Here is a 72,089-nt window from a genome sequence, read left to right on the forward strand (position 1 = left end):
AAGAAATGTGAGTTCTATTTAAGTCTTCCATGAAGTCAAGCACATAATAAGCATATAATTCCTAATTCCTTCATGTTCAAAAGTGCTAACGTAATTTTTTCTAAACTATTTCTCATTAAATAAAACACTCGCTCTTATTTCATAAAGTTTTGAATAAAATACAAACACACTGCGTTTGAAACCCTAGCCTAGGCTTGCTAACGAACGTCCGCAGTGACTATTAAAAATTTAGCACAAAACCTTTTAGCACTGAGACTAACAAGGTGAAAAAGTGGGATGAAAAGCCGCGCTCTCGACGTTACCGGCATTGCAGTGTTTCAATGCAGTTTGCAGAGTCTGTGGTCAGCTTACCGCGGAATACAGATTATACACGCTTCAGAACATTTATTAACTGCTTTTCCATACTTAATTAATTGCATTCCTATATTTATTTAGTTTAAAGTAATTCAATTAATATGTACTTGTATTTTTTGTATCGTTTTTGGACGCCGTAGTTATATTTGAATAGAAAAATCATGAATTAACTCACAATAGGTGCTTGAAAAATTCTAGTTGTTGCACATAAAGAATACGAATCAATGCGTTATTCTTATATTTCCGTTTATTTGTCTCGCGTTTATTGAAAACGGCTGTAAAATTGTATTATAAAACCTGATATGTGCATCCGAGAAGGGCTTGCGTCTGGATATTATATATTAAATAAATCCACTTATCGTGACTACGTCTACTATTTTATTTGTAAGATTTATTATAAAAATTGCGTGTTCCGGTCTCAGTGAGACGCATGAATGGTCGTTTTTCACATGATTAACATTTGTTCGATGCGACACGATGTTATATTTATATATTGTTACAAATTTAAATTATGAACGCATTGGCCCCTCCGTTGTTGGTAGACATTAATTTAGCGCCTAATCACTGATGTTTTATTTTATAACAATTGGATTTAACTTATCATATTCAAGGACTGATAATTCGTAGCCATAAAATATATTTATGGCTACGAATAGAAATATTTTAAGTATGTGGATGTTAAACTTATTATGGAGTATGGACATCCGCATCTTTAAAAATATTTGGTTGAATTTTGGTACCTTTGAAATAACAGGAATTTGAGAGAGCACGGTCTGCATTGCGTCGCAATGATAATACATACCTATATGGTTAATTATTTATGTACATAATGAAAGCATTAGGTACCTAAAGAAAATGATGACGAGATGTACCTATTCCTTATTTACTTATTTCCGTATTTCTATAAATTTGCCTTATTATTGACTTATTTTACTTGAATTTTACTAGAAGCAAATACAGTAGTTTTCTTCGTTCTTTTAACTTCATTGTTTGGGATTACTTGTAGAAATATTTTTTCCGCTTCACAATGTCACCAAATCTTTCATGTTTTACATAAGCAATACCTGCCTACGATACATGCATAACATGAAGTCAATTCCTCCCTTTATGTAGCTTACAGCTTACTTAGTAACTATTTACTTATTTAGTAATCTGTGCCATAGCTTGGCATATTTAGGCCAGTGTATTGGGTACTTTAAAACCATGTTCGATACACAGTTAGCTTAAAAAATAACTGATACGAACTTTGGAATTTTTCCAGCGCTTTTATACGTATACCTAACACGAGATTCGAGAACACAGCCACTTAATATGAGAGAAACGTGTTAAAGCCTACACTTGACTCGACCGAGCTGACAACCTACTATTAGATATTAATTCTGAATAAAAGCATTGAAAATAGTTTTAAATCAAAAGTATGTCAAGTTTATTGCAGACGTTTATTATTGACGAACTAAATATAATGAACTTTATGCATCTTTGCTTTGCTTGCATCTATTTATAAATCGAGAATTAACAAAGACAACAAATCGATACCCATTGCTCACGCTGCTTTCCTTTCTTCGAAATGTAAGAAACTAAACACATAATAATTATTTAAAAGTAAAGAATACTTAGGTACTTACAAATAAACTATAATAGATAATTTATATAATAACAAGGTATCAAAAAATTTATGTCCTGGAATATCATGAATGAATATGAAGGTAACTAAGTACTATTTATAGATTACATTTTTTTCCGATTAAACTCATTTATGATAAGTTTTATTTCAGAAAAGTATAAGTACCCAATCAGTGGCGCGCAAATACGGCCCTGTTCGTCCGTAAGTACGTAGGCATTATTTTATGAAGGGCTGCGCTAGGCTAGACTGCTTTCACCGCCCAGGTGCGTGAATCGAGCGTCAACCTCATGTACTAGTGCATTCTTGTCTCTTGAACCGGACCCATTTTATAATCGAGCACTCTTTCGTTATTTTACCTGAGATTTTACAGGGACGTACAAATTTTTCTAGCTACGTCTATTTTAACATAAAATTAATAGTATGTACCCATTAGGTATCTATTTCAATGAATGAAAAAATTTCATTTTTTATCCATTTAGGTAGTTCAAAAATCTTAACCATTAAAATATCTAAGGAAACTAAATTATGTTCTTTAGAAAGAAGATCCTCATATTAAATTGTAAACGCAATACGCATATATCTACTTTTTTGTTTTCTCTGTAAAAAGTAATAAAAATAATTATTGTAGCAATTCGTATTAAAAATAATAATGATAATAGGTATGTTATCAGTTATCAGGTTTTATGTTGCATAACTACTGTCTACAGTCTACTACAGATTTCTTATTTTTTTAAGGTACCTATCTACATATAAAGCAGGTATCATCTCAGTTTTGGGATTATTAAAAAACTGTATATTATTGCTAGATATACTTAATTTATGGTTTTTTTTTTTTTTTTTTTATAATGAATAGGCAGACGTTTGACCACGATCCCACCTGATGGGAAGCGGCGATGTGGTCTACTTGGATGCACGTCTGCCTAGAAGAAGCCTGTTCACCCTCGATTTGAAAAGGCCCAGATTGTATTGTGCGGGAAATATGGAGCTAAGGAGAGAGTTCCATTCCTTAGCCGTTTTCATTAAGAAAGATGACTCGAAGCGACGTGTTCTAATAGGAGGGATATCTACAACATAAGGATGGAATCCCTCGCCACGTCTCGAATTGCGGTTGAGGAATGGAGATGAAGGGATAAGGTTGTGCAACCCGTACGCACACTCACCGAAATGTAACCTATAAAACACCGAAAGACATGCCACCTCACGACGATGCTCAAGGCTCAAGAGACGAGACTCGACTAATGAGGGGTTGTTTATTATACGTTTGGCACGTCTTTCGATCGAATCCAAAGCTCCAAGGTGGCATCTAGCTGCGCCTGCCCACAAGTGACTACAATATTCAACACAGGATCGGACTTGAGCTTGGTAGAGATTAAGAAGCTGCCTTGGTGTGAAATATTGTCTAACCTTGTTAAGGATTCCGAGCTTTTTAGCAGCTAGATGGGCCTTGGATTCGATAAACTGCCCGAAGTTGAGTGAGGACGTTAATGTAACACCAAGCAACTCCAGGCAGTCGGCTATTGGTAGAGATACACCGCGGAAAGTCGGAGTATTTGTGAAGGTGCTCCGTTTGGAAGAAAATAAGCACGCCTGGGTTTTTGAAGCATTAAAACCGACTAGATTGGCATCGCCCCAATCGGAGACAGCCCGAAGAGTTCGGTTCAAACGCTCCAACATGTCCTCCCGTAGTAATTCAGTTTCGGCCTTTGATGTGCGGGCACTGGATTTGTAACTCTCGACAATAGTGCTGTCATCTGCATAACTGAATATATTCGAAGCAATCATGTCATTTATATGAAGAAGAAACAGTGTTGCCGAGAGAACGGACCCCTGCGGAACGCCGGCATTGATGGACATTGTTTCTGACGAGGAACCATCTACAACAACACGAATCGACCGGTCCCGCAGAAAGTCAGCAATCCATGTAGTAAGGTTGCTTGGAATGCCGTAAGAAGGGAGCTTGCCTAGAAGGCTATCGTGCCAGACTCTATCGAACGCTTTAGAAATGTCCAAGGAGACCGCAAGTGCCTCCCCGTACTTCTCAACAGCTTCTCCTAAAAGATGCGTCACGTGCACTAAAAGATCGCCAGTAGATCTATTATGGCGGAAACCATACTGATGATCATTCAACAGATCATTGGTTTCGAGGTGCATGAGGAGCCGATTATTCAATATACGCTCCATAGTCTTACAGAGTATGGAGGTTATTGAAATCGGTCGGTAGTTGGTGGGGTCTGACCGACTGCCTTTCTTTGGGACAGGCTGCACATTAGCAAGCTTCCAGTTTTTAGGAACAACTCCAGTCGTTAACGAGAGGCGAAACAGACGTGTAAGAACAGGAGATAATTCTGGAGCACAAGTTTTTAAAACGACAGCTGGTATCCCGTCAGGTCCACTGGCTTTATTCTCATCGAGATGACGCAATGTTCTTAAAACTTCCTTGTTCGTGATGCGGATGTCAGGCATATGAACGCCACAATGTTGTACTTTGTAGTGAGGGTGGAACAATACTAGGTGGATTTAGACGAGAGTTGTTGGCAAATAATGAGGCAAAAACATCTGCCTTATCCCTTGCCTTATGAGCCAGAGAACCATCGGGTCTCATCAACGGAGGTAGAGTGGGACGACAGAAGTTTGACTCGACAGCTTTGGCCAAGGACCAGAAGGCTTTACTTCCTTCGGGGTAAGAAACAAGCTTACTTCCAATATGCCGCACATGAGCAAAGCGAGCCTTCTTTTGCATTTTTTTGCAGGTTTTCGAAGCTTTGTTAAAGGCTTTCTTTTTTTCCCGAATATCGTGAGCTTTACGGATTCGAGCATCGACCCAGGCTTGGAAAGCTGCTTGCTTTTTAGCCAATGCAGCTTTACATTGGGCGTTGAACCACGGTCTAGCATTGTTGTTGATGCGAATATCAGAAAATGGTATAAAATATTCCATCGCCTGATGAATCATCAATGGAATGGTCAACACATTACATTAGAATTATTAGAATTTAGACCACAACTTATTCTTAGCTTGGATAAAATGGAACAAAACCCGACAGATGGCGGTGCAGGTGCTGTTACTATTCATATTATCCAAGATACCTACCTAGAACCTACCCTACCTGTGTTCAATAATATAAAATAGGTAAAATGGTGATTAAAATATTGATACCTATTTTTATATACAGGGAAATCGTGGATATAGAAACAAATGATAATAAAATCTTTAAAAGTTGCAAAAACAAATTTTTATGGTTACATAATATACCTAATAAATCAAATAAATTATTATTGATGTCATAGTTACGTTTAATAATATTGAAATGTAAAAACATTAATTATAAAATGTAAAAATATTATTCAAAATATTTGGTATATTTCATATTTATGTTGTTTTTGAACGTTCCATAAAGTTTATTGTTATCTGTGCGAAACTGCGAATGTCGAATGATTTTTTCAGTCATTAAGAAATGGGGATGCTGTCAATTCGATTAAAGCCCAATTTTTTGGGTTTATTAAAGTTTTTAAACAGTATGAACTGGTTTATAGTGTTTTTTAGTTTAATAAACTTATCAATGTGTATCTATGAAGATCAAATTGGCAAATTTGATTGGTAAATATATAATGTTATAGGTTATAAAGTTGTAAGACTTCATTAGTTCGTAGTTCTGTGAATAATTAAAGTTAAATACTTTCAGGCGTCAAACATACGTAGGACGAATTAAGTTTGCACATTTCGATACAGTAACTACAGCTAAAAAAATAATAGTAGCCACAGAGGAGAATGTTTTAGCTGCCCTAAATTTGAAGACTGGTAAATTAGTTTTATTACTTGTATCCGTTTAAAATAAGTGTACCGACTAAATTATGTGAATAAATTCAATAACATTATTGTAATAAAACATACGTAATATTATACATATAGCTTTTATCATAGTTAACAACATCAGAAGATGCATATTCAATTTATATCCAAAGAAACTAGTTTTTGTATCATTTCTGTCAATACCGTGAGATAGTTATTTTTTATAGTTGCTCATAATATTTTTATGTTCTATATTAATTTCTAGGTCAGGTAATGTGGCGTCATGTATTAGAAAGTGCAGGCTCAGGGAATATTCAGTTATTGCATGTAAGTGAAGGTGATAAAGTGACTACAGTCACAGGTACCAATCCATATTTAGTTAGAGGATGGGACCCAGCCACAGGTAAATCTTAGAGTTTTTAAGATAGTTTATATTTATTATCTAAGATAGTTTTTATTTATCAGTTAATACTAAAATATGAGGGATAACTAGATTGATAATATTCCATGAATATTAAGGTACCCTTAAAAGGGGATCTTTGAAGATACTACTAATTTTATAAAAACTAGCTTACATAATATTTTTACAATAATGATGATTTCTTCATCATATGGCACTGTTTATCAGCTACTGATATTAGATCCTTTATAATTCTAGATTATTTACAAGTGTGAAGGTCCAAGTTCATAATATTATGAAAATCAAATTCAAATTCAAACCATCCAAAACCTGTTGTAACAATTAGCAAAAATAAAATTTCCAGGTGTATTACAATGGGAGTGGCCAATATCGTTACTAGACACAGAAAGGGCGCACCTATCTGAGTGGTGGGTGCAGAATGGCATGCTGGTGCACTTGTTGCCAGCGTTCGGATCTCATTTGGAAGTTACCATGTATAATCTTATGACGGGAGCTAATAGGGGGGCTACATCCAAGCTACCTGCCGGCTGGACTAATGATGGGTAAGTTGGAAAAGATGCAGGTTTGAATCCCGAATTGTGATCAAATTTTTAATGTTGAGAAAAATGTTTTGGGGTCAAAGTTTAATGGTTGTTTACATATCAAGTAGAGATATATTAGTTATGTACATTGTATGCAGTTTTGTTTGCATATTGTGTGTCTATTATGTTGTTCTTCTAAACTGTTGTATAAATCCATATTAGTAAATAAATTTGAGAAGTTGAAAACAAATTGTTGAATACAAAAAGCTATCTTTGTGTATAAAGTTTCATTGCATACTTAAGTAAGTGTACAATTCAATAATGATGAAGAAGAGATGAGCAACACAAGAAAAGCTTTTCTAATTTTAAATACATTATGTAAATGTGAGAGAATTATAACAGAGTAGTTGTTATGTGGATACCCACATACCTTCCTATTCTAATGTACTCTATGGTGTACAACATAATGTCGATATTGAATTGACATGAAATGCATGGGGTTACAGGCCCTGCTATGGTTTAAATTCCTTGAGTCAGTAGCTCGATGATTATAGTCTCGGTACTACCATCGACCGCGCAAGGTGTGCGCACTGAGTCATTATTTAATATTATTTCACATATTATCTACCTAATTATAATTAATTATGGAGTTATTTAAATTCTCCGACATACATATTTAATCAAATTTATTTTTACAGATGCATTCTAACCCCTCCATACTACACATGTATATCAGGAAACATGGGCGAGTACATGCTCCTGTCTCTTGACGTTACCTCAAATGCCGTCCAAATAATAAGCAAGCCGTTATCAAGTTATTTCCAAGCTAATGAAGTTATAGAGGGTAACTTGAGGCCGCTCGATGGTAATAGCGCAGTGCCAGGCTTCATTATCGATGATAAGAGTGTTGTCGTGATAAAGAACAATGATCTGCAAGCTTTGGGTGTGAGGTTGGCAGACCAGATGGTAACAGCGACGGTAATTGATGGAGCGTATGGACAGACATTGATGCAGTCTTGGAGCGATGAGAATAAGGTATGGGTTGTGTTTTGAAGTGTTGAAATTGCTTCTTTATAATTGCGTAGTTGGGGAAATGAAAGTTTGAGTAACGCACAGTGAACAGACAAAAAAATAGTTCCCATTGCCAGAAAAAACTGTTTTAACTGTTTTAAATACAGGTTTGTCTAGGTTAGAAACGTTTGAAAGTCTTGTTGAAATATTTAAACTTCGGAATTCTTTATAATATTTGATATCCAAAAAATAAATAAAGCTATAAATAGACTAGATCACTAGAGAATTAACCAAAAATGGAATCATTACCATACGAAAGCAATGTACCAATATTAGTCATAAATTTCAGGGTTTCTCACTGAAAGCACACAATGTAGCGACAGGCAAAGAAATACCAGAGATAAGTAGAACAAATCCCAAACTACACATTCCGGACCCAGAAATATTAGACGTAGTTTGTATGAACACGGCGCGGGAGATGCCCGCGTGCAGGATATTGATCAATGCCGGTGATGACGCCGTACATCTGGTGCAACAAGAAGGTAGTCTACACTAATACATATTATAAAGAGGAAAACTTTGTTTGTTTGATTGTAATGAATAGGCTCATAAACTACTGGAGCTATTTTAAAAATTCTTTCACCATTCGAAAGCTACATTATCCACGAGTAATATAGGCTATATATTATCACGCCAAGACCAACAGGAGCGGAGCCACGTGGGTGAAACGGCGCGGCACAGCTAGTACTTAAAATAATTACTATCTTTAATGAGCAATTCTTGTATATTGTGTACTATCTGAATCTCGGATAAGACGCAAACGACTTTAATGAAATTACAGGCGGAATATTGATCTAGATAAGATTCTAGTTTAGTTTTAACATTAAAATAGAATATAAATAAAAGATCCATTATCTATACTAATAATATTATAAAGCTAAAGAGTTTGTTTGTTTGTTTGAACGCGATAATCTCGGGAACTACTGGTCCGATTTGAAAAATTATTTAGGTGTTAGATGGCCCATTTATCGAGGAAGGCTATAGGCTATTTATCATCACGCTAAGACCAACAGGAGCGGAGCAATGCGGGTGAAACCGTGGAGCACGGCTATATTATAATTATTGTAACTTATAAGACCAAGAGTATCTATTACCCAAGTATACATAAAATAATACTTTTTAAATTATAAACTATGTTTTATTTTATTCAGGTCGTGTGTTATGGACGCGAGAAGAAGCTTTAGCAAATATAGTAGCTGCCGAGTTTGTAGATTTGCCCGTGTCTGACACTGATGCAGCCCTAGAGTCTGAATTTGACCAGAAAGAAGGTAAGTCTGCCAACTCTTGGAATTTTAATAATGAAATTTTCGTGGTAAAAGTTTGATATTACAAATGTCTAGGTGAAGGTAGATATAGAAACAAATTGTTTTGTATCTGCAATTTCGTATAAGTAAATAATAGAAAAAGAATGTGTTTCCTTATATATTAAATTCATAAGATATTTATATTCTTAACATATTTATATAAGATATTATGAAGGCCAATGTTATTAAAACGACTCAAAATTAAATGTAAAGTTGACCAAACTAAAACGTTTACTTAAAATATTTTTGGCATATAAATAATATGATCATTAATTTTTCAAAATTCTTATTTTCTAGCTGCCAAGGTGTACAGTGAGTATTGTGCATTAGTGTTTCTTTTGTGTGAAAATATTTATGAGTGGCCTTCTTGATTTTATAAATGCTTTTTTTTTATTTTATACTTTTGTGCTCTACAATTTAGACTTCGTCTCTAAATTATTTTTATCCCTTTTTCGTGTGTGGTATTTTTCCTTCATTTATTATTTTTTCAATTATCTAGCTTGGTCTGCTTCCTCCAAAATATTGTGTTAACACTTCATCTGAGATTTTATAGAAATGTGATCTGTTGATATGTTATTTTCTAATTTTAAGTCATTACTTATTAGCATGTTATGAAAATGGAATGCCTTTTAAGTTATTCCCTTCTGATTTACGAATTATTACGCATTATAACCAAGTTTTACTTTTTCAAGATACAAGAATGTAAGTTAAGTATCACCTGATAGTGAGGAAAGTCCTTATTAAGTGTAGTGACAAATAGTAACGGTGTGTTAACTGTTAAAAAAAATGGATTCATATGACTAGAGTCTGAAAATAAGGTTAGGATTGGGAGAGACAATGGAATTAATCAGATCTACCAGTATATTCACTGCTCATACAAAAGTTTATACTGTTTCAAACGCTTTTCAACTTTTCCTGCAAGTTCAATTTGTTCCAAAGTCATTATTGACAATTTTAATATGGACTGTAAATTGAATACCCTTGTAATTTCATTGCTCAGACTGTCCAAATAGTAATAATCCATACTAATATTATAAATGCGAAAGTAACTCTGTCTGTCTGTTACTCAATCACGCCTAAACTACTGAACCAATTTGCATGAAATTTGGTATGAAGATATTTTGATACCCGAGAAAGGACATAGGCTACCTTTTATTGCGAAATAATATGTACCACGGGCGAAGCCGGGGCGGGCCTCTAGTATTGTATAAATTAATATTCTGGTTGCCAATATAGTAAACAGACCAGTATAATGTTTCCGAAAAATTTTACGCAACCGTTTCTCTTGCAAATTCTTAAAATTTTCTTCTATTCCCGAAAAAAGTGCCTAAAATGCCATCTTAAACTCAGGTTCAGTATGGGCGGCGTTCGTGCGTCGGCTCCACACACAGTACCAGCAGTTGCAGAATTTGATGCAAAACTTGCAAAGCGAAGGCGCGGTCCAGGAGACACCTACGTCTTTGGTCAGAGATTACTTTAACCTGCACAAGATTATTGTGCTGCTCACTGATGTAGGAAAGGTGGGTAATATGGTCTAAAATTAAATGATAGTTTGTAAGTTTGTTTTTTTTTTCAGTCTGAATTGTGTTCCTTAAGAATGACAAAGAGTTATACACATATCCTTGTTTATAAATGGTCTTTAATTTAGGTTTTAAAAATTTATTTTATGTTCCCTAAAAACGACGCATTTTCACAATTGGTTCCGTATTTTTAATAAACATTGTAGTCATCAGATCTTGATAATATGTCGATTTCTAACACTTTCCACTTATTCAAGTGTTACCAAAAATTACAGATATACGGTATGGACAATTTATCTGGTGAGATTCTATGGCAACGCTACGAGCCCAGTCTCAACACGCAGTCTGCAGTTATGTTCACCCGTCGGAGCGCCAGGCATCCGCCGTATGATGCTTACCTCACTATTCTGGGAAAACACGAGGTAATTATCTAGAAGTTGTGAAAATGGGGACATGATTTTTGAAAAATATGTTGCCACTTTTTTTCGGCAAAAAAGGGTGGCAAATTTTTTTTCTTACCATGTGCTGCATCAAATTATTCAACATGCTTGGAAATTTTGCAGTTTGTGATAAACTAACTTGGCCTGTATTTTTCTGCTACTTCTTTCTCATTGATTGTATTTGCTCTGTTAATTATTGATGCTTGAGAAATCTTTTATAATAATTTTCAATGTTACAGGAGACCGGCAACGGCTACATAATCAGTTTGAACCCGATCCGCGGTACCCTAGTGGGGGAGGGGCGGTTGAAACTTGATGTACGCCTGCTGCAGTGCGCCCTGCTGCACTCGGCCGACGCGGAGCGGCTGCACGCGCTGGTGCTGCTGGACGAGGACGAGGCTGTGCAGGTACACACATACACCGCCGAGGTCGCGGAACAATTCGAACCAATACCCGCAGGCCCATTAAAGCGGCGACTTTAGTCGGCAAGAATCCGACATAAACCAGGTCTTCCCCGTAGGCCGTGAGCATCTATGCAAGATTACCCCACTTAAAAGAAAAATAAAAAAGGTACACACATACATCTGACGTGCTCAACTGCAGTGCGCCCTGATCCAGATAAATGAAGCCGACAAATAACTTTAGAATTTTATCCATAACTAGCTCTGCCCTGATCCGAAATAATTCTGAATAAAATTTGTAAGATTAAAACGTTGTTTGCAGGTGCTGCCAGTGTCTGCGACGCCGCTAGTACGAGACTTGTACATGTATGTTGCTGAAAAAGAAACTGGCCATTTAAGAGGATACGCGCTCAAGTATAATGGACGGGTAAGTTTGTTTAATTGTCGATTGCAATAAATTTTATGATATTAACGACAGCGTCGGTACAAGCATATTTATTGAAGTTTTTTTTACGGTAAAATAATTATTGGTCCAAAAACAGATCCTTGGGGTACGCCTTTGTTTTATGGCTAAGCTATGCTATATTACCCGACCAATTGCTTTGTTTTAAATCAAAGAATGATTATTTCATCCATATCTTATAAAAGTACAATATTTTTTATAAAATTATTCTCAAATTTTAAATTTCTTTCATGTGCACTAAATCTAAAGCTTCATTGAAATCTTTGCAATTGCAAATTTGCAAATATTGTTATAATTATAATATTAAGTTTACTTCATTTGAGTTTGTTACATCTATAAACTGCATTGGTTACGTGTATATTGTTTATTTTACACTTTTAAAATGTGACTTTTTTCTCTCGACTTTTTAAGGAAGTGGTAGCGCAACGCACGTGGTCCCTGTCGCCGGGCGGTCCGGGTTCGCAGATAGTAGCTCTAGCGGGCAAGAGCCGCAGCGGGCGAGTGCACTCCGCCGGGCGGCCGCTCGCCGACCGCAGCGTGCTCTACAAGTACTCCAACCCCAACCTGCTGCTCGTGCTGCTGGAGCGGCCCCAGGGTGCGTAGCGCAGGGCAGGTAGAGCCGCTCGCCGACCGCAGCGTGCTCTACAAGTACTCCAACCCCAACCTGCTGCTCGTGCTGCTGGAGCGGCCCCAGGGTGCGTAGCGCAGGGCAGGTAGAGCCGCTCGCCGACCGCAGCGTGCTCTACAAGTACTCCAACCCCAACCTGCTGCTCGTGCTGCTGGAGCGGCCCCAGGGTGCGTAGCGCAGGGCAGGTAGAGCCGCTCGCCGACCGCAGCGTGCTCTACAAGTACTCCAACCCCAACCTGCTGCTCGTGCTGCTGGAGCGGCCCCAGGGTGCGTAGCGCAGGGCAGGTAGAGCCGCTCGCCGACCGCAGCGTGCTCTACAAGTACTCCAACCCCAACCTGCTGCTCGTGCTGCTGGAGCGGCCCCAGGGTGCGTAGCGCAGGGCAGGTAGAGCCGCTTGCCGACCGCAGCGTGCTCTACAAGTACTCCAACCCCAACCTGCTGCTCGTGCTGCTGGAGCGGCCCCAGGGTGCGTAGCGCAGGGCAGGTAGAGCCGCTCGCCGACCGCAGCGTGCTCTACAAGTACTCCAACCCCAACCTGCTGCTCGTGCTGCTGGAGCGGCCCCAGGGTGCGTAGCGCAGGGCAGGTAGAGCCGCTCGCCGACCGCAGCGTGCTCTACAAGTACTCCAACCCCAACCTGCTGCTCGTGCTGCTGGAGCGGCCCCAGGGTGCGTAGCGCAGGGCAGGTAGAGCCGCTCGCCGACCGCAGCGTGCTCTACAAGTACTCCAACCCCAACCTGCTGCTCGTGCTGCTGGAGCGGCCCCAGGGTGCGTAGCGCAGGGCAGGTAGAGCCGCTCGCCGACCGCAGCGTGCTCTACAAGTACTCCAACCCCAACCTGCTGCTCGTGCTGCTGGAGCGGCCCCAGGGTGCGTAGCGCAGGGCAGGTAGAGCCGCTCGCCGACCGCAGCGTGCTCTACAAGTACTCCAACCCCAACCTGCTGCTCGTGCTGCTGGAGCGGCCCCAGGGTGCGTAGCGCAGGGCAGGTAGAGCCGCTCGCCGACCGCAGCGTGCTCTACAAGTACTCCAACCCCAACCTGCTGCTCGTGCTGCTGGAGCGGCCCCAGGGTGCGTAGCGCAGGGCAGGTAGAGCCGCTCGCCGACCGCAGCGTGCTCTACAAGTACTCCAACCCCAACCTGCTGCTCGTGCTGCTGGAGCGGCCCCAGGGTGCGTAGCGCAGGGCAGGTAGAGCCGCTCGCCGACCGCAGCGTGCTCTACAAGTACTCCAACCCCAACCTGCTGCTCGTGCTGCTGGAGCGGCCCCAGGGTGCGTAGCGCAGGGCAGGTAGAGCCGCTCGCCGACCGCAGCGTGCTCTACAAGTACTCCAACCCCAACCTGCTGCTCGTGCTGCTGGAGCGGCCCCAGGGTGCGTAGCGCAGGGCAGGTAGAGCCGCTCGCCGACCGCAGCGTGCTCTACAAGTACTCCAACCCCAACCTGCTGCTCGTGCTGCTGGAGCGGCCCCAGGGTGCGTAGCGCAGGGCAGGTAGAGCCGCTCGCCGACCGCAGCGTGCTCTACAAGTACTCCAACCCCAACCTGCTGCTCGTGCTGCTGGAGCGGCCCCAGGGTGCGTAGCGCAGGGCAGGTAGAGCCGCTCGCCGACCGCAGCGTGCTCTACAAGTACTCCAACCCCAACCTGCTGCTCGTGCTGCTGGAGCGGCCCCAGGGTGCGTAGCGCAGGGCAGGTAGAGCCTCTTGTGCACTCCAGGCTGAATACTGAAAATAAATATAAAACATGGAGTAAACTGGATAAGAGACGCCGCACGACTTGCAATAGCAAAAAGTGTCGTTACAACTTTTGGTCTTAATTCCTATTATTCTTCTTACTTCTCCCTATCTTTCTGAATTAATGCGTCCACTCACAATATAACCTCCCCGTTCCAGATATGTCAGTAACAGCAGTAGCACTAGACGCAGCTAGCGGTACGGTAGTAGCGGCGGCGGCACATCGCCGTGCACGAGCCCTACCGCTCGCCGTACACGCGGATAATGCGCTAGCGTACATGTACCGGAGCGATAAGCATCGGCGGGTGGAGATTGGTAAGGCTCTCTATAATCCATACTAATATTATAAATGCGAAAGTAACTCTGTCTGTCTGTCTGTTACTCAATCACGCCTTAACTACTGAACCAATTTGCATGAAATTTGGTATAGAGATATTTTGATACCCGAGAAAGGACATAGGATAGGTTTTATCCCGGAAATCCTACGGGAACGGGTTTTTCTTTGAAAACGCGGGCGAAGCCGCGGGCGGAAAGCTAGTGCTCTATAACTCTATAACACTACATGGCTCTATATAATGCTTTAGAAAGAAAGAAAGAAAGAAAATACATTTATTTGTACCGATGCACATTAATACATAAAAAAGAAATAAAATAAAATTAACTTATATCTAGTTACAACGCGAACGGCACAAAATGGATAATAATAATATCCACTCAGTGGTTTGAGAATCTAAAGACAAGACACTAAGATTCTCCACTGATTTTCAGTGGACACGACAACAGACAAGTATACAACGCCTACCACACCATAACACTACACCACTACGCATAGTGCCATAACGCATAGAGCATTTCTACACCACTATACACAACTGTCTATAAATTTACACCACTCTGAAGTATATTTATTTACACTCTCAAAACTTCAAAATTCTTAATAGTTTTGGATTGTTATAATATACTATACAAAAACATTAACAACACTGAAACTGTCAATAAAACTCCAACTCGGCAGCATTGTATACCAATCCAAACTACAGCTATCTATCATCGAAACAATTACACATCAATCGGAACACTTTTAATTAATATAGATTAATAAATCACGCATAAAGTCATTTGATTATTATATAGTTTTCAATTCTTGAGAATTGTACAAAGCTTCAATTAAATTTGTCAGTTTAAAGTGGGTCACAATCGAGTCCTAAACAGTCAGTTACATACAAACCTACAGGTGAACACTTAAAATTTGTTACAGCAACAATGGAGTTCTACGAGGGCAAAGAGCGCTGGCTATCAGCGGGCGCGCAGTTCAGTTCGTTCGAGTCGGCCCGAGCGCCCAGTGTGGACAGACAAGCGTACATACTGCCCGCTACACCCACTGCGCTTGCCTTCACACAGACCGAACGGGCTTTAACCGATACACATCTGTTAAGTGAGTATATGAAGCTTCGTTTATAATACATACTGCCCGCTACACCCACTGCGCTTGCCTTCACACAGACCAAACGGGCTTTAACCGATACACATCTGTTAAGTGAGTATAGTTAATAAAAATAACTGCGTTAAAAACAACCGACTTCATAAACAGAAAAGTAAAAAATAAAAAAGATTTGATATTATTAATTACTACATATTATTTAGATGTGCTATTTAATTGAGAATTTAAAGAAATTATGAAGTCGGTTGTTTTTAACGCAGTTATTTTTATTAAATACTTTTTAGTGTATTTATCAACACGAATCAAACGAGCCCAATCTCGATATAATTGAGTCAATATATTACTGAGTTCCTAAGGCCACCTTCCGATTCCATCATCAAATCAGCTCTATGTCTATGATAATGTTTCATCGCTATCCAATTACATAAGTATACAAAATTTCAGCTCAATCGGTTACCGGGAAGTGAATCGAAGTTACTTGCTACATTTCAATGAAGTCATCGAGTACAGACAAAAATGCTCGTAAAATAAAAACTACTGGGTTTATCCGAATAAAATTTTTATGGGACCAATTCGACACCATCCCGCATCGAACAAAAAAAGAATCACGTAAATCGGTTAAGAAACCTAGGAGTAATCGGTGTACATACATCCAAAAAAAAAAAAAAAAAAAATTATACCGGCCGAATTGATAACCTCCTCGTTTTTTTGGAAGTCGGTTAAAAAAGAGCGTGTGTGCCGAGCACACGTGTCAGAAGTGAAACTTCTTTGGCAAGATTCAAAGATATCAAAAACGTCGCTTTATTCCATTACGTGATGGAATTGCCATGACGTGACCTTGAAACGTTACACTCAACGCGCCTAAAAAACTTTAGCTCTACTTACCTAGAAAGTTTAGCAACTTTGATAAAACAAACTGCTTTGACCGCACAAACTTTCGTGAGACTTTCATGCTTTAAGCACGAAAATAAATTTATTTATTTATGAAAAAATATTTATTAGTAAAACTGTTTATTAATTACCATAATCCTTCCAGTGGCATTAACATCAGGCGCTATAATGGAGCTTCCCTGGGCATATGTCGAACCGCGCCGGCCTCTAGCGGGCGAGCCGCGGGAAGAAGGCCTCATTCCCTACGCACCTGAACTGCCCTTACCTGCAGAAGCGGCTGTGAACTATAATAGATCACTACCGAGGGTACAGAATATATATACAGCGCCTTCGGGATTGGAGTCTACGAGTTTGGTGTTGGTTACTGGACTCGGTCAGTAAACTGATTTTATGAATTTTGTATGTAAATTTATAGTCTGATATGGCAGTATATGTAATTGATGAATGTGGAAATATTAAACCTTATGTATTTTTTACATAAGTTTTTTGTGTATGGTTCCACCTTCCGCATTTGCTGAATCTATAATATAAATTTGTTCAATTTTGTAATATTCTTACTAATTAGAGAATTCCATCTTCAAAAGTGAGACGTTTGACTTGTATTATCGCACATTTGAATGGAACAACTAAGTTTATCAGCTTAAAATATTAGTAAAAGTATATCTACGCAGTAAAAACTGTTAGTTCCTGCTTACTATAATTTCTTAATAATAATTAATATTTTCAGATCTCTTCTACACACGAGTAGCGCCGTCAAAAACGTTCGATCTACTAAAGGACGACTTTGACTACCATCTCATTACAATAGTACTAGCCGCTCTAATAGTAGCCACATACAGTACTAAGTTCTTTGCGTCGCGGAAAATGTTGAAAAACGCCTGGAAGTGATGCGGTGTGTGCGGGGGAATTTGAACTGTATCGCTTTTAACATAGATGTCATATTTGTATTGGTTATTTTTACTACTTTTGTCGTTTTTCGTTGTTTCGTTCTGACTTCTCTCTTTGACGGTGACGTCACACTTCTCTACAATATTGAAACGGTGTACCTGCGATGTATGGAAGATATCAAATCGTTTATGATATAGTGCTTAGTCGTAGAGAGATTATAGTAATTTTTATATCTTATTGTCAGTTTTAAATATTTTAACGGCAACGTCTACGTAATATGCCGGGTGTTTGCATATGGGCAAATGATTTTATAAATATAATAGTATTTTATCTATATATTAAATAAATTATATCATAAGTAATAAACAATAATTGAAGCAATAATTTCCAATAATAATCGTATACGCCTTACGCGGTAAAGACGCGTTCTGCTTGACGATCACAAACAAAAAAACATTTTAACTTGTTATTTTTGAGTATTTTGTACTGAACAAAATACATTGTGATTATCAAGTGGAACGCATAAATCCTCCACTGCCATTCTATACAGTTCAAATTCCTCTCTAGATAATTTATAGATTTGTGAAATGTGAATGTGTGCGTGTTTATATTTCGTAAGTTATATTTAATTGTGAGCGAAATGTGTCAAAGTGAGAGTTTTAGTGTTAAAGAGGAAAGTTTTTTTTTTATTAAAGTGAAACTTTTATTACATCGTCTCAAACTTTTTGGTCTGTGTAGCGCATGTCGCGTGACGGTCGAACCGTACGATAAAGTTTCACTTTTACCGTGGTTTCATAAAACCACACAACATTTTTTTATTCACATACATCGTATTTTCTTGATTTTAATTTTACGCGAGTGATATACATAATATATACTTGCTCGGACTGTCTGACCGTGACCACCCTCGCAGTAAAGTGTGCGAAAAGGGTTAATAATATGTAATTATAAATAATAAATGAATAAATTCGCGTTTAAGATCCCTTAAAGTTTTGAAGTTTTTCTTAGTTATTGAATTGGTCTGTTGTGTATATCTGTTATTTATTATATTTTTATTTTTTATATGATTAGAATAGGAAATCTTTGGTTGTCACAATATCATAAAAATTTTTACAAAATAAAGATATTTCGTTTGATGTGATTCACAATTATTCATGTTAATATTTAGTTTTTTTGACTGGTGTGATCGGAGTGTTTTAACTAATAAGGATGTTTAGAATTGGTCTCAAATTGTACCAAATATAGCGTCTCATTTTGGCACATTTCGCTACGAGGGGTCCGCATTTTCTCGGTTTCTTATCTCTAGATGATGCGAAAGAAAAATTAATACAATACAACAATAACCATGTGATGTAATTAGTATATTAATGAGTATTTCAGCCATTATTAACACGAAACATCGTTTTACTTTAAATCAACGCAGCTATCTTTACATTAAAACTTAGCAGTGGCTTTTAGATTTTTCTAAAACACATTAGAGATAAGAACGAAATATGGATGCAATAAAAGTTCGTGATGAACATGTAATATTTTACTGTATAGGGCAGTATATTAAGTTCCAATAGACAAATATATGAAATGAATTTTAAAAACGTAAGGTATAAATCAAATATACGCAGATAGAATTTCAAACTTGCACTCATCAATATCAGAATAGTTATGTGATAGATGCTATACAGATTTTAATATACCTTTAAAACTATTATAGTTAGTGCAATTTATGCTGCGTCTACACGGATTATTTTTTCCGTGAGAAAAATGAATTATTCACAAAATATCGATTCTTTTGAATAAGAATCCTGTGTGGACGTGGCATTAGAAATAATTATATTTAAAGTTGGTTTGTATTTTGTATTTATTGATGAGACCATTCCAAAAACAGTTTATTTATTTTTAAAATTGATTAACATGCATTATTTTTAAAACGGAACATTTTTTGTTGTGAATAGTTAGAATTTATTCCTAAGGAGTACTGATTCCTATTGATTATGCTTTAAGACCTTACATCGAATACAAAATAATGTAAATTTGCATTGGTTTTGACTTTATTATTATAAATCAATACTGATCAGCTGTTCAATTGCAGGTTAAGAGTTAATTTCCAATAAGAAACGTTCAATTATTTATTCAAAACCTTTCAGTTTCTTTAACCTGGAAATTAAATGGTTCTTTTACAGTTTGCAGACCTTATTATTTTGCAGACCTCATTTGCAAAAGAAAATAAATTATTGATTATTATTGTTTACATCAATCAAGTTTTTGGGTGTTTTTGTTTGTCCCGGTGCGGTGGTAGGATTTTGTTTTTAAAATTTCCCTTAGGTATACAATATACATGGTTAAGGTTATTTACATTAGAATAAATGTAAGAACAATAATAATCGATGACACCAAATAAGTGCTAGTGTTTCCAGTAATAAATTGCATTTTTCGTTGCCATTTATTGAGGTGATTGTTCAATTTTAATGATGCCCTGATCAGGAAAAAGACCAATTTATACAGGCTCGAATGTTATTTGTGAAGGAAGGAAGGTGGAATTCCTCTATCGAAAAGGGAGGATCCTCGACCAGTCTACTCGACTGGCCGGTAAGGCCCCGATTAATTGTCGGAAAGATGCATAAAGGTATGTTCTGTAGTGGAAACGTTTCGCTTGCGTGATTCACAATGAGCTGTCGCTACATTATTTTATAGAATTCTTATGAAGTATTCATTCCTAAACTAGCTAATACAATACAATCGTCTGCTCCGAAACTACAGCTTTTTAATATAGATTTTAGGAGATATAAACACTAACACCTATTTTGAGATCACGTAGTTGAACAGGTCCTAAAGCTAAAATAATTATTAAAGTCCTGAAATTGGGCATCATATAAATTGGACATACCTCGATGATATCTTAAGGATATAATATAGTACGAAACCATCTCTTCACAACAGACTGTAATATAAAGTAATATGGAGCCTTATAAAAGTGTACACTAGTATATTATTGTATATTACCGAAGCTATATGAAGGAATAATAGATGTTTTTAATAAAATAAACCCAAATTATTAGTTGCTCATTCAAGATTTGTTATTTAGCAGTAAGGTTTACAGTATTATGGGCTGTACTTTTTCTACGTCAAATAGTTGTGAAATTTTACAATCAGTTGCTTTTCGCTATTTTACAGTTATTACTTTTTCTTTACATTTATAATAAAATGAATATTTATAAAATTATAAGTGCAGGATCTATCCAGGTATCAAAGTGTTGGTTGTATCGAATTTTTTTACGAAATAGTGACTGGTTGTACGAATTTCGAGTTTCTAGTACTTCTAAAGGATTTTGCTTTTATTGTGCTTGAATTAATGGTTTATTTTTAAGACTATCATTATATAATCCGTACCATAGGCAATTGCATACCTTAGTAAATGTAGTTTTTAACACTGTTAAAATGTATTGGTTCAAATCCTTTTAATGGTTTTATTTACATTATCTGTAAGATTTTAAGAATTTTACTTTATAAATAATTTAATTCAATGCAATATTATTGTTTTTTTATGAATATGCATGGTACGGACCCCAACAAATTCAATTAATTGCTTATTTGCATTTTTATTGTATTCAATATTGTTAAACTTGAACTGCATCAATGTACAAACTTGTTGCAAGATATATAGCATATAAATATACGTTTGTTTTCAGTGACATTGTTTTTATATAATAAATTTGAATTACCTACTGCCTGGTGTTGTTTTATTTAATTCCAATCGATCAACGTGAAAGTGACTTCGTAGGTTGAAAATGTTTTAAATACAAATAAAATTACATGCCTATTGAAAACCAGACTTGAAAATATTTTTTCTTTCAAGTTATTCTTACACATAGTTCTTAAATTTTTACTTGAGTAGTTTCATTTAGTTGCTCTAGACCTATTTTTAATTTAGTTCACTCACAAATAGACTGACTGTTCTCTTGTGTAAAAGACAACAACGAATTCAGTATTTTAAAATTGCACGACTCCGTCTTCCATGGGATTTGGGAACTGTAATTTATGTCTAAGTACTCGTCAGTGAACAAGAACAATTATTCTAATAGCTAACCGCAAGTTTATCTAACAAAGAAAATTCGACATCACCCACTCAGTATCCGTACAAATGGTGTTTTGGGCATTTTTTACAAGATAATGGACACATTGCAACTGTCTCTAGCCTACATACCATCGTTTATTCGTATTTAAATAATCGTCGTAATAAATCGGAATGATTGTTACATACAAATCTTCCACCTATAAGTATGTTTGTAATTAATTGGGTCAAAAGGACTGGACGGATTTGGATTACAGTAACTAAATTATTTTTTTCCCCAAACATACTGCATACATCATAACTTAAAAGTAAGGGAGCATCCCAACAAAAATAAAACAAAATCTAGACACCAATCGTTTATTTCATATCAAATATAGCCTTAATATTTTTATCATAATATTTATTGTTAGTTTCATGCGGAGTCCAAACACAAAAACTGCAAACTGTTTGCAGTTTTTGTGCGGTCCATATGGAACTCGCACCTTACTACTATTATAAAACCAGAGTTTATTCTCTTTCTAAATTACTTTTTAATATGTTTTTAAACATTTATATAACAAACAACGAGTACTTTTCTTAAAATCTCAACTATCCGGAATATATGAACCTTTTTTAAATCTAAATACCAACTTAAGAGTAAAAGGATCCTAACAAAACACAAAAATAAAACAAAATCGTTTCTTTCATGTCAAACATCGCCTTAATATTTTTATCATAATCCTTATTACTAGTTTCATGGGGTGTTCTCACTACGGGGGCTAGTTTGCACAGTGTGTGTGCGGTCGGTTTGGAGCGCGCACCATACCGACCTCTCACACACAACAGTTTTTACCAACTAGAGTTTAATCTCTTTCTAAATTACTTTTTAATATGTTTTTCAAACATTAAAAAAAAGTAGCTTTCTTAAAATTTCTCAGCTATTCGGAATACATGAACCCTTTTCAAATCTTAATACCAACTTATAGTAAAAGGATCCTAAACAAAACACAAAAATAAAACAAAATCTAGACACCAATCGTTTATTTCATGTCAAATATCGCCTTAATATTTTTATCATAATCCTTATTACTAGTTTCATGCGGCGTCCCCACTACGGGCGCTAGTTTGCACAGTGTGTGTGCGGTCGGTTTCAAACTCGTACTGTTTGCGCAGAACCGACGCAGGTGAAGCCACACGCAGCCGTAGTCTTGGGTTAACATCGCCTTGAAGAACTGGACGGCTAGCAACTGGAAAAGGAAAAATTTCGTTAAACTTAATAAAGAGATACAATAAAATCATGTCACATGCTAAAACTTGGTTAAGAATGATCTTTAATATAATAATCATAATCATTTATTTATTTGCTAATAACATGATAAAGAGACGCAATAAAAACAGAGAATACATAATTTATTTGAGAAAACATTAAAAACAATAAGCCGGAGCTACTGCTCCATGTACGTGACATGGAGTGGTAAATTATTTATTAGTCAGTTATAACCAAGCGCAAACGTTCAGCACCTGTAACTGGACCTATACAATGACTTTACAGCGTTGGCACCGTTTCTGAGTCAGTTATAGCTACACGACAACGTTTGCATCTCATACTACAGCTTTAAAGCCAGTTTGCAAGTGCGTGTAGCTTCGTAGTCAGTCATAACCAAGCGACAACGATCAACACCTGTAACTAGAGCTATACAATAACTTTACAGTGTTAGTGCCGTTTCTAAGACGGTTATAACCAAGTGACAACGTTATGCATCTCATACTACAGCTTAAAAGTCAGTTTGCAAGTGTACGCAGCTTCTAAGTCAGTCATAACCAAGCGACAACGATCAGCACCTGTAACTAGAAATATACAATAACTTTACAGCCTTGGTACCGTTTCTATGTTGGTTATAACCAAACGACTACGTCGTACAACTCATACTTCAACTTTAAAGTCAGTTTGCATGTGTGTGCAGCTTCCTAGTCAGTCATAACCAAGCAACAACGATCAGCGCCTGTAACTAGAGCTACACAATAACTTCACAGCGTTGGCAACATTTATAAGTTGGTTATAACCAATCGACATCGTTGTTTACATCATACTTCAGCTTTAAAGTCAGTTTGCAAGTGTGTGCAGCTTCCTAGTCAGTCATAACCAAATAAAAACGATCAGCACCTGTAGCTAGAGCTATACAATAACTTTACAGTGTTAGTGCCGTTTCTAAGACGGTTATAACCAAGTGACAACGTTATGCATCTCATACTACAGCTTAAAAGTCAGTTTGCAAGTGTACGCAGCTTCTAAGTCAGTCATAACCAAGCGACAACGATCAGCACCTGTAACTAGAGCTATACAATAACTTTACAGCCTTGGTACCGTTTCTAAGTTGGTTATAACCAAACGACTACGTCGTACAACTCATACTTCAACTTTAAAGTCAGTTTGCATGTGTGTGCAGCTTCCTAGTCAGTCATAACCAAGCAACAACGATCAGCGCCTGTAACTAGAGCTATACAATAACTTCACAGCGTTGGCAACATTTATAAGTTGGTTATAACCAATCGACATCGTTGTTTACATCATACTTCAGCTTTAAAGTCAGTTTGCAAGTGTGTGCAGCTTCCTAGTCAGTCATAACCAAATAAAAACGATCAGCACCTGTAGCTAGAGCTATACAATAACTTTACAGCCTTGGTACCGTTTCTAAGTTGGTTATAACCAAGCGACTACGTCGTACAACTCATACTTTAGCTTTAAAGTCAGTTTGCAAGTGTGTGCAGCTTCCTAGTCAGTCATAACCAAGCAACAACGATCAGCACCTGTAACTAGAGCTATACTATAACTTTACAGCGTTGGCAACATTTATAAGTTGGTTATAACCAAGCGACATCGTTGTTTACATCATAATTCAGCTTTAAAGTCAGTTTGCGAGTGTGCGCAGATTCCTAGTCAGTCATAACCAAGCGAAAACGATCAGCACCTGTAACTAGAGCTATACAATAACATTACAGCTTTGGTACCGTTTCTGAGTCGGTTATAACTAAGTGACAACGATCAGCACCTGTAACTAGAGCTATACAATAACTTTACAGCGTTGGCACCGTTTCTAGGTCAGTTATAACCAAGCGACAACGATCTGCACCTGATACTACAGCTTCTGAGACAGTTTGCAAGTGTGTGCAGCTTCGTAGTCAGTCATAACCAAGCCTCAACGATCAGCATCTGTAACTAGAGCTGTACAATAACTTTCCTTTCAATAACTTAACAATTGGCACCGTAACACAGTTATAACCAAGCGACAACGTTGTGCACCTGATACTACAGCTTTAAAGTCAGATTACAACTGTGTGCAGATTTCTAGTCAGTCATAACCAAGCAAAAACGATCAGCACCTGTAACTATAGCTATACAATAACTTTACAGCCTTGGTACCGTTTCTAAGTTGGTCATAACCAAGCGACTACGTCGTACAACTCATACTACAGCTTTAAAATCAGTTTGCAAGTGTGTGCAGCTTCCTAGTCAGTCATAACCAAGCGAAAACGATCATCACCTGTAACTAGAGCTATACAATAACATTACAGCTTTGGTACCGTTTCTGAGTCGGTTATAACTAAGCGACAACGATCAGCACCTGTAACTAGAGCTATACAATAACTTTACAGCGTTGGCACCGTTTCTAGGTCAGTTATAACCAAGCGACAACGATCTGCACCTGATACTACAGCTTCTGAGACAGTTTGCAAGTGTGTGCAGCTTCGTAGTCAGTCATAACCAAGCAACAACGATCAGCACCTGTAACTAGAGCTATACAATAACTTTACAGCGTTGGCAACATTTATAAGTTGGTTATAACCAAGCGACATCGTTGTTTACATCATACTTCAGCTTTAAAGTCAGTTTGCAAATGTGTGCAGCTTCGTAGTCAGTCATAACCAAGCGACCACGATCAACACCTGTAACTAGAGCTATACTATAACTTTACAGCGTTGGCAACATTTATAAGTTGGTTATAACCAAGCGACATCGTTGTTTACATCATACTTCAGCTTTAAAGTCAGTTTGCAAGTATGCGCAGCTTCCTAGTCAGTCATAACCAAGCATCAACGATCAGCATCTGTAACTAGAGCTATACAATAACTTTCCTTTCAATAACTTAACAATTGGCACCGTTACACAGTTATAACCAAGCGACAACGTTGTGCACCTGATACTACAGCTTTAAAGTCAGATTACAACTGTGTGCAGATTCCTAGTCAGTCATAACCAAGCAAAAACGATCAGCACCTGTAACTATAGCTATACAATAACTTTACAGCCTTGGTACCGTTTCTAAGTTGGTTATAACCAAGCGACTACGTCGTACAACTCATACTTCAGCTTTAAAGTCAGTTTGCAAGTGTGTGCAGCTTCCTAGTCAGTCATAACCAAGCGAAAACGATCAGCACCTGTAACTAGAGCTATACAATAACATTACAGCTTTGGTACCGTTTCTGAGTCGGTTATAACTAAGCGACAACGATCAGCACCTGTAACTAGAGCTATACAATAACTTTACAGCGTTGGCACCGTTTCTAGGTCAGTTATAACCAAGCGACAACTATCTACACCTGATACTACAGCTTCTGAGAAAGTTTGCAAGTGTGTGCAGCTTCGTAGTCAGTCATAATCAAGCAACAACGATCAGCACCTGTAACTAGAGCTATACAATAACTTTACAGCGTGGGCAACATTTATAAGTTGGTTATAACCAAGCGACATCGTTGTTTACATCATACTTCAGCTTTAAAGTCAGTTTGCAAGTGTGTGCAGCTTCCTAGTCAGTCATAACCAAGCATCAACGATCAGCATCTGTAACTAGAGCTATACAATAACTTTCCTTTCAATAACTTAACAATTGGCACCGTTACACAGTTATAACCAAGCGACAACGTTGTGCACCTGATACTACAGCTTTAAAGTCAGATTACAACTGTGTGCAGATTCCTAGTCAGTCATAACCAAGCAAAAATGATCAGCACCTGTAACTATAGCTATACAATAACTTTACAGCCTTGGTACCGTTTCTTAGTTGGTTATAACCAAGCGACTACGTCGTACAACTCATACTTCAGCTTTAAAGTCAGTTTGCAAGTGTGTGCAGCTTCCTAGTCAGTCATAACCAAGCGAAAACGATCAGCACCTGTAACTAGAGCAATACAATAACATTACAGCTTTGGTACCGTTTCTGAGTCGGTTATAACTAAGCGACAACGATCAGCACCTGTAACTAGAGCTATACAATAACTTTACAGCGTTGGCACCGTTTCTAGGTCAGTTATAACCAAGCGACAACGATCTACACCTGATACTACAGCTTCTGAGACAGTTTGCAAGTGTGTGCAGCTTCGTAGTCAGTCATAATCAAGCAACAACGATCAGCACCTGTAACTAGAGCTATACAATAACTTTACAGCGTTGGCAACATTTATAAGTTGGTTATAACCATGCGACATCGTTGTTTACATCATACTTCAGCTTTAAAGTCAGTTTGCAAGTGTGCGCAGCTTCCTTGTCAGTCATAACCAAGCATCAACGATCAGCATCTGTAACTAGAGCTATACAATAACTTTCCTTTCAATAACTTAACAATTGGCACCGTTACACAGTTATAACCAAGCGACAACGTTGTGCACCTGATACTACAGCTTTAAAGTCAGATTACAACTGTGTGCAGATTCCTAGTCAGTCATAACCAAGCAAAAACGATCAGCACCTGTAACTATAGCTATACAATAACTTTACAGCCTTGGTACCGTTTCTAAGTTGGTTATAACCAAGCGACTACGTCGTACAACTCATACTTCAGCTTTAAAGTCAGTTTGCAAGTGTGTGCAGCTTCCTAGTCAGTCATAACCAAGCGAAAACGATCAGCACCTGTAACTAGAGCTATACAATAACATTACAGCTTTGGTACCGTTTCTGAGTCGGTTATAACTAAGCGACAACGATCAGCACCTGTAACTAGAGCTATACAATAACTTTACAGCGTTGGCACCGTTTCTAGGTCAGTTATAACCAAGCGACAACGATCTACACCTGATACTACAGCTTCTGAGACAGTTTGCAAGTGTGTGCAGCTTCGTAGTCAGTCATAACCAAGCGACCACGATCAACACCTGTAACTAGAGCTATACTATAACTTTACAGCGTTGGCAACATTTATAAGTTGGTTATAACCAAGCGACATCGTTGTTTACATCATACTTCAGCTTTAAAGTCAGTTTGCAAGTGTGCGCAGCTTCCTAGTCAGTCATAACCAAGCATCAACGATCAGCATCTGTAACTTGAGCTATACAATAACTTTCCTTTCAATAACTTAACAATTGGCACCGTTACACAGTTATAACCAAGCGACAACGTTGTGCACCTGATACTACAGCTTTAAAGTCAGATTACAACTGTGTGCAGATTCCTAGTCAGTCATAACCAAGCAAAAACGATCATCACCTGTAACTATAGCTATACAAAAACTTTACAGCCTTGGTACCGTTTCTAAGTTGGTTATAACCAAGCGACAACGTTGTGCACCTGATACTACAGCTTTAAAGTCAGATTACAACTGTGTGCAGATTCCTAGTCAGTCATAACCAAGCAAAAACGATCAGCACCTGTAACTATAGCTATACAATAACTTTACAGCCTTGGTACCGTTTCTAAGTTGGTTATAACCAAGCGACTACGTCGTACAACTCATACTTCAGCTTTAAAGTCAGTTTGCAAGTGTGTGCAGCTTCCTAGTCAGTCATAACCAAGCGAAAACGATCAGCACCTGTAACTAGAGCTATACAATAACATTACAGCTTTGGTACCGTTTCTGAGTCGGTTATAACTAAGCGACAACGATCAGCACCTGTAACTAGAGCTATACAATAACTTTACAGCGTTGGCACCGTTTCTAGGTCAGTTATAACCAAGCGACAACGATCTACACCTGATACTACAGCTTCTGAGACAGTTTGCAAGTGTGTGCAGCTTCGTAGTCAGTCATAATCAAGCAACAACGATCAGCACCTGTAACTAGAGCTATACAATAACTTTATAGCGTTGGCAACATTTATAAGTTGGTTATAACCAAGCGACATCGTTGTTTACATCATACTTCAGCTTTAAAGTCAGTTTGCAAGTGTGCGCAGCTTCCTAGTCAGTCATAACCAAGCATCAACGATCAGCATCTGTAACTAGAGCTATACAATAACTTTCCTTTCAATAACTTAACAATTGGCACCGTTACACAGTTATAACCAAGCGACAACGTTGTGCACCTGATACTACAGCTTTAAAGTCAGATTACAACTGTGTGCAGATTCCTAGTCAGTCATAACCAAGCAAAAACGATCAGCACCTGTAACTATAGCTATACAATAACTTTACAGCCTTGGTACCGTTTCTAAGTTGGTTATAACCAAGCGACTACGTCGTACAACTCATACTTCAGCTTTAAAGTCAGTTTGCAAGTGTGTGCAGCTTCCTAGTCAGTCATAACCAAGCGAAAACGATCAGCACCTGTAACTAGAGCTATACAATAACATTACAGCTTTGGTACCGTTTCTGAGTCGGTTATAACTAAGCGACAACGATCAGCACCTGTAACTAGAGCTATACAATAACTTTACAGCGTTGGCACCGTTTCTAGGTCAGTTATAACCAAGCGACAACGATCTACACCTGATACTACAGCTTCTGAGACAGTTTGCAAGTGTGTGCAGCTTCGTAGTCAGTCATAACCAAGCGACCACGATCAACACCTGTAACTAGAGCTATACTATAACTTTACAGCGTTGGCAACATTTATAAGTTGGTTATAACCAAGCGACATCGTTGTTTACATCATACTTCAGCTTTAAAGTCAGTTTGCAAGTGTGCGCAGCTTCCTAGTCAGTCATAACCAAGCATCAACGATCAGTATCTGTAACTAGAGCTATACAATAACTTTCCTTTCAATAACTTAACAATTGGCACCGTTACACAGTTATAACCAAGCGACAACGTTGTGCACCTGATACTACAGCTTTAAAGTCAGATTACAACTGTGTGCAGATTCCTAGTCAGTCATAACCAAGCAAAAACGATCATCACCTGTAACTATAGCTATACAATAACTTTACAGCCTTGGTACCGTTTCTAAGTTGGTTATAACCAAGCGACAACGTTGTGCACCTGATACTACAGCTTTAAAGTCAGATTACAACTGTGTGCAGCTTCCTAGTCAGTCATAACCAAGCGAAAACGATCAGCACCTGTAACTAGAGCTATACAATAACATTACAGCTTTGGTACCGTTTCTGAGTCGGTTATAACTAAGCGACAACGATCCGCACCTGTAACTAGAGCTATACAATAACTTTACAGCGTTGGCACCGTTTCTAGGTCAGTTATAACCAAGCGACAACGATCTGCACCTGATACTACAGCTTCTGAGACAGTTTGCAAGTGTGTGCAGCTTCGTAGTCGGTCATAACCAAGCAACAACGATCAGCACCTGTAACTAGAGCTATACAATAACTTTGCAGCGTTGGCACCGTTTCTAGGTCAGTTATAACCAAGCGACAACGATCTGCACCTGATACTACAGCTTCTCAGACAGTTTGCAAGTGTGTGCAGCTTCGTAGTCAGTCATAACCAAGCAACAACGATCAGCACCTGTAACTAGAGCTATACAATAACTTTACAGCGTTAGCACCGTTTCTAGGTCAGTTATAACCAAGCGACAACGATCTGCACCTGATACTACAGCTTCTGAGACAGTTTGCAAGTGTGTGCAGCTTCCTAGTCAGTCATAACCAAACAAAAACGATCAGCACCTGTAGCTTGAGCTATACAATAACTTTACAGCCTTGGTACCGTTTCTAAGTTGGTTATAACCAAGCGACTACGTCGTACAACTCATACTTTAGCTTTAAAGTCAGTTTGCAAGTGTGTGCAGCTTCCTAGTCAGTCATAATCAAGCGAAAACGATCAACACCTGTAACTAGAGCTATACAATAACTTTACAGCCTTGGTACCGTTTCTAAGTTGGTTATAACCAAGCGACTACGTCGTACAACTCATACTTTAGCTTTAAAGTCAGTTTGCAAGTGTGTGCAGCTTCCTAGTCAGTCATAACCAAGCAAAAACGATCAGCACCTGTAGCTAGAGCTATACAATAACTTTACAGCGTTGGCACGGTTTCTAAGTCAGTTGCAACCAAGACTACAGCTTTCGAGTCAGCTATAACCTTTTTATTTAACGTTACTTTTAAAATCACCTGTAAAGGTCTCGGCTGTTTCCTCGACAGATACACTCGCACGACATCCATAGTATCTCCTAATTCTTCATATCCCAGTTTAAGCCGAGTTGCTAATGGTGTCATGGCTTCTAGTGCGGTTAGTTGCAACTTGAATGACGGTGATGTGCGATATACGGAGCCGCTGTCCTTTAGATGGCTTTCGTTGGAAAGCCGGGAGAGCTGGGAGTATATGCGCGGCAGGACCTCCCTGGAATTTGAGAAAAATTTTATGTTAAAAGGTTGGAAAATGTAGTTGGGTGGTGAAATACATAATTATAAATTGAAAACTTTTTTTTTTATCTATAGAAGATAGAAGTCGCGAAATTATCGTAAAAATGTTGAATGAAGTTAGATGTGTAACTGGTGATGGTCACGTTCGTCTATATAGGCGCGGTAGAACATCCATAAAAATGGTAAATCATCATACATTTAATAAACATTACAGGGAAACCTTGAAAATAATCATTACATTGATTGATGTTTCAAAACAATGGTACATAGTTATAGATTGGTTAACGTTTCGATTCATAGTACCAAAATCCATATAAAGTTGTTAAGCTGTCTAATCTACCTTAAAAGTGTGAAATCTACCTTTTAAACGTGTTATACCCATAATAAACGTAACTAGATCACTAATTAACATCAAAAGGCACATACTTAACAGTCCGCTGCCTGATAAAGTCCTCAGAAAGTTTAGCGAGTGTCACCAATAGCTCTAGAGCGCTTCTCATAACCGCAGTATCCGTGTCTTCAAACTTGGTAACTAAAGGTCCCCAAGTCAAATGCACTAGAGGCAGTAACTCGTCTTCATAGTCCTTTAGCACGGGCAAACCCACGTGGATCACTTGTATGGCTAAAATGGCGTCATCTCGCTTCTTGGTTGGTATGAAGTTGATGCAGCGCTTCAGTATTGTTTTCGTGACTTCTACGTGTCGAGGAAGGGGTGGTGTTTCTTCTGTGAAAGATTTTATTAGGATTCAATTTTGTGTGGAATTGCCAGATGACAAAAAGAAAAATTCCAAGGAACTAATACTTTGAATTAGACAATTTTTATGTTAGCAAATTGTAAAAATGATCTGTCTTTTCTATCCAAGGAATTATTAATATGATTTACATTTAATTTTAAAAATTTTACCGATCATCTTATTCTAGACACGCTTAAGTCTCAATAAACTATTTCTCATTTCATTTAATCATCGATGGGCCATTGTAAAAGTCACTCGAAAAGAATGGTCTTTTCAAGTGTACATTAATAAGACTCCCACTACTAAAAATTACTTTCACAATAAAACAAATGTTCTTTAAATTAAATTAAATAAAAATACTCACGCGTCACCGTATCATCATAATCCAGGACGCCATCTTCTTTCTTCTGCAGATCTTCTTTATACATTTCCTCTACGCTTTTATCGTCTTTCTCACTCTCACTCATAAGCCTCTCTGATTCTTTCTCATTCTTTATATATTCATATACATCTTTTAAAATGTCTATCTCGACATTTGTACTTGACTCAGTTTCTGTTTTTTGTGATGGAAACCATTTGTGTATACAATTGACGAAAGTGTGAAATACTTGTAAATACGAATAGAGGTTCTTTTGATAATATTTATCACAGCTTTGGACTAGAACCTAAAAATGTTTAAGCAAATCCGTAAACAATTGGTCGGTAAATGGTTGTAAAAAGTGGATGATAGAAGATTCTGGGTACAATTCAAAACTAGCTTTAGCGATAAACTTTGTTCTACCAAGAGACCTTTATCACGTAAAGATAGTTTACATCCTAGTCAGACCTTGCACAAATACAAAAAGAAATCATAAAAGTTGGTTAAATGGTTTTGGAACAGTTATGTTTTGACAATCGCTGTGACATGAAAATTTGACAAAAACATTCTATCTATACTTATTAAACATATTTAACATGTTTGTTTGATTGTTTAGTTCGACAGTGACAAAAGTTACTTTTAACCACAGTGAAACATCTCATTCCCGGCGGAATTTTCTTTAAATACGGGAGCGAAGTTGCGGGCGTTAATCTAGTAAAAGATAAGGCATACATACATCTTCCACAATCCCATATAGATACTCTAATATAGTAGCGTCGCTGTACTCCATCACCACTGACAGGATCTCCAGCGCGGACTGTGTGTTCCACGCCTATCAGGTATAATAAAAGATTTATAAAAGATCATAAAGTCATTTTAAATATAGGTAATTGACGATTAATTTATTACGGATTCTTAACTATACTTCTTGTCTTGTATCCATTATAGAATTATCCTTTCAAGTATTAAAACATAGACTATTTATAATTTAGATATTTCTTTATAATAATTGCCTTCTAGTTACGTTAATGATTTTAAATGAGCGGAAATTCAAGAAAACAATATATGTAATAATAGGTAAGTAATATCATTTAGAAAAGTAATGTGCTCATGAGGAAATTTTTAACCAGATTGAAATTCATTTATTGTTTGATCACACCTTCGTACATTAAAAGTTGACTAATAAATATTAAGTAACAGTGTTCGCCAAGTCACCTGGCATGCAATTATTTAACATTATTTTACAAACAATAAAACAAAGTTACAAAGATTATAAAAAATATCTCAAACATTAAATTTATTTTTAAACAAAAAAATAAAAAATACATACCTTCTTTAGCCTGCGCGTGAGTTGATGTGTGAAGTAATCAGCATTGCGTGCGATCAGTTCGCCCACTGTACTATGTGAGCCCGCGGCTTTTATATCGTTGATCGCTTTCACACCAGCAAGGTGTAGAACTTCGTATCTGCTGCCTGTATTTAATAATTAAATAATAAAAATATTAATAAAAAAGTATTTAATAATAGTAATATAGCCTTTTATTCCTAAATTTAGGCCCTAAGTTTAGTATGTCTTTTGGCATAGGTCTCCTCCAATTCCTTCCAATGGATCCTGTCCTGTGGATTTATGATGCTATTAATTAATGTGCTACGAAAGTTTATAGGAGTTTTACGAGTGCTTTGATAATTGGAGTAAATTCGAAAGATATTGAAAAGTTCGTTTTCACAATATTTTCGCTGTTTCTTTGACAGTCATAACCATTGGTTATAACTATATTAGAAATGCTGGTTTTTAGACAGTCATGACCGAACTAGACTTGATAATAAAGCTATGCAAACAGCTTGGGCTGATTTTAAGACAGGTATAACCAAGCGACATTTATTTGTTTGTGTTACTAAACCTATACAAACACCTGATAACCTTTGCGCTGTTTCTAAGACAGTTATAACCAGGCGACATTTATTTGTTTGTGATAATAAACCTAGATAAACACCTGATAACATTTGCGATATTTCTAAGACGGTTATAACCAGGCGACATTTATTTGTTTGTGATACTAAACCTATATAAACACCTGATAACATTTGCGATGTTTCTAAGACAGTTATAACCAGGCGACATTTATTTGTTTGTGATACTAAACCTATACAATAACCTGATAACGTTTGCGCTGTTTCTAAGACAGTTATAACCAGGCGACATTTATTTGTTTGTGATAATAAACCTATATAAACACCTGATAACATTTGCGATATTTCTAAGACGGTTATAACCAGGCGACATTTATTTGTTTGTGATACTAAACCTATATAAACACCTGATAACATTTGCGATGTTTCTAAGACAGTTATAACCAGGCGACATTTATTTGTTTGTGATACTAAACCTATACAATAACCTGATAACGTTTGCGCTGTTATAAATTTATAAATATATATGTTTGCGCTGTTTCTAAGACGGTTATAACCAAGCAACATTGATTTGTTAGTGATACTAAACTTATAAAATAGCTTGATAACGTTTGCGCTGCTTTTAAGAGTTATAGCCAAGCGACATTCATTTGTTAGAGATACTTAACCTATAAAAAGACCTGATAACGTTGGCGCTGTTTTTAAGTCAGTTATAACCAAGCGACATAAACTTGTACGTGATACTAAGCCTATACAATCACCTCATAATTTTTGCACTATTTTTAAACCACTTATAAATATAAACACACGACATCGATTTGTGTGTCTTTAACTTATCTAACAAGATGCAAAACGAAATAGCTTCGTTATAAGTATCTTAGAAGCAGCAAAATCCTTAACAGCTTTTCTGCTCTTTCTGCTCATCATCCCCACATCCTCACCAGTACATCATCACTCACCAACCCTCTCCAGCACCAGGCACAGCGTCTTCAGCAGGTACGGCTGGAAGTCCCCCTGGAGTCTCCTGGCCATCATCCCCACACCCTCAGTGAGTAAACAGCATAGCGCCATATTGTGTTCCGCTTCACGTAATGTTTTACACGCGTTGGGATTCGACTCTTTGACCCGCGGTGTTTGGTAGCTTATGTCCGTGTAACGGACTTCTGTTGCGCCTTCGAAGAGACCTGGGACACATAGAAATTTATGAAAAATTTGAGATGGAGAAATATTTGGGTTATGATTGACAATAGTTGTGGAATATTTAAAAGATAAGCTGGAGAAAGATTTTACAGGTTATGATTGCCAATTGTTGCGGAATATCTAATAATTGAGATGGAGAAAGATTTGTTAAGTTATGATTGACAATTGTTGCGGAATATCTAATAATTGAGATGGAGAAAGATTTGCTAAGTTATGATTGACAATTGTTGCGGAATATCTAATAATTGAGATGGAGAAAGATTTGCTAAGTTATGATTGACAATTGTTGCGGAATATCTAATAATTGAGATGGAGAAAGATTTGCTAAGTTATGATTGACAATTGTTGCGGAATATCTAATAATTGAGATGGAGAAAGATTTGCTAAGTTATGATTGACAATTGTTGCGGAATATCTAATAATTGAGATGGAGAAAGATTTGCTAAGTTATGATTGACAATTGTTGCGGAATATCTAATAATTGAGATGGAGAAAGATTTGCTAAGTTATGATTGACAATTGTTGCGGAATATCTGAACCAACAACAACGAGAAATTAACGATCATAAGTAAGCTACTGAGTTATTGCTTCTATTTATTTCTTTATAACTATTATTCGCTCAAAGTTTATCTTTAAAATAGGATGTCCAAATGACGAGAAAAACTGTAAAAATATGTTACTGTATTATTTTTTTTGTCATTTATTCCTATCCACATCCACTGGAGAAGAATTCAAAAAACCAAAAAATAATTTAAATAAATTTTTTTTATGTTATTACATTGTGTAAATATACTACTCCTATGCCTAAGCTACGGTAAGTAGGTCGAGAAGTTATCCCGTTTTAAACCCTAACTCACCTGGAACACTATCCTTAACCCAAGCTCTTGGGTTATACCTACACATCTAGCGTATCCTCTTCAGTGAACGGCGCATTTTTGAAGTGAAACTTCTTTAGACGTCATGGAGTAAGGCGACGATTTTGGTATCTCTGAATGCCAAAGAAATTTCACTTCTGACACGTGTGCTCGGCACACACACTTTTCTTTTCTATTTATACGTCGATAAGTTCCACTCACCTGGAACACTATCCTTAACCCAAGCTCTCGGGTTATACACATCAACATCAAGAGTGTCCTCTTCAGTCAGCGGCTTTTCGTTTGTATGTACTTCGAGTGGTAGGGACCATACTTCTTCTTCTATGTATACGTCGATTAGACGCTGTGCGAGACATGGTGTTGATTTTGGACCTGGGTGTGAATGAATGTTCTTAATGGGTAGATAGAAATTGAATTTTATATTCTCGAAGGATCATCTTGTCGGATTTTTGAGACTGGAATGGAATCTAAATAGATAGTAACGAAAAATAATCTGAATACGTCAGGCTCTAAAGGTAGGAAAAGCCCATGTCCATAAATTTCATTAAAAAATGGCATTACTAAAAAATATTTCCCGGAAGTTATGAAAATGCAGGACTTTATAGATTTTGAGGTAATTTTATCGAAATTCCACTTTACTACCTCATATCTTTTCAACTAGCGCCACTATATTGGAAAAATGACGTTGAAAGGCGATTTGACGATAACTATTTGGTGAGTCATTTACGAGAAAAATACCTAAAGTAAAAGACAAAACAAACTAAGAGAAAATTTGTAAAAATTTATATCATTTCAATATTATACGTAAAATCTATAGTTACGGCGTACGAGGGCACTTTTAAGTCTTAAGTTTAAAGAAGGCAGTTAAAATTCTATCACCAGACTCACCAACAGCAATCCAGTTCATCAGATACACCAATTCAGCTGTTCTTCTCTCTCTGAACATCTCTAGTAGTGTATCCAATATCAACTGAGCACAATCCGCTTCACCGAGCGACACGAGTACGTCACGGAACCGCTTCTCGCAGTCTGGACTGTCGAGGTGCCGGAACTTGCACCAGGGGGAGTCGAGTGGGGGGTCCACTGTTATATCTGGGGGAGTGTTTTACAAGATTTAAGATGCCTGTCGTGAATATTAATTGCCATTTATATAATTTTTTTATTGTTCTGTAGCTGTTTTAGGGACTTTTGGGCGTCGTCCGCGTCAGGAGGTCAATCGTTAGATTATTTCGTCAAAATTTTTTATTTCTTAGTCATAATTTCGTAGCCATTCGGTTTTACAGATGAAGTGATTATTTTTTTTCTGAAATATTTTTTAAGCTATTGCATAGCTTCTATCGCGGGCCTTGAGCGCGGGGACCGATTCCAGAAATTCCGTAACGAAAAAACCTCACGCTCCCCACCCCAACGGGCGCGGAGGTGTGGCTTGAAGGCATAGCATGCAATAGCTTTACCGCGGCAGTCCCCGAGTGCCACACGTTATTTTTTTCCTATTTTTTGCAGCAGGCTTGGCAACGTCGCGCAGCTGGGCCGCATCACACGTGCCCCGTGTGTACCTCTAGCGGCGTAGGCTTGGCAACGTCGCACAGCTGGGCCGCATCACACGTGCCCCGTGTGTACCTCTAGCGGCGTAGGCTTGGCAACGTCGCACAGCTGGGCCGCATCACACGTGCCCCGTGTGTACCTCTAGCGGCGTAGGCTTGGCAACGTCGCACAGCTGGGCCGCATGACACGTGCCCTGTGTGTAGTGTGTACCTCTAGCGGCGTGTCGGTGCAGCAGCGCGAGGTCGTGTCGCAGCGCGGCGGCGGCGGCGAGCGCGTGGGCGAGGCGCGCGTGGCCCGCGTCCGCCGCCAGCAGCGTGCCCAGCCGCCGCTCGCACAGCACCGCCACGTGCCCTGTGTGTAGTGTGTACCTCTAGCGGCGTGTCGGTGCAGCAGCGCGAGGTCGTGTCGCAGCGCGGCGGCGGCGGCGAGCGCGTGGGCGAGGCGCGCGTGGCCCGCGTCCGCCGCCAGCAGCGTGCCCAGCCGCCGCTCGCACAGCACCGCCACGTGCCCTGTGTGTAGTGTGTACCTCTAGCGGCGTGTCGGTGCAGCAGCGCGAGGTCGTGTCGCAGCGCGGCGGCGGCGGCGAGCGCGTGGGCGAGGCGCGCGTGGCCCGCGTCCGCCGCCAGCAGCGTGCCCAGCCGCCGCTCGCACAGCACCGCCACGTGCCCTGTGTGTAGTGTGTACCTCTAGCGGCGTGTCGGTGCAGCAGCGCGAGGTCGTGTCGCAGCGCGGCGGCGGCGGCGAGCGCGTGGGCGAGGCGCGCGTGGCCCGCGTCCGCCGCCAGCAGCGTGCCCAGCCGCCGCTCGCACAGCACCGCCACGTGCCCTGTGTGTAGTGTGTACCTCTAGCGGCGTGTCGGTGCAGCAGCGCGAGGTCGTGTCGCAGCGCGGCGGCGGCGGCGAGCGCGTGGGCGAGGCGCGCGTGGCCCGCGTCCGCCGCCAGCAGCGTGCCCAGCCGCCGCTCGCACAGCACCGCCACGTAGCCCTGCAGCAGGGACAGCTTCGACATCTTGCGCGCAGAGTCTACAAACAAACATAAATAAAAAAAGACGTGTGGCACTCGGGGACTGCCGCGGTAAAGCTATTGCATGCTATGCCTTCAAGCCACACCTCCGTGCCCGTCGGAGTGGGGAGCGTGAGGTTTTTTCGTTACGGAATTTATCGATTCGGTCCCCGCGCTCAAGGCCCGCGATAGAAGCTATGCAATAGCTTAAAAATATGAAAATCGCAGAATGGTCATATAAATAATTTATTCACATTTTTTTGACGTGACAACGTCTTATAATTCGAAAGAGCCGGATGCACGCACAAAAAAACATGACTCATGCGGCGTTACCTCGCTCTGAGGCTTTCCATGAAAGGCTTGAAGTGCAAGCAAGAGCGCGGAACGAGCGACAAAGAAGCACAATCGGACGTTGTCACGTTCTACTATCGTCAGTAAACCGACTTTACAGACAACCAATTTTTTTTAATAGTACTAACTACGACACTCACCAACATTATTGAGCACGCGGGGCAACGACGCAAGCACCATGTTCAAATTCTTCGCAAGTCCGTCCATAGCACTGATCGCGCGTTCCGGCGACGCACTGCGGAAGTACGCGCCGCGCACCGCTAAGCAGTACTCCGCTACGGTAGGGTACGGGTCGTTGGATAGCGAGATCAGGATGTCCAAGCACATCGCTATTGAGGGCTGCATCGTGCTGGATAATAAAGTAACTGTGTTCAAAAGGTGTTTTGTACATAATGGTATCGAAATATATAGGCAGGTAGGCAAAATGATATGCATAAGTGAATAAGTACTTCTGAACAAAAATAAAATTAAAAATATATAGATACAACAAGGACAGTATTTTTTTGTTAAATTGATCAAAAATTTTAAAAGTTAGCACTTGTTTTTTTACAATCTCATAATATGGTCCTTCGAACCGGATTTCTTGCAACAACCTAAAAAATCGACGGATGAATAAAATTTGATCAAATATAAATGAATTTGCATAAACAATAAAAATATACATCTTTTAGTCACCAAGACGATGATTTCCATAATTTAAAATTATAAACTCACTTATTGCACTCCGAGACGATTCTATAGCACAGTACGGCTAACTCTTTCCTCACATTAAAGTGTTCGTGCGTCACAAGCCGAATCAGACTTCGTATAACCGCTTCTAGTTTCTCACCCGCCATGTTATACCATTCTACGCTCAGTTTTGGCAGGTCACATGATTTGGCACATGATTTGGCTTAAACAAAAAATATATTTTGAATGGATGTGGTTATTGCAATAAATAAATAAAAAAAAATGTATGCGTGTACTAGTGTACACACGTAAGAAGTGAAACTTCTTTATGACCTTATTTTTCAAAAAATAATTTACTATATATGCAACTTTACAGAAATACGTCGAATCACGCGTGGTAGGGATAAGAAAAATATGGCGCGTAACGAAAAAATGTTACACTAATTTTTTTTCCAACCCCGATAAAGAAGTTTCACTTCAATTAAAGACAAATACATTTATATGTTTAATAAATGTAAAATTGCAAGACATCTTTGACGGTGTTATATTTTGCAGTTTGGAATATGTGTGACCAAATTAATTAACTTAATTGAAAAACACTTCACAGCAATAGAAAAAACATATACATTATACAGAGATAATTTGTTGAAATAAAAATATTAAGTAAGTGACATACAAGTACATAATTAATCTATACTAATATTATAAAGCTGAAGAGTTTGTTTGTTTGAACACGCTAATCTCGGGAACTACTGGTCCGATTAGAAAAAATATTTCGGTGTTAGATATTGGCCGATTAAGAAGAGCTGGAACGTCAACACATTTAAACATTGCACATGTGTAGTGTCTGTGAAGAAGCGCGCGGCGTGACGTCATACTGCATACGCATCATGAAAAGTCTGTCTGTCTCTCTCGCGCGCAGACTAGCTTATGAGGGTGAAGGGGACAATTATTGTTTTTATGTTACAATTGTTTACAAATACAGGGTGATGTAATTTAAAAAAAGACGTTAGGTATATCTACTACTAACTATATTCGACGAGATACTTCGCGGCACGCGGATAAGAATATTTTTTTACTTCACCCAGGTTAATTAATTATGTAATCATTTTAATAAGTTTTGTAAACAAAATGTAAACGCCGTAAGTTAAAATTTTCATACATAGCTGAACAATACAGCTTTTATTGTAATGTAGCCTTATCTCTTACGTGCTAGGGTTTCGCTTGTATTGTGTCTTGTGAGTGAGCGCACGTGTTATTTGTATTGTTTATATCGTTATGATTGAATATGACATGAAATTTAATTATTATTTGATAATTGAATGATTATCAATACTATATTACAATTGATTATGAGAATAAATAATTAAGTTCATCGATTGAGTTACTTTTAAATTGTAATTTTACATATAAATTATGAGAGCTTTCATAATTATATTTATCTACAACGCACTCATTTTACAATTCAAGTCTACAATAATTAAACTAGAGTCGCATTTATTTTTGAACATACTCTATAGTAAAATTGCATATGTGTGAGTACTGTGAAGATGCCAGCTTTCCTTAATCGGCCAGTAGCTCATTTATCGTGGAAGGCTATAGGCTATAGATCATCACACTACGACCAACAGGAGTGGAGCGACGGGGGTGAAACCGCGCGGAGCAGCTAGTATTCAAATATACATATAATCATATAAATAACTCCAAGAATATTAGTTAAATATTAAACCATACTAGCTTATTTTGTCATTAAAATAATTAAGATGTAATAAGGATTTGTATAAAGCATTATTTATAACATTAAAATGTTAATACATACATAATTGAAGCCATGTTATGAGTTATGACTAATTACTACTTTTTTGTCTTCATTGTTAAACAACTTTAAAGTAAAAGAAACCGATCATATAAAGCTTTTGACATTTATTAATAGAAATGATTATTAACTTTAGTTAGTTTCAAAGAATCACTGCTCTCTTGTTTTAATATTATAATGTTATTAGAAATTAGTATAAAAATAAAGAGAAAAAACAAATACAACAGAACATGCTCCATGCAATACACCAATATAATGCTTCAAACTTAATTACCCTTGCTTACATATTGCTCTTTGTCTTTTTGCTCAATCGCATTCAGGAAGTCAGCGACGGTGACTGAGTCTTTGCCTTTCAAGTGTTTGTCGTTCATTGCCATGCATACGATACGGTGGGTCGCGTTTAGGGCCATCTGTAAGAAGTATCTTAATATACATACATATATAAATCTCGTGTCACAATGTTTGTCCTCAATGGACTCCTAAACCACTTAAACGATTATAATAAAATTCGCATACCATGTGTGATGTGCATTTCGATCCAACTTGAGAGATAGGATAGTTTAAACATGTAGGTACCACGGCGAAGCCGGGGCGAACCGCTAGTATTAATATAAAATTTTTATTTTTTGTGAACTTTGGTGACTGTAACATGTGCCAAGTGCCAGTGTGTGTGGCAGTGGCAGTGGTCAGTTGTTTTTTTCACTTAATTGAATTATGCTTTTTTACTTTGACGTGTGCGTGTGTACGTTAGTGGTTTTGAAGACCACCTGCTCCAGCACCGGGTCGCTTATCATACCTCACACAGTTGCTGTGAGACTGCACAGTTGTCGATCGCACAACAACACACAACAAAAAAACATTGAAAGGTGTCAAGGTACATCCGAATCAAACGAAGTTCTACGAGAGAAAGAGAGACAAAGAAACATGCGCCCGCTGCACGGCTTACAACTATAGAAAAAGTGTTGTTACAACTTTTCGTCTTAATTTTTTTCGTCTAGCACCCTTTAGCAACGCGCTCTCACCGTGACCACAGCTTGCCCCGGGTTGTTGGGGCACATGGCGACGTCCTGCAGCGTGGCCAGCACGCCCGGCAGGATGCGGCACAGCATTAACACCACCGCCTTCTCCAGAGCTGGGTCCGATATCATATAGTTGCTGTTGGTTAGCTTTTCGTGCGTGCACGTGTGCGCCATGAGGCTTTCGAGCGCTGTTAGCCTGTGTAAAATGAATGAAAAATTCCTTATCGCAAAAATAAATATATGAAAGCCATACAATTAATTAAAAAAATCTCTTACGGCGGTTTTTGCACTATTTAGCAATAGACGTAAAATATATTTTTTTTTTAATAATATTAGATTAAATAGCAAAGACGCTTGTTGAGAGGGAAACATATGTCGTCATAGTAGTATGTCAAAAATATTATAAGAGTAACTCTCAGGTATATAAGCTACATCACTGCCAAGTACCATCAAAATCCATTTAGTTATTTTCGCATTAAAGAGTAACAAACATACATCCAAATATTCTTACAAACCTTCGCATGTGTTAGTAGGAATAATTAGACAAAGAGATTATTTGAGAAAGTTTCGCCTTGCAAGAGATTTTCTCAAGGTGCAATGCAAGATGAATGAGCAGTAAGGGATACAAAATATTTAGTTAAGATTTTATTAGGTAATTAATAGATTTACATTACTTAAGATGTTCATAAATTTTGGATAAATATGCATTATAAGCGAGACACATTATTGTATAAATAATAAACCATATAACATTTTCTTGCCTTTTACCAACACAGAATAAAAGAAAGAAATAAGGCAAAGATAAAGTACTCACTTCAATGATCTTAACTTCTCCATTTTAGCCATATGTACAGAAACAAACACAGCCTGTGCAAGCAGCGGTGAATTACTCTCAATCACTTTCAATCGTAGAGAAGATTCAAGGTTCAACATTAGTGCAACTAGACATTGCATTATAGCCAGTTTTAGTTCCTCTGGTATTTCTGCAACTGTAATAAAATTATCAGTATATAATTATATCTGTATGTAGATTTACGGAACTGAGGAAATTGTAGGAGATAATAAAAAACAAGCTGTCAGCATGAAATTTCAGAATTTTCTGAATTCTTCTGAATTTTACTAATTAATATTATCCGATTAAATGCTGTTTCGCAACATTGCTAAATTTTATAACAGGAAATCTTAATCTCAAGAATGGCAAGGTGGCAATATTTTTTTAATGTTTTTGTTAAAGCACAAGGATGGTTCTTTTAACGAGAGAATACAAAAAAGGTGCAATGGGGTAAAAGAATGTTTGCTGGGCTAATTATTTAATAAATTAAAAAAAAATATATATATGTTTATCTTATTCATCCCAAACTGCATGAACCACAAAACAAGTATTGACAATTTTGTGTATGGATTAAAAAGTATAACACAAAGGATACTTACTCATTCCTGGCTTATTCTTATCACAGGCCATTTTAGCAAGGTTCATCTCAATGCGGACGCACACCTCATAGCTGAAGATCGTAGTCCTCGACAGCACCTCCTTCATGGCATTCACCAATAGTCTTTGAAATTCATATCTCCCTCTGGAACATATTTTATTAGAACTATTTAAAAATATTCTCATGTTGATTTTGGTTATCAGTAATCCATAAAAAAATGTTAAAATGCAAATACAAGAAAATACATTTTTTTTTTCTAGCAGCTAGATTCTATGGACTTTATAATTATTTAACAAAGTTGTGGTATTGTGATAGCATCCTATCTAATATACAACATGATAAATAAGCCTTTACAGACAAGAATTGTTTTAATTAATTCAAGTATTATTAATCAAAATGAAAACAATAAAGAAACTGCTAATTGCATGTGACATCTGATTATTTTATACAATAGAAGCGATTAAAAATCCTCATATGAGAAAATAAATCATTTTAGATAAAAAGGCTTTTTATTTATAATGATTTTCTTCTCAATTGTCTTATTCAAACAACTACCTGTTGCTCAGTTATACCTTATGCAATATATAACTTCTATGTGTAAATTATTGGATTTTTTATAAAAATCAGTGATTCTTATTACTTCAAATAAAGTAGTTAAATAAGTACGTACTCAATTTCCTTAGATTGTAAGTGAGTAATGATTGGAAACAGCATGTACTGTTGCATTTCTTGTAGATTTTCCTTTTTGAGTTCACATACTGCCGATGAAAATGTTAGAATACTATCCGTAGTGGGATTTATCATCACCATATCGCATATTGGCTTGATTTTGGCAAAATCCTCTTTCATAAGATTCTTATTAATCTTATTATTCATTTTAATTATTAATATTGAATTAAAAATCCTCAAGCTCAAATAGGGTAGGGAACAATTTTCATGTTGCCCTTAAAACTACAACGCGCATGTTCAATTTGTATGATTTCACCTTAGATTACAAAATAAAATACAGATGGAGCATGTCAATCATTCATCGCCCTTGTCAAAGAAAATACGAAATCAAAAACGAATACGTTCCTCCGCTAGTGCTATAGCGATTCTAGTGTCATGCAATACGTCAAAAGGGGTTTGATATTTTAGTAAAAAAATGCTGTCTTGTGATATTAAAACGCTGTAAAACTTGTACCCGAAAACAAACAAAAAGATAAAACATCGTTTTACAGATTTTCTGTAGATTATTTGGCTTATTTAATTTTGTATACAAATAATAATTTTACAAATACGAAGGAATTCAAAACTTCAACGTATGCTGCCAGTATTTTGAAAATGAATTTGCCATTTTTAGGGGTAAAATGGTTAAAAGATATTCGGGGTAGTGCTGTTGGATTTTTCGATCGTGAATGTGATTATTTGTATAGTGCAATAAAAGTTCATGGTCATTATTAGATTATTTTAAAAAGCATTATACATTTTTTTGTTACTTTTATAAAAAGCGTCGTTTTCGCTTGCGATTTAATTCATGTGAACACATGATGGATATGATGAAAATAAAATGTCCCGCATTCTCGACTAAAAACTACCGCTATTCGCATTCATATGTTTTGAAAAATAAAAACTTTTTTTAATGTAATTTATTTAATAAATTTAATGTAATTTATTTAATAAAAATTGAATAAAATTATTTTGTCCATGTATAACTTTAGTAGATAGGTGATAAAATAATTTTTGCAATATTATAAAATAATATCAAAAACCCGAATTTATATTAAAATAAAAATTAAAACATGACTGCTAATAATTTATGTAGCCTACGTCACTACCACCACAGCTACCTTCATAATTCAGATGATTGCAATGACACCTCATAAGTCACAACTCAAAATCGATCCAACAGTTTATACTGCAGGGCGTGTCAAAGAAATATTATACATACATACATACACTCGAAAAACATAACCCTCTTTCTTCCGTAGTCGGGGAAAATTTTGGGAAAATTTTCAATATCTGGTAACATAACACCCACACAGAAGCACCGTGTACGTACAGTGCAACGGCGAAATGACAGCACACATAGCTTTATGGAAATGACGATAAATTATTCGGTTTAGTTCGGCAACGCTCCATCTGTCTTTTATTTTGTAATCTAAGGATTTCACGAGAAAACTGTAAACACATACAAATAAATGATAAAATACAGGCAACAATACAAGTGCGATCGATCATCGAAGGCGAACTTGAATTTTGATGGACATGGACAATTGACACTTGACAGTAGATTTCAATTTTCAACTTCATAATGACAGTATTTTTTTTTTTCTATAATGGCACGAAGACGTAGAGTACAGAGAATTTCTCTGTCTACGCACGAAGATATTCTTTAAATTAGCCATTTGTTATTATTATTTCACATATACCCCGACACGCTACGCGAATTCGGAGTTTATACGCGGTTATACTTGATGACCTCCGGAAATTAGAGATAGATTAAAGATTTTGAATAACTACCAATATCGAATTTTCAACGATTACAGGAAACTTAATGTGAAAAGTAGTTGTATTCAGGAGAATTACGCGAATTCGACTTATGTGGCTATTGCCCGGTCCCACCTATGACCTATCACCTATCGCGTAAGTCCGGAATATTACTGTATGAATTTAACTCATATGTGCAATTTTTATATATTAAACTTTGGTAGAAAGCGGCGCAAAATTTTTTTGGAAATTGTGATTGACTGATCAATGTTCAGTTTTCAAGATATACACCCCGTTTTCCAATTACAGCACTAGAGCGCATTATGCGGCATAATGCTTATCGTTGAATGTTCCAACTACAGCAACGCTTCGCACAATCGAGCACTAGAAAAAGTAATGCGAATTGATGCGTGCAATCGATTTATCGTTAGTAATACTTATTAATTGTTGGAAAAAAATTTAAAGCTTTCGTTTCATTGTAGTTTTTTCGAAATAATCAAAGTTAATTAAAATTGTGTTAAAAAAATAAATATATGTATGGATGAAGGTACAAACATTGAAAAAAATGTTAATGAAAAAATCAAAATCCAAATTACTTAAAATAACCGTAAATATTTTTCAACCCATTATTATGTATTATACCACTTTATTTACACATAAATGAGGTTATTGCAAATAGCATATACCACAGAGCGCAACCTGCTGGTGAAGTTCCTCGGCGAAGTACTCGGCCGAAGTCCGCGGTGCTACACTACACACTTTGTTCAACTTCGCGAGAGCGCATACATTTATTATATTCAGAACGAACTTCAGGTAACTTCGTGCCCTTTGACTCGGGCGCAAAAACCGACAACAAACGGAAGTCGGCCGAGGCGAGGTAAAGTTGGACGAAGTAAGCCGAAGTGCCTCTCTACATTATTCTATTCGTCTAACCTCGTTCAACTTCGCGAGTAGTGTAGAGGGGGTGTTACAATAAAGTACCCACTTTTTATTATTTATTGTATTTAATACATAATAGTGGTGTATTTAGTACTCTTATCTACACAAGAATGTAAAAAAGATACACAAAACTCAGAACTAACTCAGAACACAATTTTGATTTTTTACAAATAAATATAAATTTGTTGATAATTTATATTTTATTTTAGTATCTATTTCAAGCAATAGATTATAAATTTTTAGTTGTCATTTTTTCTGGTTTCATGAATTCATGAATGTCAAATGTCAATAATTGTCAATATCAGCTGCTGCTTTTATGAAATGTCGGTGATTTGTGATTGTGCCAAACTAAATCGTTAATTATTGAAAAGCTTTATTGATCCTCAACATATCAAAACAATGTTAGTTACAATTGTGTCTATATAAAATATTGCAATAATGTTTTCTATAGGAAGACACCGTGTTTTACATAAGTGCCTCAAAATTTTGAGGTTATCCATAAAAGATTTCAGTAATTTACCTGATCTTCAGAACTTAAATGTCGTCAGGACGGTTGAAAAAGTAATCGACACAAACACTAGCATTTTTATCGATAGTCCTATACATGTAAAAGTTCAGCCGATTGATGTAAATGATATAAAGGCACATAATAAATTGACTATGACACTTTATAGTAAGGGTCAAGACACGAATGATTTTCAAGTTAAACAGACTTCTAAAAGGCTCGAGCTGCTCAATAAAAATACTTCCCCTGATCGTAACGATGTCTGCCTCATACACGTACCTTATAAATTGAAGGTACAAGTGACAACAAGTGAAAATGCGTCTGTTCATCTGGGTAAATTGGAAGCCGAGGAATTTATCGTCAAAACACAGAAAGGGGCTATCACCGTCGCAGATTTAAAAGCGGATAATATTAAAGTGGAAAGTGGTTCTGGTGACATAACAACAGAGGGAAGATTGCAAGCGTCAAACATTGAAATGAAAACAGGATTGAATGGATGTATTAAATGCAACAATATTATGTCCAATTCTTTTCATGTATCCTCTCATGCTGGGCCCATTTCAGTTAAATCTTGTTACAGTGATAACTCACACTTCACAACACTCATGGGAAATATCAAGTTGGAACATTTGCATCGCATAGTTAAGATTGAAATTATACAACAAGGCAACTTGCACATTCAAGGGTTTTCTGGCAGCCTTGAGGCGACTTTAAAGAGTGGTGAAGTGTTCATGCATGCATCGCAGTTGATGGATAAAAACAGTATTTTCATTCACGAAAAAGGAAAAGTTGAGGTTTTGATTCCAGATATAATAAAGAATTTACCATCAACAAACTTGATTGCAGATAAAATAAAACTTGACGAGAAAGTATTGAAACTAGGTAGATTTATGGACGACTCCCACCCTAGAAGGTTCAGATATGAGAAGGCTCCACCAAATGAATTGCATATAGTTTGTAAGAATGGCTCAATAGATTTGAAAGAAACTGATCTACCATTCATGTTGTAATTCTACATAATATGAAGCATTTTTTCTTTGTATATTGTGCTAATGTACATTGTTTTATTTATTTATAGTGTTATGTATGTGATTTATTCATTAAATGTGTAATTCCTATGTTACTGTTTAATTGTAGTAACTAGTCATAAAAATAGCAATTTTTAATTATAATTTGCAATGTATCTATTTTGTTGGATAACTACTGTTATTACTTATTGTATATATTTTTAAGCATTTAAACAAAATTTAAATTGTTGTGCTTTAAGTAACTTCAATATCATTGAATGTTTGGTAATTATTGTATGAAAATAATTAGAAAACATCATTATACTGTTAAAATACAAATGTGATCTCTACTTTATTTTAAAAGGGATAACAACATCATCATATTGTTATCCCTTTTAAAATAAGGTAGTGATCACATTTGGTATTTATTTAAATTTATAAAGCTTTTTTATATTATTATCGCCTTGGTTTCAATATCAGAGAAAAACGTAATTAATGTCTGTTAATAATTATTTGTTTTGAAAAACATAGAACTGTAAGTAGCTCTTGAAATTATTGGTTTGTATTGACATTTTGAAAAACTGTATGTGGATTTGGATTTTAATGTTATTACTAGTCATAATACAGTTAAATGTTTGTGGTATCTATATAATATTGTAAAATATAAGTATTTATCACACATTTAGCATTAAGAGGAGGCTCCCTAAATGTTATGTGTATTTGCATTAATATTCTGAAACAGTCACACATACAATCAAAATGGAACTTTAGTACATATTATATGATTTATTGGGTCTTTTTCTTTCCATGTACAAGACAGTCAAACGTAATTGTAACATTTTCGCTCGATTCATTTTTTATTCAAAAATTATGCCTTTTTTAAGGATTATTACATTTTTTTAAAGATTTACTTGGACTTAATGTCTATAATAAAATATGTTAACAGTAAGAAAATATAGTTTACTATCAAATCCTAAGATATTTTTTCTCTAGGTCAATTATTACTTTAGTTATAAACGAAATAACAGAATTGAGACTTACGAGATTTACTTTCGAGCTCGAACGCGATCAAACAGCGCACGCGATATTCAACTTTATTACGGGTTAGCGTCTAGTACCGCGTAGCGGTCTAACCCTGTGGTCTAACCGGTCTCTCAGTGCCAGAAATTATGTTAGGGAGCCTTCCCTTAGTAATGTTGTTAATGTTACATACTATCAAAATAGTTCTTATTTTATGTAAGAAAATTTGCATTTTTTGTATAATTGTAGTTCAATGAAGTATTTAGTGTTGTTAAAAGTAAATAATGTTTTCAATAAAATGTTTAATGAGACACGAATTTAGTCCATTATAATACATATCTTGATTTTAAATGTGATTTTTTTGTATTATTTTACATTAAACAGTGGTAGTCCGTAGTACCTGTCTAGAAATTTCACAAGTTTTCCCAACCATAATAATTATAAGAGGATAATCAAAAGGAATGTCTTTTTGAAGCATTTTTGAAGTGAAACTTCTTTCGGTGCGTTGAGAGTAAAATTTTAAGGTCGCGTCATGGTAATACCACAGTATTACCATTATTTAATACAGTAAGGAATCGCCTTTGATGTCGCGCGATGCCGCCGCCAGCGTAGGTAATGACGCTGCCACACGAAAATACGCTAGGGTTGCAACAAATGGGAAATAAAACAATTGTGATTCATTCATTTCATTCAAAATAATTGCGATTATTAAATCTGATGTAATTATTTGTTCATAAATATATAATTACAGATATTGCACTGCTAAATATTATTTACATGGACACTTTATTTTTGGATGTTCTTAATTGTATATTATAACATTTAACTAAGTAATGCATTCGCATTGGGATGTACAATCTGATTAAAAAATAATGAGAACAACATATATACATAGCTTTGATTTTAATTCAACAGATACAATTAATACAATCTTTCTGAAATATTGTTTCCTTCTGGGATTTCAATGTAGATTTACATCCGTAAACCGAACAGTTTGTGCGCGCCATAATAGAATATGTAAGTACCTATGTATAATAAAATTATTACACAAAAAATACGACTGCGACATCCTTTCGCGCTAGGTAAAGCAAACTAAGCGTGTTTGCTTTACGCGGCCCGCGTCGCCCGACCCCCGCCAGTTCCCCTCCGTTTCTCTGCACAAGTACATTCGTCGCACTACTGTAGGAAATAATGGTAATACTGTGGTAATACTGTCACGACTCACGACTCACGTCAAGGAGCAAAGCGACGATTTTGGTATCTTTGAATCTAGCCAAAGAAGTTACACTTCTGACACGTGGGCTCGGCAAACAGGCTCTTTTTAATTTTGTTTGTAAGAACCTATGATTCAAAAAGACTCATATCGGTCCTGATCACAAATTTCAGCTAAATCGGTTCGGTAGATATTTTGCGAGAAAGAGCAATGATTATCTTTTAGCTTTAGTAAAGGAACTGTAGACTTGAGTATCCATACTAATATTATAAAATATGCGAAAGTAACTCTGTCTGTCTGTCTGTTACTCAATCACGCCTAAACTACTGAACCAATTTGCATGAAATTTGGTATGGAGATATTTTGATACCCGAGAAAGGACATAGGCTACCTTTTATTGCGAAATATATACCACGGGCGAAGCCGGGGCGGACCTCTAGTTCAATAGAAATTACAGCTTTAGTTCCTAATAAAAAGTATCTTGACAAACAGACAGACGGACACCCTATAAGGGTTCAGTTTTTTCCTTTTGAGGTTCCTAAAAATGGGTAGTATTAAATAGGGATGTTTTTAAAAACGCTTCATGACAATCGAAAGTACCTAATAGTTTATATAGCACTATAAATCATTAACCATTAGCACCCAACATTTAAAAGACGTTTTAGGTTGTGGTTTTATAAATGATGGACTTCGATTTCTATTAAGCATGTGTATTAATTAACAAATTACGGTTTTTTTTTGTTTATTTATTTTTAACTAGGTAACAGTTAACTGGGTACAAAGATGATTCCAGCATGCGTACTATGAAGATAACGAAACTGTTTATATGCAGTGACTGATAGCGCGCGCGTCAGTTCGCGTTTGCCGCTCGCAATGCCGGCCTGTGCGCCCGAGTACCGCCTGGTGCGATCCAACGCAGACCTTATCTTCTCGCCAAGAGTCAAGAGATGCTCGCATCAACCTCCTTTTACTGCTTTAAGACGTTCCTTTTCGTCCACGTTCTCCTTGATCCCTGAAGAACGTGCAGTCCCACCGGAAAGACCACCACCGTTGCCCCGCCTATTACAAATCATTACATGGATACCACGACAATTTTTGCGACCGCTGTTTGCGATACTTCACATTATCGCACATCCAGCCTGGAAACAAATTCTTGTAGTTCTACCTACGTTATGGATCGCCGCATCGCTGTTCATTTTCTGGAAATGTGTTCAGTGCCCAATTGGAGTCTTAAAGATGGTGGGTAGCGCTCTATCAAGACACCCTAAGAAACAACGAACAGTGTTAATCAGTGGAGGAAGCTGCGTGCAAGCTTTACATTTAGCGAGGAACTTCCATTCTGCCGGCGCCAGAGTCATAGCTTTTGAAATAGAGGGTCAGTTTGCGTTATTAAAATATTCAGCAGCTGTCGATAAATTCTATACTGTACCTAGACCGAATCCAGCGGATCCTCTAGCCTATGCGCGGGCCTTGAAAGAAATTGTAGAAAAGGAATCAGTTGTATTTTACATACCAGTAAGCTCTACAACACCGGCATACTATGATGCACTAGCAAAACCACATTTAGAAGTGATAGGGTGTCAGTGTTTTGTGCCTTGTGCTCGAGATGTTGTTGCATTGGATGATCCCCTGGAGCTTATTCGCGTTTGTCGAGTGGCAGGTTTAGCCATGCCACAATTTTGGGTTGTTGCTAGCGAGGAAGATTTACGCACATGGTATGAAAGCGGGGCTTCGAAGGAAGGAAAACATTTTATAGCTAGTGCAGGTGCAAGGGGAGCACGTGACCGCCTCAGATTCGTTTTACCAGATGAAAGAGCACACTTTAGATTTCCACGCGAAGTTAGTGCTGAAAAGCCTTGGGTTATAATGCGAGAACCTAAAGGAGAAAAGTTGATGACGTGTACCACTTTGAAGGAATCGCGAGCAGTTAACAATGTGACTTGTCGCTTGGATTCTGCAAGAAAAGGACTAGTACCTCAAAAGGATGACGAAGCAGACGCATGGGTGCAAAAGTTCGTTGCTTCACTCACACCAGCTCGCCCGATGACTGGACACATGTCATTCAGATTAGTGCGTGAAGAGAAACCTGAAAATGGCAAAGGGAAACTAGTGGCAATTGGAGCCCGTGTAGGAGTTTCCTTGCCGTATTTATGTCAGGAATCGAAAGGATGTGGCCACGCAGCTACTGTTGGGAAACTGTTGGATACCGTTTTGGATACACGTGAAGCTCTATTTGCATTTTGGGATCCTTTACCATACTGTGCATACTATCAATCGCGCTCGCCTGAGGACCGCAGGCCGCCGCCGCCGGAGCCTTGCAAGACTCCACCGAACGTGCCGCTTTGAGTCTGTGAGCGGCGTATGAAACACTCTTGTACCTGACGAGCGCGTGAGTGCATGCTAATTTCGGCGCACACGCTGTATGATATCACGCTCTCTGTATCTGTTGTACTCTCGTCCGGACGAAACTTATAAGGTCAAGCGACGAGAGACGACCGATGTTTGTAACTACTACGTAGATATGTGTACTATAATTATAATGTATAATTGCAATTTTTATATACTTTAAGATAGATATAGTTTTGTTGTCGAATATTATGTTACCTTTATTTAAATAACGATGTGATTTACGAGAATAAAGTTATTTATTTCGTGCAACTATTTCTTTTATTATACCCATAAACATACTCTCATAGCACCATAGGCATGGTGTATTTTGGCAATAATAAAATAATAACTTTGTACCTAATAATCCTTTATGTAAAGCATGTGGCTTACATTCAACTTTGTGATATGCGCAGATAAACGACAGCGGAGGATTTATAGCTCATATAAATTAATTAGTAAGAAAATAATAAGTCAAGAGATCAGTATAATGTTTGTGTCGTTATGAGTTGCAAAACGAGAACGTTTTACACTTTTGATTTCACTTTGAGTTTACTAGACGTCCGATGTATTAAATTCATTATAAATAAGCTGCATAAAACTTACTCTAAACCTTCGATCATTAATGGAAGCTCTAAACTAAAAGTCTCATTTACGCACACCGGTCACCGTAGTCCGTAACTATATACTTTTTACATTTATTTTTGATTGAATAATAAATAAAAAAGATGTATGGAAAATCGTCTTGTCTATGAACGTGTACTTTCACGTTGATCAAAAGAAAATAGTCTATGGCATATTCCAATTTATCCTGTTCTAAGACTGAGTTAGCGCAAATAAAATGTGTATGTACTATGTATAATGTATATCATAGAAGCCTTAGTAAAATCCTCATTATTTTACAAAGCATCCCCTTTTTTTTATAGTGGGGAAATCTTCCAAAGATACCCACGGCCCCCGGGGAAGGAGCCGTGGGTTATGTCGGATTCTTACCGACTAAAACCCCACTGTGTTCCGTCGAGCCGCTTTAATGATGGGGTCGCGAGTATTGGTTAGAATTCTTCCGCGACCACAAAGCATCCCCTGTTACGAAATTATCACAAATATTAACAAAGCTTTGTATATTTTTTTTTATAAATTTTTCAGCACTGTAAAGTCTAGTTAAAAATTAATATAAAATATTTAAATTCATTACAGGATACACAGCCATTGTAGAAAGTCGTGAAAGTATTTTTAAATCGTAAATACGATATGCGTTGATAGCGTCGGGTATATAACGTTTATCATGGTCCGGGTCAGACGACCGGACAAAGATCGTTTCTTTCTCGTGTGCTAGTGGAAAAAATATATTTATGTACTTATTAAGTGTAGAGATATTGTAAATAGTAAATAATGTTTTAGGAATAATAATGACACGTACTACGTAGTTAGACAATATTGATAGTCCATAGAGTAAATATGTATATAGATTTCTATAATAAATAATTCCGAAACATAATACATTATGTATCTCTACACTCACATCCACACGCAAAAATATTGTTATGTTGCTGCACAGCTGAAACGATTTGAATATTTTATAATAATATGTAAGGTTGTGGAAAATAATATATGGATTTAAATTGAATGCAGTTATGCAGCACCTAGTTTCCTAATCAAAGTTAATAGTTATTCATACTGAAACTCACTTAACTTTCAATAAAATAGGTGCTTGACGGCAAAAAATTTAGACTAATTTGTGACCGTTTCTACGATTTTTTACATAGACAGTCTAACACAATAAAAAGATAAGGCTTGGTCAAAAACTATTGAAATAAACATGATTTTTTTTTCTCGGTTGACAAGAAGGTGACCTAAGTTATAGCATGGACCAATATACTCAAAATATTGGTCCATGGTTATAGGTACCAACTTACAGTTGTGCTATTTTCATTTTTCGGTATTATTTTCAGAGATTAAAGTATAATAATAATTACATCGTATGTTATTTTAACGAATGAGATAATGTTGACAGTCTAGATAACATAGATTAGTTCTAATTATGACCTGGATTACAAATTCAAAATATGCATCGGTTGTTGCTATCGCTGTTATCATACATTCTTTAATATAATCATATAAAGAAATTGTAGTCTACAGTCCATAAAAGAAAATTCAATATTGGACTTTTTTATGGTTCCGTAAAATATTAAACCGCGTGTAATAGTAAACCGTGACCGCCTCCTTGGTACAGTGGTTGACGCGTGAGCGTAGAATCGACGGGTCCTGGGTTCGATTTCCGGTGGAGACGAAGAAAAAAAATGTCTCGGTCTGGCAGGACACAGAAGGCTGATCACCTACTTGTCCCTAAAGAAAATCGATCAGTGAAACAGATGTATAATTCAGATGCATTATACATCTGTTTCACTGATCGATTTTCTTTAGGGACAAGTAGGTGGGGTAAGGGGCAGATGTCCCTTACCCCACTAGGGAAGATGGGACTATACTTAAAATATTAAACGTTAAACGGATTTTTTTACACTTGCTCTTGAGCATATATTAAGTACTTGTCTACGTGTCTTACGATATAACTTAACCTATATATACATATATGATAAAAGTATTGATCAGTTGTCAATATGTACTGCAGGTATTATGTACTGTAGGTAACTGGAAAGCCATGGTTACTTATGGCACAGAATAATAACTAGTAACTAGCTTATGGTATTATATGAATTGGTCAGACGGCGTAAACTGTCTGGAAATAAGAGGTCATAATACGGGCATACGGCCCCTGAGTTGTGATGACTGAGGCGTGGTAAATGAAAAAAAAAATAATAATAAAATAAAATAAAATAAATGAAACAGAAATGCTAAATCCTTTCGAGTTAATCTAAAATATGTCCTCTACACATACGTAGGAAGTAAATAAACTTTATAACTTTGTTGTCATTAATTATTCTATAACCACAAAAAGCTTATCCGCCTGGTATCCTTCCAGAAATAACACAATACAAGCACAATACAAATGAAAGCTATAAATCCGTATTTCATACATTTCATGACTAAAAGGATGTGCATTATCCAGTTTTCCAATTCGTATCGATTTAACAGACACGCACAATGTTTACGATGATCGTTTACAGAGACAACTCACGATATGCGAAGCGAAATGTTGTATGTATTTATATTATGTAAGTAGATGTTATTACATATAAGCAAATAGCGTAAGTTTGTTTCAAGCAAATTTTAGGTGGAGCTCACGTGGTAATGCGTTTTGATAACAACAAGATATGAGTGGACTACTTAATTTATCTTAGGTAACTACTTATGTTACAAATTGATGTCTCTAGATTAAGATCTTCCTACACAATAATGTATGTAAGAACTACATTATATTATTAAGATAGAGTACCTACCTGCCTACCTACTTATAAAATCGAGGGGTTATATATTTTTTATTTTTTCGTTTAATGAAAATGTTATAAACTATAATAAAATGCCGTTAGACTGTATAATAAAATGCCGTTAGACTGCTTAACATATAAGGCCTTCTATGAGTGTGTTTATGAGTGGGTAAACTTAAAAATATGTAGGTACTAACATTGATTCCAGCGTATCTTAGGAAGTTTGAATTCTTGGCAAGTACGTAAGAGATAATAGATATTATGGGACCCAATTATGGTGTTTTGTACATAATAAATTATGACGCAAATAAACTACTGTCCAGTTCTATCATTCCTTCAATAAAATTTTATCACAATTCTGTTTACAACTAAGCATAAGCTCATATTATCTGGTACAGAGTAGGTAGAATCAATAAATAAATAAATAAATAAATAAATATTATAGGACATTATTACACAAATCGACCTAGTCCCACAGTAAGCTCAATTAAGGCTTGTGTTGTGGGTACTAGGCGACGATAAATATAATATTTAATAAATACATATATAGATAATAACACCCAGACCCAAGAACAAATAATTGAGTTCATCACACAAATATTTGCCCTGACCGGGGATCGAACCCGGGACCGTCGGCTCAGTAGGCAGTTACTTTACCACTGCGCCAACCGCGTCGTCAATAACAAAACTATTCCTAAATTCGGTAATTAGGTTCCTATTATCACTTGCCACAAGATAGGAGCCCTGCACGTGTGATAATTTTACAGATAAATAAAAACACGTGCGCGTGAATCGTGGCAAGGAGCTGAAAGTCACAGACTGTGTTCCGCAGATCTATGGATTCAACTACAAAGGACTGCTCCAATGTCTAACGTTGCTTAATAATAACACAGATCTTCTAAATTATAATAAAAAGTATATACTTAATATTTACACAAATGTATATAATCCTGTGTTCGTATTCCTAACCCAAAAAGTTTCTGTTGAAAAGAAAATATATGTATAATTTTTTCAATTGTACCTAATTACAAATAATTAAACATACATATAAAATAAATAGTCAATCATGATATCCAGTTATAACCGGTTCTGTTTATCTAATCTACAAACAGTTCCTGTTACGATTTTAACTCTAATGAAGATTTTCCTACGGGTCAACGTAGAGCCCTTTGGACTATACATTTAGGTTTTTTTGTTTAAAATCTTTAATCACTTAATAATTTGTGAATCATTTACTAGATGTTGTATACTTAATATTGCTTTAGGCGATGGCGCACATAATATTACATACTTTTACCTCAGAATACATAATAGTAGCTAACTTTTACATTAAATTAAATTTTTATCTATGTACCTAAATAATTGTATAGATACATTGAAATTCAAGATACGTAATATAGGTTAATCTAAGTACAACCTAACGTTCTGGAGCCAATCGTAATTTATGTAGACCGTAGCTAGTTACCGTAGTGAAATTATATTGTATAATCTAATAGTCTAAAATGTAAGATATAAAAATATAAAATATAGGTAAAAGCTAATCGAATGATATTGTTCTATTATAAATAGAGGATCAAATTTTTAATTTAAAAAATTCTGAATAAACTACTAATCATAACAATCATAAAAATAACACGTTACAAGTAAACATTCGTATTCACACGCGGCACACGCAGTCATATGCTATTCACGTGACAATGATATGATAATTAATATGAATATGGGAAAAACATGTTATTAATTACCCTTATTATTTTGTTCTAAAAATAACCAAACTACTATAAATATAACGGGATCCAAATATAAATATATATTTAATAAGGACATAACAATTAGTATTTATAACACATAAAGCATGCATAATTAGAAACCCTTATGTCCGGTTTTTATGATAAACTTTGAACTTTACAATGTTGGAGACACAACACATTTCAGCAAGACTTTGTACCATTACGTAATTTAATACAATTTGTAGTAGGAATTTATGAGATAGCGGTTCGAAAAAAAAAAAACTAAAAATGTAACATAAACTAACTTCACTTCAAACACTACTTATTTCATTAATTCATTGTATATTTTATGATAATATGAACTTTTCCTACACGTTAGGTTCTTTCTACTTCTCAATTGTTTACTTATTTGAGACCTATAATCTCCTGTTACAGTTTATTCACACTCAGAGGCGGGAAGGCCGGAGATCGACGATAGACGTCCTATTTTCGCCTCACCTTCCATCCCTTTGACTTGCTAATAAGTACCTAAAATGTAATATTGTTTTGTAATAAAAACGTTAAATGATGTTACACGCTTTAATAATACAAAGTCTGCTTGTCATAGATACCAATTAGCATCCTGTTACAGTTTATTCACGTACAGCACACTCAGAGGCGGGAAGGCAGATCGACGATAGACGTCCTATTTTCGCCTCACCTTCACATCCCTTTAACTTGCTAATAAGTACCTAAAATGTAATATTGTTTTTGTAATAAAAACGTTAAATGATGTTACACGCTTTAATAATACAAAGTCTGCTTGTCTTAGATACCAATGTATTATTTTTAGTTTTACATTTTATCTAGGGTTAGGTAAACTTTTGATATACAATTTAATTGCGTGTAATAAAAGATAATTAATTTTAATAAAAGGGCGTAAATTAAACTATCAGTAGTACCTAGTAATGATTAGAAGATAATATTTTTTATATCTCGGTTCATTGTCCAAGGCTGCGTCAATAACTTAGACTCTGCGTAGACGTCCTTTGAATTTTATCTCTGTAAACATTTTACAATAATCGTAACTTAATTTTATAACACCCATACAAACAAATCATATAATTTGCAGACTAAATAACTGACTAAATTTACAAAGAGTTGTTTAGTAAATATGTAGTATAAAACTATAAATTCTATTTTATCATAGATGCTTTTTGTAATACATATTTTATAGGTTATGTAAGAAGACTTAATTATATGCATCTCAAAAATTAAATATACATTGTATAAGAATTTAATATTAAGTGTATCACAAAAATAATTATTTGAATTGAACCTTATATCATAATTACAAAGTCCATATTTGCCTACCAATTTTCTTTCATTAAGGCTGCAGTCTAGCAAAATTGCGTTTTCAACAAGTTATTTGACAATTTTTTCCCGGCTAATGAAATGATAAACTGAATTTTTTTTTCTTGTTTATCAATTAGTGTTATATACGCAATGCGCGTGAATTTTTTCACATTTATAAAGTTACTTTATGTTACCTTAATCAGGCCTTCAAGATAAGTCTCTTTCCCCCAAAGACATTTCGAGCTAAGTTTGTGCACTCACTACGTTGCAACCGATTACAATTTACACAATCTGATCAGCGCATTATTATCCTTATATAGTCATTATTAAAAACTGCTGAATACAATTGCCGAAAAACTTATGATTTTCTTAATTAGAACGTTATAAATTCATTAAATTTCCCATTTTTTGCCTTACAAAATCTATTGATAAATACTGCTAAAAGTTATTTTTTCCATTAATTTATTCGAGTTGGTTGAAGACCAATGAGTATTAATCCTTTAAAAAAATTTTTTTTTGAATTTTGATAATTCTTTAAATATTAAAAAAATATTTAAAATAATTAGGAAAAATCCTAGCGAATTTCTTTAGTCGCGCTCCTTGGGCCGGAGCGTTCTGACGTGTGCTCTACGCTCGATTTTCCTTCATACCGAAGTGAAAGTTGCTCTACTTCATTAAATTTAATATTTTTGTTAAATGATTATTTTTATCTTAGTTTTGTGCAAATATTCGTATTTTTAAACATTTGATTTCGATATGGAAAATAAACGAAAAAAATACGCGTGTAACTACTAGAAAAAAAATTATCTTCGAACATAAAGTTAATGAAACCAAATAGATTGCAAAGGTGATTGGCAACAATTTCTTTATTTTACGGGGTGTCAGTAAAGGGATGTATATTTCTTTAAAACTAAAGTAAGCTCATAAATTTTCTTATAATATAATTTTTTTGAAGTTCCAAAAATGTTTATTTTTCGTTTGAGAAATACGAAATATAATATAAACTTGTATTGAGAACTTGAACTTCCCAAGTTCATCCGGGGAAATCCCCATACGGGGAAAATGATTTGTTTACTCCAAAATTGATCCGAGGTGTTTTAATTTTTTCTTCTAGTCATTTTCAACGTAGCGGCATGTTGTTTGATTATTAATTTTGTAACTTAAATGCAGGATGTTGGTTTTATATTCTGATCTTACAGACGCGCTGACAAATTTAGTCCGCCATTTCTAGTTTAGTCTACCAACTCTAAGTACCAATATTAAAACGAATGGATTATCATCACATCATCAAAACTCAGATGTAATGGAAGATCACAATAACATAGAAAATTCAGTGGGTGTTGAGAACTAAACAAACAGAAGTAACAGAGACGCGAAGAATAAAAAAAGAGGACGAAAACGATAATTCGTTGATGCTTTCCCTTTTCGACATATTGTTAGGGTACATCACCAATCTGCAAAAAACAAAACTGATGATTCCCAATTGCTGATTAAAAATGAAAAACAAATAATCGACAACAGTGGTGAAAATTTGCTGATCACAATGAAACATCCTTCAGTGGTAGCAGATTTACTCATTTCAAATGTATCGGTGAACAGCGTAAAGGAGAGGAGGACAGGAAAACATTATGAATGTGGATGGTGGATTGTATACAGGGTGTAATCGATAAGTATGTGCAGGCGATTATGACGTTATTATTGCAGGTATCAAAAAACTTAAAACTGATATCGAAATTACTTTACCTAATGAGCAAAATGACAATAATAACTTTTTAAAAGTATAACGAGAAATATCTAAAAAAATTACTTTATACACTCCCATATCAAAAAGGGAAAATGGGACTAGTAGAAGTTAAATGTCTAATTCCGGCAAAAGACATGAATGCGGAAGATGCGGTTAAAAAAAATTTAATATTTGAAATACAATGCAAAAAATAACACTTTTGTCATAGATAAGAATCATGACTATTTTTTCTAAATTCAGGGACAACTAAACGTTGCAGAAGCAGAAGTCTGCTTATTTGCTGTTTGGACTGGAGTGAATAATTCGTTAAAAATAGAATATATAAAAAAGTATGTAACGTTTAGGCAAAATAAAATGATGGACCATTATCAAGATTTTACATAAATTGCCTACTGTCAGAATTGATTGGTTCGAGACTTCAGCATTCGATGCCCATCAAGGACCCATCCTATATCATTCAAGCGATTGAAAAAAAAGAGATAAATCCAGTGCAACCGATAAAGCATCAGAATGCTAGCAAAAGATTTATTAGGTTTATCAATATAAATCTATATATTACACATAATATAATAAATCTGTAGAAGACGCGAAGACTGACGGCGACTCCGTCCGCGCGGAAGCTAGTCAGAAATAAATATCTTTTGTTTTCATTTAACACAAACATTACATTTTTTTTATTATATACAAAATTTGTTTATCCGTTTTATTAGTTAAACTGAACAACTTTCACTAAGAAACTTAGGTCGAAAAAAATGTATAGAGTTCTGCATTTTGTATGGAAAGCTTATTTTTTTTTTATATTTCGTCCAAACTTCTTTGTAAAAGTTGATCAGTTATATAAACATGAAGTTGAAGATATCAATAGAAAGTATTCGCAAATTTTGTGTACTGATAAAAAAAAATCACCCGGTGTAATTTTCACGAAAATTGTTTCAAATTGTCATTTTTGGTACTTATTACGAATATTAAATTATGCATACGAATGATTTAATTTTTAAAAATTAAGTGGAGCAACTTTCCCTTAGTACATTTGTATTATTTACATATAGGATGACAGGATGCATTTGTTTGCACTACTAGACCAAGCCCTTAATTACCTACATCGATCTCAATCATGTGCAAGACAAATAACGAGCGGTCTATAAAATATTTCACACGAATAAACTTTGAGACAATAAATTGCATCATAAACTATCATCATTCGATATTATATTGTGTAGTTACTAAGTACTTAAATGTCCATTTCTTGAAAACTGCGGGTGCATCGGCACAGACGTCCAAAGTCCAAATTATCAGACGATATGACCTATTTACACGGTTAGCGGTTAGCTCATAATTTGAATTAATTGACGCGGAAAAAAATATATTTATCAATTAACTAGTTTGTATTATTGATTAAACAATTTATTATTTCGTGGAAGAATATTTCTCAGATTTCGGACACGTGTTTGACTTATTCCAAGTATTGAAATGATAATATTTAACGGCCATGAGGAAAATTTTAACTTTTAACCTAAATTTTAGAACGGGAATATTTGTAAATTAGACTGCTCATTGCAGTTGTGCGAATGCTACGTCGTAGCAACGCGCTACGAGCGTGTAAAATGTACATATTTAAGAAATTACTTTTTTACAAAGTTGGTTTTTTCGTTTAAAATAAAATATTTTTATTTCATTGACCTATTTTTTAAACAAGATAAAATATAAAATGGCATGTGTGCTAGACGAAGGTAGGTCAAAATTGAATATTGTCTGGTTCTCACTGGTATGGGTTCGTTGATACATCGCGACCAGACTGTCCAGTGCCCAGACATCTCAGGCCATCAATTTATTTATTACTAGTTTCATGTGACGTTAATTGGCGATTGATTTGCATGTGTTTACACTTTACACATTGCGTTATATAATTTATCTTGAATTGTGAAATTTATATTTTTTTCCATCGGTTTATAGTAAAATACAGTTGAATAAAATATGAAAAAGGACTTTTTTCTTTTCTATAAATTAAATGCACTTTAAATATTTTTACGCAACTCTAAGGCACACGCTCAAACAATGACGAGTTTGAAACCCGAAAACATTAATAATGGTATTATTGACGAATTTTTTTGACCTAGTTCCTCAAAAAAGAAAATTTACTACAACCACCAAAGGATACGCGGTAAATTAATCAGGACACATGCTATTGTGCTAAAATGAGAATCGTTTTCAAATGAAAAGGGCAGAACTATGTATACCAATAATATCTAATGTAGGTACATATGTGGAAAGGTGAATGACATGCAGTTTGAATCTAGCAAGTTTATTCAGACACCTGAAGGCTTGCTATTCAGACATGTAATATTTGGACGAAATTAGGTTTAGATTTTTTCTTTGATAAAATTTTACCGAATAATATTTAAAATATATAAGATCCTACTTTAAATGTAAAACAAAACTAAAGAAATTCACGATCTTAAAACTGTAATTTTTGAAATATACATTTTTTAAATTAATTTATATTTTACAAAATTTATCAGTTTAGAAATGGCTGATAACATTCGGCCATTGTTAGAAGCAAGATCTAGAGCACCTATAGATACAGCAGGAGTCACGTGGTGGAATCTCTATGAAGACCCTAAAGAAATAGCAACGGAATTAATCAACCAAGATAAACCTTATAAAAGCATAATGAAAACAAACACAGAAAGTGAATCGGTATTAAAAAACAGTAAAAGTATTAAAAGAATAAGATATCCAAAAGACATAGTCCTTCAGAAATGGAGGGAAAGACAATCAAAAGCGAAGCTTGAACTACTAAGAAAAGCAGTTATTAATTCGATAAAGGAAAAATTTGGGAAAGGTGATCAACCCAATTGTGATTTTATTGCAGATGATAATAGGGAAGCAAATAGACTAGCAGTACCTGCGATTATAATAACGAATGCGGATGCCGAGGAGACATCAAATTTGAATATGGACGAAAAACAGCGAGGGAATTTGGACTTTGTTGTGGATGAGTGGAAAGTTGAAGGTTTGGAGGGTGATGTGGATGGCGGCGGTCACGCGATCAGGCTTCAGATGGGGCCAGGTGGTGAGCTGGCACAGTGCAGGTTGACTGTTCGAGACGCTAGGGCGGGCGCGGCGGGAATACGCGGGCTTTTTGAAGACATGCCGGTAAGTTTGCTGTTCAATCCTTTATGTTAAAGTTTTTGAGGTAAATCATATTGGGAGCCATAAGTGTGGATAGTACTTAAAATAAGAAAATCATTAGTGGAGACATTATTCTGATTTAACTATAACTAATACCTACTTAGTTATCAGTAGTTATCTAGTTGAAAGACTTTATATTGATGCAGAATTCGGAATAAAAAGACGAATCAAATGTAATTCAAAGTTGATACTTTTGTGGTTTGTGATAGTGGTTATTTTGTTAATGATTTGTAATTAAGTGCTACACATGCATGCGTATATTGTCTAATAGAGCATTCAAGTATTGAGTAGATATACACAAATGTAAAAAACTATTTACCTACTCTGTTTTTTGCGATGATTTGATGAAGACGCAAAATTATGTAGAGTTCGAGTGATTTGTAGACTACGTGTGTTGAATAAATGAAAAAAGAAATGTTCGCCCAAATTACTTACTTTTTTCCGAACATTATATGAATAATCTTCTCGAAGTATTGCAGTTTTTAATTAAAATGTACAAAAAAATCTATGTGGTTTTTAACCTGCTTTTCTTTGTAGGGCAGATTATCAAGCATATAGTAAATACAAATAAATAAACAGTAGAACACACTCTATCGTGATCTCCATACCTCGTCTCCGGCTCTAAAAGCTTTACAACACTGAATATTTTTGCGGGAACTTCCCACAGCCGAAATTTTCCTATTTGCTTCAATATCTATTGCGTCTACATAATTTATCTATGACCGTGAATGAAACTCGGTGACTACGTGACTTCGACCATTCGAATGTCATACACTGCTTATTTGTTTACTCGTAATTATTTAATACGTGGCCAATAATACAATTTGAGTCATTAGCGATATATTTATAAAATCCAGTTACAAATTGAAATATACATTAGGGCAGATAATTTTATTTATCAAAATATGAATTGCGATAAGGGACATGCCCTATACTCTTTGCTAATTTTAGTGTAAGTCTACATTAAGTACCAACCGTAGTTAGGTGTCATCATAATACTTCGATGCAATGTACAATCTTTATATTTGTAAATATAGGAAATGCTTCACCATATCAATAAGGAATAGGTAATAAAAATATTATAAACAGTACACTCTACAAGACTACATATTAATAAGAATAGTTTTATTGATTACATTTCCCTTTCTTTTTTTTCTTTCATAGGACTTTAAGCACTTTCATTGCTTATTAATTATGCATAGAAATTATATTTACGCGTATTTAAGAAGCATATTATAATAATTACTATGTAAACATTTAAATGCTTTTATTATGCTTCAACTTAAAACATGAATGGAATATTTTCTAACCAACTTGGTTATCACAGAAAGCTGCCAATCTCATTAGAAACCATACGAATTAAAACCTTATAGAATCAGTAATAAAGTAGAATTTTAATTATTTCACTACCGTATTTGTTTAGAAATTTAATCACGTTAGAATGAATATAAAATTTCCTATGCAAAAATATGATCAGCATTCTTTAATATCTATATTTAATAACCTCTTCGACTTTATTATTTTCTATGTAATATTTTTAAATGTTTATGCCATCACGGACCCGGTTATTCTATGCACGCTCCATATTCATCGATTTACCTATTAATCTATGGAATATATTGAATCTAAACGGAAGTTGATGCGGTAAACAAGATATTATTTAATCTCAAAAACAAGATAAATTCCATGTAAATATAATTATAGCGCTTCAATTAGTGAAATGTTACTAATTAGCTAGTTCGCTCTAATCAAATTGTCACGCGTTGATGTCGTGATTTTTAAGGGACGGACGCCTGCTGATTATAAATTATTATAGATAACTTTAGTCTACGACCTATGTTTTCACTGGCGTGGTATATTTTTTCCTTGTTTTAAGTGGGGCGATTTTGCATATACATATATCGACGCCCCCCGCGAATAATCCGGTAATCGTAAAAGTGAAAATGTTCAGGAAAAATAAAAAACCATTTTTCCTTAATAACTCCATTAAACAACAAGTATCAGAGACTTTTAATATCGCATATGGAAGCTAATTTTTTCAGCTATCTGGTTATTTCAACAAAATTTAAGTAGTCCCAAGGGCTTCGTTATAATTTAGCTGGATGCATTTTACTATACTAGTGTAGGTCAAGCTCTGGTCAGTAATGTCACTTACGATATTGTTCGTGTAAATTTATATTTTCGACGGCAACAGTAAAATCTTGTTGCGCTATTATTCGTGTTATTTGTTTTGTATACTGAACATTTGTAAAAATCTATTATTTGGTTATTCGATTGTTTAACAGGAACGTACATTTTATTGTTATAATTATTACTGTTTATTCGAATAGTTTACTTAAGTATTATTTGATGATTATTATAGTATATTTTATGAAATACAGGACATTTTAGAAAATGAAACAACTTTGGATTGTTTCACAAAACACGATAGTTATTATTATTATAAAAAATAGGCACTGCACTGAAGACACGACTATTACACATGATTACATAATCATGAAAATTATACTATGGTCCTATTACAGTTAAAAATTTAATCAGAATCCTCATCAGAACCTCACAGAATGCGAATCCACCGTGACCAATTAGTACTTGTGTGGTGTGGTGTGTGATGTCTTTTTCCCGACTACCTTGTATGCAGCAGCAGCGCTTGGGAAAAAGAGCTGCGTGACTCCGGCCGTTCCTCCTACATCGTATCTCCTATCCCATTCGCTGATCGTAGCCTGTCTCAAAATACACTTGACGAATGAAACCGGACACAGATCGTAATCCGGTTTCCTCCTCAACCTCAGAGCGGCCTCCTTGGCTAACTCGTCTGCCCGTTCTTTCCCCGCCCTGCGTGCGCCTTAATCCAAAACAGGGAGACCTCCCGCCTCTGCAATGCAGCTTTTCGGAGGGCCGCCCGTGTTTGTACAGTCAGGGGATGAGGGGAACTCAGGGTAACCGCCTGGAGCGCCGATCTGGAGTCAATAAGGACACCGACCTTTGCCGCTCCACTCTTGCAGGCTACGTCTACTGCTCTTTTGAGCGCTAGGAGCTCAGCCTGATAGACGGTACAATACGGTGGCAACGCAAGCTTAATGGCCTTTGTCTCGGCATCACCTTTCCATACGGAAAGGGCGGCTCCGACTCGACCCTCAATCTTGCTGTCGTCCGTATAGACCCTGTGGACGTGGATGTTAACCACGTCAGCATATGTGTCCTCATTTATCAAGCCGAGCCCCAGCTCTACCTGCTCTGCCGGATGTGGGTCCTCAATCGCAAGAGCCATTCGTTCCACCTCCCTGTCCCTCAACACCGCCGGGTGCGACACACCCCTCTTGATCTCATAAAGCCTCGAAGCTTCGAGTATCGGAGGTCAAGAGGGAGAATCCCAGCCAACAGCATCGCAGAGTTCAGGGAGATGTCCACACTCCCCATTACAAGTCGTGGCATGTCAAATTTTAATTTTCGTGTCTTGAGTGGTGCGAATTTTTGTTTATTTCTGACACCCCATTCGTCAATTTTCCTCAATGTGCAGTTTGTCTTCGTCTCTACTTCTAAAGCAGTATCTCCATCAAACACTAGCACAATGTCGTCGGCAAAAGCCTGACAAAACACATCCATCTCCTCTAACATCCACAGCAGAGGATCCAGCAAGAGGTCCCACAGGAGCGGTCCACCTATGGAACCCTGCACGCACCCCTTGTTGGTTTCTCTACTCACTTCACACCCGCAGGTATGCGGAGGACAAGAGGTGTGAAAGTTAGGTAACTTTCACACCTCTTCCATTCAGGTATCTGCTGATCACCCGCCTTACGTTCCCCGGACACCCAACTTCGGCCAACCGCACCTTTATGACTGGCCACCAGGCGCTGTCGAAGGCTCCCTTTATGTCCAGAAATACCACAACAGAAATCTTCTTCTCCTCCACCACCAGTCTATAGAGGGCGTCCTCGGTGCTCCTCTGTGGCATGAAGCCATACTGAAGGGGGCTTATTGTGGGCAGCAGGTAGAACCTGAGTCGGACGACCAACATCTAATGAAGAAGAAGATGAAGGTTTCGATGTATTCTATTCTGATGCCTGCCTCGTTTATCTATCAAACTTTCATCTCTTTTAATTTTTCTAAGGCCGTGTAACTCATTTGCTCAGTAATAGAAAGTGTTTAAAAAAAATACCTTACATACTTGCACTCCATAATGAATGTATCTGGAAATCGATTTCTTAATAAAACCCCGAATAAGCCTGTACTAGCACTTACTTAAATAATGTAGAAAACTATTTACCTGAATAATATCGTAACAATGTTTACTGTCGAAGCATATTGATATTTTTTTTCGTAAAGATCTAAAACCATATTATTCGTTTAAAATACATTTTAATGTTATTTTATGGAATATACGCGTAATTTTTCATATCTTCGTAAATAAAGATAGAAAAATTCTGAAAAAAATTCACATGGTGTATTTTAACTTCTAGATGCCGAAAAACGCATAACATGAAAAACCCCGTAATAGGTCATTACCGGATTATTCGCGGGGGGCGTCGATATGCAAATTGGCGAATTGGCCAGATCTTGCACACTTTTAGAGAATAGTATAAATTCTTTCCATCTAATGCCCACCGATAATAATGAAATTACCAATATCATCAAGAATCTGAACAATGACTGCGCTACAGGGTTCGACAACATTCCTTCACGTGTGATTAAAGATAACATAGACTTATTAACTCAACCATTAACCCGAGTTTTTAACCGGTGTCTTGAAGAAGGTGTATTTCCTTGCGATTTTAAACATGCTATCGTTCGTCCAATCTTTAAAAGCGGAGATAAGTCTTTAGTCAATAACTATCGACCTATAGCAATTCTACCAATCCTATCTAAAATATTAGAACGCATTATAAACAATAGATTGATCAGCTACTTAAATTCGCAAAATTTTTTATCTGCAAATCAGTATGGTTTTCGTAGAAATTTGTCCACCAGCCATGCAGTTGAAGCATTAACTAATTTTGTTAACCTGAATAATGATTGTGGAAATAAATGTGTAGGTATTTTCCTCGATCTAGCCAAGGCGTTTGATACGGTTTCAGTGCCAATCCTCCTCTCTAAACTTGAACGCCTTGGTGTTCGGGGAGACACCTTTAATTTATTTAGATCCTATCTGACAGGGCGCAAACAAACGGTCAAAATTAATTCTACCCTCAGTAACGTACAAGAAATAGAATACGGAGTGCCGCAGGGCAGTATTTTGGGCCCCACCCTGTTTTTAATATATATCAACGATCTCTGTTCCCTCAACATCCCTAACTGCCAAATAATCACTTATGCTGACGATACAGTCCTGCTCATAAAGGGCCGTTCATGGGACTTGGTCCAGAGGAGCGCAGAATACGCGCTAAATGCCGTAATTTCATGGCTGGACAAAAATCTGCTGACGTTGAATTACAGCAAGACGAAATATGTCACCTTTTCCACGACCACTAAAACACAGCCGGATGTCGATTTCACAATTAAGGCTCATAGATGCGCTTCTCTGGATCAATGCTCATGTGCAGCATTGGAGCGAGTAGCACAAATAAAATATCTAGGTGTAACGATAGACAACCACCTCAGGTGGGACCATCACATTAAGTCTCTCGCAGGTAGGATCAGAAAACTTGGTAAGGTCTTTAAAACAATAAGACACCTTGGTGACTATCCCTTTCAAATGAGAATATATAAGGCTTTGGGGGAATCTGTCATTCGATACTGTATACTCGCATGGGGTGGAGCTGCAAAAACGCGTCTAATATGTCTCGAAAGAGCTCAGCGTATGCTCTTAAAAATTATTACTTTCAAACCTTTTCTGTTCCCTACCTTCGACCTATATCAAGAATTTAAAGTTCTCACAGTGCGACAACTATTCTTTCATAGCCTTATTTTAAAACAGCATAGTTTCCCTAGAGATAATAGTGACTTAACCCTGGCTTCAAAGCGTAAAAAGAATAAAGTTTTTATTATTCCTAGAACTAATCTTAAAAAAAGCAGAAATCATATAAATTTCTTGGGCCCCGCCTTATATAATTTTGCTAATAAGGAGTTTAAAATATCTAATCTATCTAATTACAAACTTCGAACAGTATCACACGACTGGTTTCAAGGATTAAGCTATGATGACACTGAAAAAATTTTGTATGATATCCTCTAAAAATCACACAAACACACGGACATACATACGCACACACACGTACACGCAAGCGCATACAAACTCACTCACACACACAGACACACATACTCACATAATTAGATAACTTGTAAGAAACCATTTTATAATGAATATCTTTATATACATATACTAGCGGCCCGCCCCGGCTTCGCCCGTGGTACATATGAAAAATAGATGTTGGCCGATTCTCAGACTTACCCGATATGCACAGAAAATTTCATGAGAATCGGTCCACCCGTTTCGGAGGAGTATGCAGACTAACATTGTGACACGAGAATTTTATATATAAGAAGATATTATATGTACCTATATTAATCTTATTTATTTATATATATATTTATTTATTTTTAAAGTTAAGGCTAACTAAGTTTGAAGATTGTACCTACATAAAAATTTCTGTCTCTAAATATTATGTACTGTTAAAATCATATTGTTAAAAAATATGCTAAGCCGACGGAGGTCACTGGTTGACCCCGCACAGGTTTTTCCTAGTGGGTTAACCAGGGATTTACTACAATTTATATGAGGTGTAAAAAATTGTGAAACAAATAAATAAATTTGAAATTTGAAATTTGAAATTTTTGATATATCTACGACTCCCGGTGAAGGAGCCGTGGGTCGTGTCAGATTCCTACAGACTAAAACCACACTAAAACATGCTAAAACTAAAACCCCGTTGTGTTCTGTTGAGCCGATTTAGTGACGGGGCGATGGGTGTTGGATAGAATTATTTCACCGTGCCAATAGTTTGCCAGCTCTACCAAGGAGGAGACGTATTCTGCTGACGCCGCGTCGTCTGCAGCAAAATACTAAATCTAAATACAAAAAACTAGAATCTAGATGCTTGTGTGAAACCTGGGTAAACGCTCATATATTCTAATTTTACGTCTTACGATATTCTGCAATACTTAGATGATTTATAGCTAAAGACACAGATAATGTAATTTATAGGTGAAGCGAAAACAGTTCATGATTTGTCAAATATACCTAGTTAAATAGAAAATGTATAAATG

General features: G+C 36.5%; 4 protein-coding genes across 4 annotated transcripts; 3 read left to right on the forward strand and 1 right to left on the reverse strand.

Moving 5' to 3' along the window:
- Nucleotides 1-5,424: 5,424 nt before the first annotated feature.
- Nucleotides 5,425-21,203, forward strand: EMC1 (ER membrane protein complex subunit 1). The gene is made up of 16 exons (XM_089695746.1): nucleotides 5,425-5,573; nucleotides 5,659-5,774; nucleotides 6,031-6,168; nucleotides 6,530-6,728; nucleotides 7,406-7,742; nucleotides 8,068-8,260; nucleotides 8,930-9,046; nucleotides 10,433-10,602; nucleotides 10,878-11,024; nucleotides 11,282-11,449; nucleotides 11,766-11,870; nucleotides 12,318-12,501; nucleotides 14,419-14,574; nucleotides 15,518-15,694; nucleotides 16,737-16,964; nucleotides 17,319-21,203. Exons 1-16 carry the CDS (start codon nucleotides 5,431-5,433, stop codon nucleotides 17,477-17,479), a joined length of 2,739 nt encoding a protein of 912 aa, XP_089551872.1. The 5' UTR covers nucleotides 5,425-5,430; the 3' UTR covers nucleotides 17,480-21,203.
- Nucleotides 21,204-22,550: 1,347 nt separating this feature from the next.
- Nucleotides 22,551-46,160, reverse strand: Tti1 (Telo2 interacting protein 1). The gene is made up of 17 exons (XM_089695195.1): nucleotides 44,632-46,160; nucleotides 43,963-44,105; nucleotides 43,346-43,520; nucleotides 42,535-42,727; nucleotides 41,787-41,922; nucleotides 39,742-39,919; nucleotides 39,168-39,376; nucleotides 38,517-38,696; nucleotides 37,018-37,221; nucleotides 36,331-36,501; nucleotides 35,014-35,238; nucleotides 33,474-33,616; nucleotides 32,880-32,975; nucleotides 32,150-32,450; nucleotides 31,478-31,775; nucleotides 30,800-31,028; nucleotides 22,551-22,771 (listed from the first exon to the last, which is right to left on the reverse strand). The coding sequence occupies exons 1-17, from the start codon at nucleotides 44,835-44,837 to the stop codon at nucleotides 22,565-22,567; spliced, it is 3,294 nt and encodes a 1,097-aa protein (XP_089551321.1). The 5' UTR covers nucleotides 44,838-46,160; the 3' UTR covers nucleotides 22,551-22,564.
- A 1,508-nt stretch (nucleotides 46,161-47,668) lies between these two features.
- LOC149488618 (uncharacterized) lies at nucleotides 47,669-50,257 on the forward strand. Its single transcript, XM_089695163.1, has one exon. It carries the CDS (start codon nucleotides 47,808-47,810, stop codon nucleotides 48,882-48,884), a length of 1,077 nt encoding a protein of 358 aa, XP_089551289.1. The 5' UTR covers nucleotides 47,669-47,807; the 3' UTR covers nucleotides 48,885-50,257.
- Nucleotides 50,258-51,958: 1,701 nt separating this feature from the next.
- Nucleotides 51,959-53,772, forward strand: LOC149488619 (uncharacterized). The gene has a single exon (XM_089695747.1). The coding sequence runs from the start codon at nucleotides 51,988-51,990 to the stop codon at nucleotides 53,458-53,460; it is 1,473 nt and encodes a 490-aa protein (XP_089551873.1). The 5' UTR covers nucleotides 51,959-51,987; the 3' UTR covers nucleotides 53,461-53,772.
- Nucleotides 53,773-72,089: the final 18,317 nt, after the last annotated feature.

This window comes from Colias philodice, chromosome 5 (assembly GCF_061535455.1).
Source record: "Colias philodice isolate Cphi_HAF_F1 chromosome 5, ilColPhil1 Martin Lab GWU primary, whole genome shotgun sequence".
In the NCBI taxonomy this organism is placed as follows: domain Eukaryota; kingdom Metazoa; phylum Arthropoda; class Insecta; order Lepidoptera; family Pieridae; genus Colias; species Colias philodice.

Bases quoted from the DNA above. Each gene is read 5' to 3' on its own strand.
- EMC1 (XM_089695746.1), top strand. From the start codon at position 5,431: ATGGGGATGCTGTCAATTCGATTAAAGCCCAATTTTTTGGGTTTATTA. The intron at 5,574-5,658 runs GTAAATATATAA...AAATACTTTCAG, and splicing joins CAAATTGGCAAATTTGATTG to GCGTCAAACATACGTAGGAC. The intron at 9,047-10,432 runs GTAAGTCTGCCA...TCTTAAACTCAG, and splicing joins TGAATTTGACCAGAAAGAAG to GTTCAGTATGGGCGGCGTTC.
- Tti1 (XM_089695195.1), bottom strand. From the start codon at position 44,837: ATGAATAATAAGATTAATAAGAATCTTATGAAAGAGGATTTTGCCAAA. The intron at 41,923-42,534 runs GTGAGAGCGCGT...TACTTCTTACAG, and splicing joins CGGGGCAAGCTGTGGTCACG to ATGGCCCTAAACGCGACCCA. The intron at 39,377-39,741 runs GTGAGTTTATAA...TTTATTATCCAG, and splicing joins ATCGTCTCGGAGTGCAATAA to CACGATGCAGCCCTCAATAG.
- LOC149488618 (XM_089695163.1), top strand. From the start codon at position 47,808: ATGTTTTCTATAGGAAGACACCGTGTTTTACATAAGTGCCTCAAAATT.
- LOC149488619 (XM_089695747.1), top strand. From the start codon at position 51,988: ATGCCGGCCTGTGCGCCCGAGTACCGCCTGGTGCGATCCAACGCAGAC.